Genomic DNA, 72,089 nt, shown 5'->3' on the forward strand with positions numbered 1-72,089 from the left:
GTCACACAAGCTATTATCTAGGCAATAATAGGTGTTTTCTTTTCAATGCCCGTATTATGTCAGTGTTCATGAGCTGACACCACAGTGTGGGCTCATGCCCACATGGTTGAGCTTTTAATTAAGAAGCTGTGTCATTTGTGTATGTAACATATCCTTCTAGCGTCTTTTGTATGTTTAAAATGTATTTTCTGATTCCATATTGTGTATTGGGTTCTTAGGAATTCTATGGCAGGCCTCACTTTGCTCACTGCCCACCAGTGGGTCGCTTCAGCACTCCATATATTGGTGTTAATGGTTACCGGCTGTTCATGATTATGTCGGCAATTTTACAGTTCGCTAGTTGTGGTTTAAGTGGTGGCCTATGCTGGAAGTTCGTTGATCACGACTACCAACGTAGCCGTTGGCTGGTTGTTTTACCGATGACGATGCTACATGTCGCCTGTAACCACTCCTTCCTTCTCGCAGGTCAAACGGAGCGGTCCATCATCACTGGCAGACTCAAGTCTCCTTCAGGCCAACGCCGCGCCCTTCATGCACTCTCTTTAGACACAACGGGTCTCTGCGTGTCTGTGTGATTTCAGCCCATCTAGTCACGCCATCAGTCACATTGATTGCTGACTCGAATTGCCGTTTTAGCAGGATCCTCTGCATAATGTGTACTCTAATTTCCATTCTCCTATTTTGCCTTGGCTGTTTTGTTTTGGCAGATATGCTCACCCGAAGTGATCGTGCCAGGGAGGACGTGCAAGTTCCTTTTACATTCTCCTCCCAATCTTTAATTTGCTAACCCCTGCAGGTGCATCATGCCTCCTCTCTTCCGTTGAGGGGGATGCAGTTCGTCAATGGAGAAGCAGTTCCACATATCACACTAACATCTACTTTCTTACAGGGATGGCAGTGCCGGTTCACGGAATCACGCAATCGCGTGGATCATGTTTCCAGTTCATACTGGAGGGGTCATCCCTCAGTCTTCACAAATCTCCCGAAGGCCAGCGCTTTCGAGGATATCTCCTCTTGTAGCACGGCTTAAAACTAGCCTTCCTAATCCCAGCACTTATCACCTGTCTAGAACTAACACTTGTCTGTGTAAAGCACACTGATGCACTTCTCGTTATTGCGCTCTACCTTCTAAATTGTTTTCAATTGCACTGGCATTGTGGGAGAATTGTTCTAGCTTTAACCTGTTTGCTGTCACGTTGGTCTAGGTTGCCCTAGATGCTGGTTGCCCAGCTCACTGTCCAGGTTGCCTTGGTCGCCGGTTGCCCGGCTCATGACGCTCGTCTAGGTTGCCCAGTCGGTCCAGGTGGCCCTGGATGCCGGTTGCCCGGCCATCATGTCTGTCTAGGTTGCCCTGGACGCTGGTTGCCCAGCTCATGGTTCAGGATACCGCTATACGGTCAATGTTAACTGCCTGATCCCGGACTTCGACGCAATTGGATGACACTACGTCTGTCGTCTGTTTAGATCGCCTCCGGCCCGTTATACCAGCTACAGATATTGGTTCCCCGCGATGCAAGGGGCAAAAGTTACGTGCATCATACTCCTTGCCAGACTTGAGTCTCTCCCTGAGCAAACGCTTCCGTGAGAACTCTGGATTCCCAGGGTACATTCTCAGTCGCTTTGATTAAAAATGTCCTGGCCACATGGAATGTCACGTGAATGCACACCCCTCCACTCACTCAGGGGCCAGTGCTGGCGCATGACTAATATAATTTCTGCATCCAGTTGGGCGATATGTATTGCTTATTCTCTCCTCATTGCTACCTTTACTCATTGTCTCTCCAGCAGCCAGTTCTAAACTGTCCTATCCTGCCACAGTGGTGCAGCTGGTATGGCGAGCTCGCGTTAAGTCATTCTCAGAGCACCTTTGCACTCTGAGATGCATAAGCACCATGGTGGTACCCCAGCACTCATCTGTTCATTGTCTCGTCATATTTCAGTTACATATGTTCTTCCTCCTGTCACATTCAGGCATGAATTGTCCTGAAGTCCTTTGTCTACCTCGCAAGGTCATGCTTCCCTCACATTACTGATGCTGCTCATCTTATTTTGGGGGGCTTTCCAAGAGCAGGTGCTAAGGCGTAGCACACGCATCCATCTTGGCTTGGGTCTGCAGCTCAATGCATTCATCTCACTCTAGCTGCTGCAGGTGAGCTATCGAACCAGAACACACATCTGGCTTCACAAGCACTAGTCTTCTACAAAACTAGTCATAATGCTTGTCTATCCTAAATATTAAACCACATGACTTCGATGTAAATATACTCAAGCACCCATATCAACTAACTCATCGCTCCGGTCCCAAGCATCTGCAACTACAAGCTCTATTCCCCTGCATTGATCCTGAGTACATTATGTTTAACCTTTTAACCCTAACCATGTTTTGCTTCCCTGGTCCCCGTTCACTACCTTAAACTATGGCTCACACTTTACCTGATTTTCAGCAGCCATCTAGCTAACGTGCTGCTTAAATGTAACCTCTCTTCAAAGAGGTTCACCTCTCACTCATTCCGCATCGGCGCAGCCAAGTCTGCCGGCCAAAAGGGCCATCCACGTCATCCATCAGGATGCATCAAACTAACTCCTCTTGACATTTTCGATGCTCAGAAGTTGCTCTCCCATGTTAACTCAGGTACCTCAATTTACCTTCACAAATCCTGGTGGCGGTGGTTAAATTCTGGCATTCGCCTTGCACTAATCGCTGAAACATATTGAGGCCCAGCATGCCGGTAGCTTGTGGTGATTTAGTCTCAGCCATGGGCATGTTGCCCTTTTCACTGGTTGCCCAGCTCGTTCGACGCTTATGGTTCAGGTCACTTCTCGCCGGTTGCCCGGCTCGTGATGCACGTCTAGGTTGCCCTAGACACTGGTTGCCCAGTTTGGTCCAGGTTGCCCTGGATGCCGGTCACCCGGCCATCACATCGGTCTAGGTTGCCCTAGACGCTGGTTGCCCAGCTCACTGTCCAGGTTGCCTTGGATGCCGGTTGCCCGGCTCATGACGCTCGTCTAGGTTGCCCTAGACGCTGGTTGCCCAGTTTGGTCCAGGTGGCCCTGGATGCCGGTTGCCCGGCCGTCATGTCTGTCTAGGTTGCCCTAGACGCTGGTTGCCCAGCTCATGGTTCAGGTCGCGTCGTACGCTGGTTGCCCGGCTCGTGACGCTCGTCTAGGTTGCCCTAGACGCTGGTTGCCCAGTTCGGTCCAGGTTGCCCTGGATGCCGGTCGCCCGGCCGTCACGTTGGTCTAGGTTGCCCTAGACGCTGGTTGCCCAGCTAATGGTCCAGGTTGCCTTGGACGCCGGTAGCCCGGCACGTCTCGTGGTCTAGGTTGCCCTAGACGCTGGTTGCCCAGCTCGCATAAGCACTAAAGTCCAGGTTGCTCTGGATGCCGGTGGCCTGGCTCGTCACGATGTACTAGCTTGCTAGTCACTGGGCGCCCAGATCGTGAAGTGCTTATGGTCCAGGTTGCCCTGGACGCCGGTTGCCCGGCCGCCGCATTGGTCTAGGTTGCCCTAGACGCTGGTTGCCCAGCTCGTCAAGCTTCTAAATCCCACTAAAGCGAAAGCATGCTGCGGGCCCCACTACAACCCTAGGTTTATGGTTAACACCTAGCTACTTTAAAATTCTGTCGGCGTCCTGGCACAACGTCTTCACCCAGGCCCAGTCATGCTGTTTAATTCATCTTGTATGTATACTAATGTCTCTGCTCCTCTCAGAACCAGATTACTGAGTCACCGCCCTGGCGGGCATCACTCATCCTTTTGGGGGTAGGCTCCCCGCCCCTGCCTTCATCCATCGGCAGGAGACGAGATCCGCTCATCGCTGGACGGATCCGAGACGGGGCCTACGCCAAAGACTGTTACCTATTCAGGACTCTATCATGCTTGCATCCAAGCCGTTCCTTTACTAATTAAATTGTTAACTGATTCTATTCTGTCTACTGAGTCTTTCTGGTAGAAATGATAGCTTCAGCGAAAGTTCTACTAGGAAGACTCGTAGTGTAACTTACTCCTCCCATGCTTACACGGAGCCAATCTTAGCTTTGCCTACTTTCGGGAAAGCCCTGCAATCTGATCATTCACTCATTCAATCAGTGCTAGCCTATAGGAATTCAGTGGGCTCTTTAAATACGTACCACCTAACACTGCTTCTGCTTCTCAGTATGCTGACTCTAACGTCCCCTCCACCTCCCCTCCAGCCACCTCTGCCAGCAGTCCACGTCCATCGGGCACGGTCTGCCTACCACATCATCTTCCTTCAGCCACCGCCACCAGTTGGTCCCCGTCTCGTCGTGGGGGGTAGGCTCCCCGCCCCTGCCTTCATCCATCGGCAGGAGACGAGATCCGCTCATCGCTGGACGGATCCGAGACGGGGCCTACGCCAAAGACTGTTACCTATTCAGGACTCTATCATGCTTGCATCCAAGCCGTTCCTTTACTAATTAAATTGTTAACTGATTCTATTCTGTCTACTGAGTCTTTCTGGTAGAACTGAGATGTCTGTGTGACTACTGGCTGCTGGCTCTTGATCTTCATATCTTATCTTCATGTATCAGAGTTCATGTGAGGCCTCATGCTTGCTTTTACATTTAGTCATTTAGTTCAAGCCACCTACAGTAAAGTGCAGACATGCATTTAGATGTGTCCACTCTCTGTAAAAAAAACCTTTCAAGTTGGAAGTGTGTGTTTGTGTGTGAGAGAGAGAGATGGCAGAGAAATTGTCAAATTGTAGTAATGTCGTTCAGTGTTTGATTATTTCTTCCTTATTAACCCTCAATGTTATTAAAGAGTTAGACTGGGAAATAGGTATGTATGCATCACAAAATAACAGACATTGGCAAATATTTCAGCCATTTCATTAATGTTTGCTACATTTTAAACTAAGCAACATGCCCCCCCTCTTTTTGTCAGCGTAAACAATCAGTCAACAAACAGAATATTGCAGAAAGAGGAAACTTAAACAGTGCAGTCGATAGTATGCACAGCCAGCCTCTGCTGATAGTGTTAGGTTAAACCAGCTATTGGCTGGTGAGTGTGAAATGAAACTGTCTGATTCTGCTATGGGTTAATAAGAACAGCAGACAGTTAAGATATCTGCTTGAGGAGAAGGACTCAGGGGGTTGATTGGGGTAAGATGAGCAGGTCTATAATATACTATGGGCTAGGTTACATTTTTGTTAGAGACTCATTTAAAAAAGCTGCCATTCACTAGTTTCAATTACATTACTGTAACAGCTTCCTGAATGATAAAAAGCTTACAACTCTTTATTTGTACCTCTGTGGATATTTAAATGACTGTATCTTACTTTGTGTCTTTCTATCTTTCCTTATCTCTTTTTCCCCCATCCAGGCCTGAATCATGAAAGCTGTAGCTCTCGTTCTACTCATCTCCCTTCTGGAAATCACTCAGAGCAAGACTGCTGGTCATCACCCTGGCAACCATTCAGTTTTCCCTTTCGGGTCACCACATCACAACAACAACCCCTGCAGCCTAAATAACAACGGCTTCGAGATGTTCAGAGAGTTTAAGAACAGGCATATCCTCAATGAAGACTTCAACACAAGAAACACAAGAGCATGGGAGAATTATCTGAAAAGAAAGGACCTGTGGGGAAGAGTTTGAAGGCAGTCTTTCTTCCTGATGAAAGATGCTTTTGATGTTAAAAATATCTGTAATGGAGAAAGTATAGCTTATGAGAGAAATCTTTGCATCAGTAGAGAGAAATTTACAGTTTGTGATGTAAAAAAAAGTGGGAGATTACTGTACAATGTTCCCCTTGTTACGTTATTGTTGCTTGTGATGCAATTGACATGAGGAACAAAAATAGGCCAGGTAAAAAAATGTCAAAAAGGTGTGTACCTGTTCACTATGAATGGTCCGAAGGAAGAGACCCAACATCAAAGGCAATACCTGTAAACTACACAATGACTTTTAACATGCTTCTCTCACACTCTTACAAAATTGATGCTTTGTTCATTTCTGAAATGTGAAGATATTTGATACAATTAAACATGGATTTTGAAGTGAAGACATGGTTGGCTATGAGATTCTTTTTATTAACTTGGGTAAAAAGGCATTTGTTTGTAAAATATACAGCTATATATCAATATATGAAATAAATTAATTCAAAGGATTTATACAAATTTTGACTGCTTTCCCGAAACATCCATATAAAAGGATGCCTGCCACATCAGGATAACTTGTATTTAGAAAAGACAGCTTAATTACAGACTCAATCAACACAATGACTTACTTGAGTATCCAACTTAGATGTTTGAGAGTTAAAAGAAGTAGCGTGAAAGCACATGCAAACATCACACATAGAACAGGAAACTGACGAAGAGCAGCAAATTAGTGTGGTATTTGAGCTGGTGAGGTTTGGCTGTCTGGGTGTGATCGTTTTCTGTGATCAAAATCATTTGCAGGGTGAGTGAGGTTCGTTGTCAGAATGACTAGTGGCTTGCCCGTATGTGTACTAGGACATGCAGTGTTTAGACACAAGCACTGCACATCTTTATTGAAATGTTGTTTTAGCCCTAGAGCCTTCTGCCTTCCACTTTATCCACAATGACAAGCACATCCAATCCACAAGGGTGCAACCAAAGGATATACTTCATCAGACGAAGTATGAAAGTCACAAACTCCCACAGATGCACTGTGGAGAGTGTGCTTACCTGCTCCATAGCTGTGTGGTTTGCTAACAGTACAGCACAGGACAGGATGGGACTGCAGAGGACAGTGAGGCTGCAGTCCCATTTACTTACTATTTATGTGTTTACCTCCTAACCCCATGTTCATCAAATGGAGTGCACAAAGTAAGAATTTCATTGTGCTCGAATGGATGACAATAAAGTATCTTAAAGTAGCGTCAAGTTCAACGGCAACAACAAACAAGAGTGGAGGAAGCACCTCTGCAGCAGAGATTGCATCCAATTCTTCTTCCAGAAAAAGGACACACATGCGGCACACACACATGCGCACACACGCACGCACACACACACACACGCACACAAACACAGACACACACGCACACACGCACACACACAGTAGATGCTATGGGCACATACTATAGGCCTTTGCAATCCAAACTTTTGTTTTGAGCAACAGTGATTTCCCAATAAATGTTTGACACTTCTCCACATGAGACTGAAGATGAGATGTACATTTATGAGATGTACATTTAAAGCAAAAAGTTAAAACACTACAAACCCTGAAAACATTCAGGTAAATATACTGTTGAAATTAATAGCTTGTCCAGCACAATGCTATTCTAGTCCTGGCAAACACTGGTTAACTCTATTTTCTCATGTGTTGGCACAAACTTTATCAGGGACGTGGGGCTTTGGCAGTTGATATGCAATCAAAAATGAGGAATCACTTGTGATGACAAATGCAATCTCCCTTTCCTGTCATGTACTTAAACCATACCAAGCTCTGTAGGAAAACGTCTGTCAGAATACATCCATTTACAACTAAGGCAAACATAAGGTAAGTGCCCAACTACTGCCAAAACAGGTCATAAAATAAGACTATCACCAGAAAACATTTTAGTTATTGGGACTACATTTTCTTTGTCTTTTCTTGAAACTTTTTAATCATTCAATAGTGAAATTATTTAGACAAAAAGCGCAAATTACTATATATTATATTCTTTTTATCCAAAAAAGGAAAAGGAAATGAAGCTTGTGCCTTCTGCCTCTCTTATCTTCACCATGGTTTTGCCTTTGACCTGTGTTAACGGCAATCACCACGAAAACATCACCAGCACTATTATGGCCGTTGACTTCAACCCACGTCCGTGCATGCCTGCCAACAACAACAACGGCTACAACTTCTTCATGCGCAAGCACATCCTGGGCGCTCAGTTCGACACCAACAACAAGCAGTTATGGAGCAGATATCTGTACAGCAGGAGGTTGTGCGGTAGAGTCCCCCTCCAGTCCTTCCTCCAGAAGACGGACGAGATGGCCGTCCAGTCCATCTGTCGAGGCAGCGGCGTCAACCTGCAGCAAAACCTCTGCATCAGCCGGCGGCCGTTTCTCGTCTACGCTGTCTGGAGCCAGAAGCTCCCTCGCAAGGGTTGCAGAATTCGGCGTCTGCAGCGGTCGCAACACCCGGTGGTGGTGGCATGCGATGCCGTAGCCAACCAGTGTCTGCCTGTTCACTATGAGGGCTACAGAGGGCAGGTGCCAGGAAACAATGCTCAGGTCTGTCGCTAAGATGACATTGCCTTTGAGTGCCAGCATCCCTATAGTCTTTTCAGAGAAGACGATGTAATACATGTAACCTATACAGTCAATTGTGTTGTTTGAAAATAAAAGCCTGATTTGCATTTCATGTTTGAAAATGTGTGCACATATATGCAGGGTTGGAAGGTAACTAGTTACATGTAATGTACAATAATTTTAAAATACATGCAATTGTTATCAATTACAGATCAAAATCTTGGTTACTCAGTTATTCAGATGGGTTATTGGTAGGCAATGTGGTAGAAACATGGAATCAATAAAGAAGCTTTTTTTTAAATATTTTTTGACTATTTTATTCATACCCTTTTTAAATAATCGATAGAAACAACTTTATTTGCCATCACAGCTCTCAAAATGGTTCTTATAATACCTACTGTACCAAGCCTCTCCATGTCTCCACAATGATTCTAGACCACACCTTTTTAGCAGCAATCCAGGTTTTGAGGCAGGAACATTTATTTGCCATCACTCTGGCTTTATGCCTGGTCTCATGGGCAGCATCAGACCTATAAGAAAGATAATGATCTGACACATCCAGCCAAAGTGGGAAATAAATGGTGAACAAGAAACAATAACAACATTTTAGAGTGGCCCAGCCCGAGTCCAGACCTCAATCGATAAAAAAGTGAGCACAAGGCCAGAGTGATGGCAAATAATCATTCCTGCCTAAAAACGTGGATAAAAGGGTCTATTACCATGTTTGGTCCTTTTGTACCTTTCAGCAGTACTATTGAGTTAAGACATTTATGATTGCAACACCACATTCAACACCCAGAGTGACTAGATCGATATCTGCAGTGTCAGATCAACATTTGATTCACACATATAGTGTAAGCACTTTTTTGCTGCGCTCTGCTCTAAGAAAAGAAAAAGGATCAAGTAAAGGTGTGAAAGACAGTTGCACACCCTCAAAAGCCAGATATAAAAACAGAGCAAAGGATACTAAATCATCCATGTTTGTAATACACTCTACCCTTGAGTTATCAGTTCCTGCAGCGCTAAAGGGTCACAAAGAATAGACATTGGTGAGTCCAATTTTTCTGACTTTGTAAAGCTTATTGAACACTCAGTAAATGGATTGTTAGAGGACCATGATGAACAATTAGATGAAAGGGTAATGTCCTATAATCATGGACTGCACTGTTTATAGAGAGCCTAGGTCATATTGAAACAGGGGCAGGTTAAGATATGGGTAATAAGTGAAAGATTACCGCTCATCTGGATTGGTAGGTAGCTTATTAAATATATAAGAAAAATCTGCACACTCCAGTCTGTGCAAAAAAAGTTTTTACTTTGAATCTGCAAGCTTTCGGTTGGCAGACCTTTTTCAGGCAGAGTAGATCCTGTACTCAGCAGGTCAAGATATGAAAATGGAGAGCAGAGTGCTTAAATCGTAAATAAGACATTACATAAATTATAAATATGACTTTTAACTTACAGTAACTCATTGGCTGCCAGCCATTTTCAGAGAGCCCCATACTGCCAAGCGTTTTACAGCATTTTGACTGATTTTCCAAGACCCAAAGAACAGTGAGTTCTATGACTGGAAAAAAGGAAAAAGGAAAAAAAAAAGTTTGTTTCTACCTTTCTACCGTTCTTTAGTAATTGGCAGTAGAACATAGGCCGGTTTCATCTGTTTTTGACCGAAAAATGGAGAAAACAAGCTTTTTGTGAAAATAATAAGAAGAATAGAATAAGAATATATACTCCTTTGATCCTGTGAGGGAAATCTGGTCTCTGCATTTATCCCAATCCGTGAATTAGTGAAACACACAGAGCACACACACAGTGAGGTGAAGCACACACTAATCCCAGCGCAGTGAGCTGCCTGCATCAACAGTGGCGCTCGGGGAGCAGTGAGGGTTTAGGTGCCTTGCTCAAGGGCACTTCAGCCGTGCCTACTGGTCGGGGTTTGAACCGGCAACCCTCCAGTTACAGGTCCGAAGTGCTAACCAGTAGGCCACGGCTGCCCCCTCAAAATAAAACTTTTTTTTGCTGACACCTCCAACACCTCCAACATCTGAAAAGTGGTTTCCTTCCATAAAACAGCAAAAACAACATTAAGAAAGGTTGATAGCAAAATAATAATTTATTTGCAAATACATAACCAAATAAATAGTTAATGTGAAAATTATACAATTTGTTACAGGTATGTATGTCTGTATGCTGATTGTTTCCAGTTTCATAGAAACAAGGGTGTTAAATTTGCAGTAACTACAAAATCAAATCTAATGTTAAGGCATCGCATTGTTTCTCCATTTCTTGTTCACTTTATGTATCAGGCAGCTGATCCAAATGTAACCCCACATGGATAGCATGGAACCATCGTTTTTCGTTTTGATCTGTAGCCCCCGCTGTACTGGACCCCCGAAAGGAGGGTAGGGCAGACACAGTTTTCTGTGAATATCTTGAGAACCGTAGGGCCTAGGATGACCAATTTTTTCCGTATGTTTGCCTCCAGGGGTCATGTTAACCCATTCCATGTGAACACATGTGCATAAACAGATACACACGCACACACATACATTCACAGTAATCATACGTATGACACATACTCATACACATGTTGTGGGCAGCCGTGGCCCACTGGTTAGCACTCTGGAACCGGAGGGTTGCCAGTTCAAGCCCCGACCAGTGGGCCGCGGCTGAAGTGCCCTTGAGCAAGGCACCTAACCCCTCACTGCTCCCCGAGCGCCGCCGTTGTAGCAGGCAGCTCACTGCGCCGGGATTAGTGTGTGCTTCACCTCACTGTGTGTTCACTGTGTGCTGTTTGTGTTTCACTAATTCAGCGATTGGGTTAAATGCAGAGACCAAATTTCCCTCACGGGATCAAAAAAGTATATACTTATATATATACTCACACAGTAGACATATGTACGCATGCATGCTAATGCACAAACACACAAGCACGCACACACACACACACACACATAAACATAAACGTGTACATGCACACAGTTCAAGAATTTCTCAGAATTATGAACAGGCAAGATGGGGGTGGGGTTGTATAAAATGAATTTTACATGTGAAATCTATGAACTAATCATGTTTTGGTACTTGTTGTCTAGCAGATACCAGTGAGAATTGAGTGTGGATAATGCAATTTAGTGAGACAGTTAGAATCATATAGGCCTTTCAGCGTGATTTATTTTTGTGGGAAAAATGTGCTGGACTGGGCGGCGGTCATATTTTGTACCGCTCTGCGGTACATCTAGTTTTTATCCACAAATTGTTTACAATATTAGAGTATGCCAAAATCTTGAGATTGACAAGAAATTCCTTCAGGTGCAGGCCTACTACAGAGTTAATAACAAGATCTCACCATGTTTAACATACCTTGCATGCATATTGATGAGATAATCATACTGTATATCACCATGCGGGTCTGACATTGTAAGTGTCGGTTTCATGCATTCACAGTATTCTGAATGCTCAAGGCACTTGAGTAGTTAGTTAGTTGTTAGGTAGTTAGTTGTTTAGCAAAATATTTGTTTAATGCCATGATTTTGTATCCTTATTAGAATTATTGAATTGATGGAAAATATCATAGATTATATTTTCAGCAAAAAAGTGAAATATTCAATGGAAACATAATGCTGATTATAAAAAATAATCTTTCAGTGATTTACTGGTATTATAATCTCACAATAAAAACAATGATGATAAATCCAACCTTAAAGGGAATCTGATTTATTCTGAGAAAAAGGAAAAAGCCTCCTATTGATAATAAAACAGCTCATAATAATATTCTCCTATGACACCCCATGAAGTTGGAGAATACAAAGCAAAGGATTTAAGACCAATCGTCTTTACAAAATCTACCCAGGTCGTCCAGATTCCAAAAAATGCAGTTTTTCCTAAATAACTACCTGAATCGCCCCTCTCTTCAGTTAAGATGTTCAGAACTGCACCAAATTAAATTGTATGTGTATGATTAACCTGACATGCTCTGGGGGTATGCCAAGTTTTGTAGAATTAAGTTATATGTACATTTAGTGACTGTACACTCATTGGCCTGTAGATGGTGGTGCACACATATACACACAAACACAGGCATGCACATACTATCGGTATCGGCAATTAGAATGGCCGATACATAATGACAAATTCAGTAGGATTAAAGGAAAACCAAATATTCATCATCATTTGGCAGCATTTCCAGTATTGGCGTTATGTAGTCGTTTGTCCACCAGATGGCGCATCGTTGCAGTGAGACGTAATTTTGTTGGAAGTTAATCTAAAGTGGGTTGGAAAGACAAGGGCAACACTGTAGTTTACCGCAGAGAACGTCTAATAAGGGTAGGATGATTTCCACATGAAATGTAATTCCCATTTCTTCTTGAAGCCGAAATAAATCTGAGAATGTTTATCGGACATGCTTGGTTTTTACTGCAGGTAGGCTACGTTAATCTTGTAAGTTATAGCCTAGGAGGTAGGTAAATTAACGTTACCGTTAGCATTGGTTGAGTGATGGAGGCCAATTTGATTATGTATTTGTAGAAAAACATTAATGCGGTTATAGGCTACCAAGCAAATTGATAACAGCACTAATTCTATCTTTCGACTGTCATCCCATTCTCTTATGACCATAACCTAGGCTACTATAGGAGCTAAGTGAGTTAGCCACAACACGTTCGCTAACGTGATGGTTTTCTTATGGAAAATAGGCTATACCCAGACGGCACACATAAATCTTACCGATGTCGGGCCGATGAATGCCGTTACAGTCTAGAAGACATCGCATAGGAAGCGTTTGCTCATTGGCAAGACATCGCTGGGATGTCGGCAAATCATCGAAAACGACAATGAGCCAATGTTTCAACGACTCATCAAAGCTATGCCACCCCGGCTTATACGACCTTTATTTATTTAGGTCGGAACTTGAGATTGCACATTTTACACTAGGCTATAAATGATTAGATCTATAAAGACACAAGAAAGATGCCAGAAATATTTTCAATTCATTTTATTGAATGTTTAAAAAAGTCTGAATGATGAAAAAATGCTGTTAGAAAATGTTCCCCCAAAAATCAGGTTCTTCTCCTGCAAGAGACAAAAACAACAATTAATTCACCGCAATTGAATCACTTTCATCTTTAAAGTCTACCCTTACCGATTGCTGATAATTAAATTTTCATAGATACAGAGAACCACTAACTGTTACCGAGCTCGGAGAAATAGATTTCAAACCCATTAGCATTACCTCAGCTGATATTTCAATCAAGCAGAGGCGAGCTAATGCTGTTACTTGGCTAGCGCGCTAACGCCGGCCAAAACACGAACTCTGGAAGTGACTAGAGAAAGTTGGGACTGAAACGTAGCCTACATTTGCTTTGGGAACTTCGGCTGATGCATATATCTGTGCATTCCCTCTGTGCAAAGGCGTTATGATGACACGACCAGCAGGTTAGCTCAGCCAAGACAGTAACGTTAGCTAATAGCCTAGCTCCCACTCCTCTCCATACAAAAACGACAGCCTTTCCTGGGTTAAGTCTCACGGTCAAATAATAACTTGCTATTCTTACACCCAAGCATATTGCTGTCCTTGTACCGGTAATCATGGATGCTGTAGTGTTAACATTTCGCCATAGCCGCTAGCTAGGTTTAACCAGAGAATGTCTAATAGGAAGAGAATTGGCACTGTCTGGTTACTTCCGGTTTCTGGACTGGTTGCAGTTCCTGCTCAGATTCCACTTGAGGGCGCTCGCAGGCGAGTGCAGAATGCATGGAGGTCTATGGACCCAGGGACATGGCCTGAGATTGAATGACACCATGTCCATTTCCATGTCCCCATTTCAATTGTGGGGGTGAGAAAATTATTCCTTTGGGATGTGTTTCTTTTTTTGTTTCAAATGTTTTTCTTGGATTTCATGATGCCATGCACCTAAAGGTTCATTAGGCCTTAAAAACAGCCTCACAATATCACAGCCCCTCCACCATAATTCTCATTAAGCATGGGGTTCTTTTCAGAATAGTCATTCTTCTACAGTATGTACACTAAACCCACCTAAAATGTTTCTTGCCAAAGAGCGCAATGTTTTTTTTTATTTCATCTGACAATAAACTACAATTCCATACAAAGTCACTGTACCATTCAGTACAGTAACTCCTGCCGTTTATACATGTACAATAATTTGAAAGGTTTTTACCTGCCATGCCTCTAAATAATCTATTGCAGTTAGTTTTGGACTTGCAAGACTTGTTCCCTACGAGTTGGGTGAGGGAGACACAGTACTAACTTCTGGCATTCCTCTCCCTGTTTTTTAATAAGGGTAAGGCTATTTGCACCCCTGGTACAATTAGCAGTGTATGCTATTCGTACCCTGGTGCACACAGCAATGTGTTCTATTAATACCTTGTCTGGTACAAATATCAGTGTATGCTACAGTATTTGCACTGTAATATGCAATGTAATACAAAAAAAAAAAAAAAAACGAGCAACATGTTTTGTTGTTACGTCACAGGGTGTGAATAGCTCAGCTGTGTAATAGACACTCTGAATAAGGTATGCTGTTAATGCATACCTTAATGCATTAATGTATAGTTAGAAGTGGATGCTATTTGTACCCTGGTGTATATAGTAATGTATGCTATTTACACCCTGGTGCATGAACTAGCTAATTGTTGCAATCAAAACTTCCGTTTGAGAACCGATTTCTTGTTTAAATTGCGCCACTTCTCTCCAGAGACGTTGGTACACGTGCACGCTCACTCTGCCAAAACGCATCATGCAGGAATCAAACCCCAGTCTCCCACATACTAAACCATGTCCATGACCACTGCACTATCTACTTCCACATCTACATGGGTGTTTGGAGGTAAACTTATAGTTTATAGGCCTGAGCGTCATATTCCCAAAATTTCTGTTAATTAACAAATTGACGGTTGTATGTGTTCACTGAACGAAGATTATTAAAATAAAACACAACTTTTCAATCTAAAACTTAATTTGAACATATATTAGTGCCGAAACCTTTCAGAATTCTTCACTTACTGCTGACGAAGAAAAAAAATGTCTGCCATGATTTTTGTGCACGTGAGCAACGTCTTTTGTTGTTATGTCACAGGGTGTGAATAGCTCATCTGTGTGGCCAAGGCTATTCGTACCAGGGGTGTAAATAGACACTCCGTTTTAATAACTTTTGGAAGTCGATAATATTCCAAATGTTTTTTTCTCGGTCTGATCTAATGGCACAACCTAAAACAAAGCAATAATTAACCATTTTTTCTTGACAACATTTGTTATCTACTTAAGTGCCTGTGCTTTGTTGTGATGTGGAGTATCTCCGATATGGCGACTTACGGTTTAATGACGCGTCGTGGAAACCCTCAATAGGCCAATCTGTAAAATACAACAGAAGCTCAAAGCTAGCGATCCTATGCTCCACTTACATGTACGAAGAGGAGAGACAGCGCACTCACCACTCTCTACTGCTGACAGCAAACTGAAGCCAATGAGGTTCTCACATTGCGGTCCACTGGACATAATGCACACTGTTGAGCCAGCGGTTTCACCTACACACACGTTGAAAACTGACTAGGGGATTTAGCTTGATATGTAACAGTGTGCCTCCCACGGCACACCTACCCCCTTCCCCCACCTCCCCCCAACATTCTAAATCAATTGTTTCAACACCATATGAAAGCTTGGACTCTTGGACTTACTACTGTATGTCCTGTATGCACAGAAATCCATAGAAATTGAATATTCATGTTGTTTTATCCAATATTAGTTGTGCAGATGCATAGTCCATCTTATACACACCTATGAACCAACAAAGAAAATGCAAAAATAGAGAGTTTTGTCTATTTATTCCATATTTTGTGTAGTCAAGAAACCCCAGAGTATTACCTTTCATTCGAGACCAGGCTTTTGCTTCTACACCAAGAGGTTGCCACACAGTAAGGCTTTTATTGTCAGTATGCATTTTGGGTAACCAAAAGTCCTATGGGGAGTTTCCATAGGGCATTTTACAAAACACATGAGCATACCTTGATTGTTTACAGGGACAGTTGTGCAGTGTGTTCCTTTTTCAAAATAAAAGTTTGATTTGTAATTAGAATAATTGTATAATATTCCAAACACCATGAAAAAAAAGCCCCCTAATGTAAGCAATAAGCCATCAACAACTTTATGCTACCCATAATGGAGAAAATAATGTGCCACAGAGAAAATACAGGATTTATCATAGTGCATATCATATGAGATGTCCTACAATAAAGCCAGTTACAGTGGAAAATGAAAGATCCAAGGTGATATACACAACCTCTCTCTAGAGCTCTTATTGTGTCTTTCTTCATTTTCTTTAACTCATGCTGAAGAAATTACACACACACACACATACAATCCATAAAATGCAGATGCTAAACTGAACGTTAAGTCACATGTAAACATAGCGTTATCAAAGCTATACCATCAGTACATTGCTGCAAGAATTTGCGATGTTGGCTCTTTAACATATTCAGGTTTTGAGTTGAAAAACAATGTGGGGCTGTGACCCAGAGGGTGGGGAATATGATTGCCTATTAAATGACTGAGGAAACTAAATATTAATATTTACACTATAAATGTATTTACACTATAAATCTGATTTCGTTTTCTGGGATCAGTTGTATGTTGTACCATTACACAGTAAAGTAGTGATAATGTTGTAAAGCAAGGTTAGATGATGACCACACTCCACAGTCCACACACTACACACACACACACTCTCTCTCTCTCTTTGGAGACATTTTCACATCAACATTTTCTCAAAAACGTTTGAAAAAAGGTCAAATGATAAAGAACCAATACGTAACAGTTTTACCTTAAAATAACAGCTTCAATATCATAGGGAGAATGGCATCCCTGTCACTGTGCACCCAGAATATATGGCATTGTAATACATAACTGATGACGGGAAAAGTGACTTCTTTTATTACTTTTTGACACACCCATTGTTTTGTAATGTGCAGGGCAGCATAATAGACTGTCATGGAACTTTACACTTAATGGATAGTGTTGAAACGTGATAAGGGGTATAAGCACTTGCAAAAAGGAGCTTTAATGATCTCCCACACCACACAAATACAGCACAGCAATAGAATGTAGTTAATTTACTTAAAAATAACAGTTTCAAACTCAGTACTAATTTATAGACAGAGAATGCCTATGCCTGCCTCATACATACTTTTCAGCTGCTTGTGTACGATCTAAGCTAACTACAGACCTCTCTTTCTCTCTCTCGCTCCCTCCCTCTCTCACCCTTCATTTTCTATCCTAAAACTCATTGTCCTTGGCTCATGTTGTATGCAGAATGCGTGATTTGTACCCTACAGCAGTGTTTTTCAACCTTTTTTGTGCCACGGCACACTTTTGACACTTAAAATGTTCCACGGCACACTAACATCCTGTGTGAAGAAAAAATAAACATACCATAGCCTAAAATTTCAAATAATACACAGATATGGCCTTATTATGGCTTCTATGCTAGACCTGCTCAATAAAACAAGCGCCCTCTGTTTCATTTGTAGGTGACTATATCTAATTTAATTGTTGTTATGAACTGGATATGTGATGATTCTGTGAATACTGGATATCGGGCCCCGTTGTACAATGCCTGGCTGCATACCACAAATAGTGCAATCATACAATCAATGAGAGCATGTGGTTATAAATTCTTTGATGCAACAGTTGCTTTTCTGGACCAGTGAGTGACATTTGGGTAAATTTCTGCGGCACACCTGATGATCTTTCACGGCACACTAGTGTGCCCCGGCACAGTGGTTGAAAAACACTGCCCTACAGTATATAACAATTGTTCATAGTGGGCGAAACATGCACATAAGATTGTGATCTCTCTCTCTATCTGTCTCTCTCTCTCTCATTCATTCACAGACACACACACACACACACACACACACTGTCCCAAACAGTTCTACTAACTTATAAGTATTGTTGGTGTTTTACTTAAAACCATGGTATTTAGTTAACCCAGCAAGACACTTTTGAGTTATCTTAGTGAAGTGAGGTAGTGAGGTTTTAATTGTATTCGATTATATGTTTTTGAGTAAACATTGCCCATTACATCTTCATTTTTGAGTAACCAGTCATAAGTCGCTAGTCGTGTCTGACGTCATCAACATCATCAATGTCTTCGGAAAAACCAAGATGGCTACTATTAGGCGAATATACACCAGTCATGGCTTCTATACCAAAGATAAGTGAAAAATGTATGACACCTTAAATGACACCTTGAGATAATTTGAGAGACAATAATCTGAACTCCTAAAATTAATATTAAAAATAATCATGAAGGAAGATCTGACATAAGTTCTTCCACATCTTAGGGGCCAAATCTACAAAGTTGTCACACTCAAGTGTGACTCTGGAGCAGCCAGCAAACCTTGATGAAGGCATCTGATTGGTCGCCAACGAACATGTTAGCCAATTCAAATTTGCTCTGCAGAGCATATTCAAAGTTGCTAACAGATTTGTCTGGGTTAGATGGGTTCACCCAGGCTACCATGGATATATAGCAGTTTAAAGAGGTGTTGAGACACACATACATTTTGTACAGAACAGGCTTGAGAAAGACTAAAGGAGTAACCACCATAAGGATGTTATGTAAAGTTTGAGAAACATTTTGTTCTGGTGGGAGTGGCTGAGGTTGGGGATGGGGAAGGGAGAACCAGAAGAAAAAAAAAATCACATTTATGTAATTTATGAATAAATTAGCATGTATCTGCAATCCATTCATTCAAAATAAAAAATCCATTTATATATAATGTTTCTTTTCAAACACAGATTACATTCTTCAGCTTTTAGGAATGTGGAAATGGGAACACTAGTGGTTTGTTCCACACAGCAGAATTGAAGTAACTGTTTAAGCCTGGTCTCTTTCTCATCCACAGACTCAACCTAAAACACTCTATCAATGAGTAACACATAGGGAACACACTGCACACAAGAGAGGTAGAGATAACCAAGGATAAGAGACCAGTGTTCTGGGATCCTACCTGTCACCCACAGGTGTGATCACACAGGGTGCACAATTTAACACCGACAAACTCAACATGGTGAGACTGTCTTTATTTGTTGTGGCGCGGTGATGGAAGCCATTAGCATCAAGACCTCCTGTCTAGTCCCTCTGGTCATTCTTCCCATTCTCTCTCTGGCCAGAGTGACCACATTTGACCAGTGCAACCAGTTCTTTCTGAATGGATTGAGCCCCACTGTCCTGACGGATCCCAGCAACAGCGATCGCTACCAGCAGATATGCCAGTGCCTCCTCGACCAGAACGGGAGTCCACAGTACTTCTACGCCACCCTGTATGACACTCAGAACAAGATACCCATCTATTCAGCGTATAATCTCAGCCACATCAATTTGAACAGGGAGGATCGCTGGTATGTTGAGCCACAGGTTAGTGTAATTGTCTCTCTCTCTCTCTCTCTCTCTGTGGTTGTGGTTTATGGGTTTTTATGTGGTTTATTTCACTGTTGAAGATGTAAATAAAGGAAAATAAGGCACATAAATAAATACATAAATAGTAATTAAAGAAATCCTACATCCCAAATAAGCAATCTTGATATACAGTATCCACATTCAAACATTTCCAGCCCTGTGACCTCACTATCCTCCCCCTTGATTCCTGATAGATTGACGGTGGCCAGTTTGAGTGCATGGGAGGGCAAAACCAGATCCCCATAGCCAACCGTGGGCAGAAGCAGGCTCTGAACAGAGACTATGATGGCTCTGGCTATGACAAAGGCCACCTGTTCCCGGTGTTCCACACGTCCACCAAAGACGCCATGCTGGCAACCTCCACCCTGACCAACGCCGCCCCACAGGACCCCACCTTTAACAGGGGCAGGTGGAGGGTCCACGAGGAAGAGCTGGTGGAGCTGGCTAAGGACTGCCTTCGAGCCTTCACAGTCACTGGAGTCGTGCCTGGGAACAGCCACATCGGGGATGGAGTGAGGGTGGCCAAGCACTACTGGAGCGCCCTCTGCTGTCTGAAAAAGGAAGGGCATCTCTCTCGAGCGTTCATAGGACCAGATAATAACGGGCAGGTTCAGGGATTAAGTGTGAAGGACTTGGAAACACGGCTGAGTGGATCAGACCATTTCAACACTGTATTTACTGTGTTCAGGGGTGGATGTTGACCATTGCAAGATCATAGCTTTGTCTTGACTTTAGATTCATGTTGTATTTACAATAAATAAGAAATATTGTTTTGTTGTCCAGTTTTTATGTTTCTTATTTCTAAAATGGATAGTTCCATTCCTTGGTTATGATTGGCCAATTTATGTCACTGTAAAACCCAGTGCAATGTTGACCGCCTTTCATTCTACCTGTCTGCGCCACCAATTGATACAAGATTTAGAGCTGCTGTATCTCTGTGCTGCTTGGCAACCATTCTGACAGAGAACCTATATTTCTATCAGAAAGACTCAGGGAAGTATAATGAAAGTTAACACATGTTTTAATCCATCAAAGGATACACAAAATACATAAGCAACAATAAGATAGTCTTTGGCGTAGGCCTCGTCCTAGGTCACTGAATGTGCAGACCCTTGCAGATCCTGCCGGAATGCAACGGCAGGTGGCGGAGCCTACCCCCAAAGAATAAGAAATAAAGATACCCACCAGAAATATTTAGATTGTCATCCTCTCTGAAATAGAGCATAACAATATTAAACAGTGCATGTTGTAACCGAGGAGATGAATCAGAGAAAGCAAGAAAGAGTATCCGATGACCTGAATAAATATACTATTAATGAGATAACTCATGATTTGATAATAATTCAACCACCTGTAACTCAAAGATTTAGAGCCTGCAGTTGCAAATGCTCAGGGTTAGAGCAGAAGAAATAGAGCCTGCAGTTGCAGAAGCTCATGACGCATGATTCGATGCATGGTGGCCCGAGCTGGCCTTATTCGAGCAGCGGTACTAATGAGACAACCCACAAGCACCCAGACCCAGTGCATAAGGTGCCAGCTGCAGAAATGCCACCAAGCCAAAGCCCTGGAACAAACGAAGCGAAGAAAAGATGAATAAAGTAAGATTAAATTTAGATAATAACCACCACCAGACATTTGCAAGAGAAAGTACATGATTACAAGACAGATAAATCTGATTTAGGGACGACCCCTATTAAAAGGTGATGACCGTTTCTGTGAGCAAGCCGCATCCTGCAACAGAATGAAGCTAAAGCAGACCCAAGTCAAGGTGAAATGAGGGAGGCCATGCTTTTGCACCTTGCTCTTGGAAAACCCCCCAAAATAAGATGAGCAGCATAGGTAACGTTAGCTAAACAAGACAAGAAAACATGAATATTAGACATTGACCATGGGTAATAAGTTCTTTAGAATAGGGATCGAGGAATAAGAACAGCTCATGGAGATAAGTGCTCTTTCGAGTGTAAAGATGAGCATAACCAGCATTGGTAATGCAGAGGTCGATTCAAAGTGCAGGAGCTTGCATAAGTTCGGAGCTTGCATAAGCTCAGTTCTTGCGATTCAAGAATGTGGTGCAAATGTGGTGCAAGCACCCGTGGATTTGTGCTGATTTGACGAAACAATGCGAACGATGCGATTCGAGACGACTGCAGAGTCGTCAATGATGAGCCTATATGTCGATGTCGATTGAGAAGTGTTGTGCTTACTAAGAAGGGAAATGGATGGGCATGAAATGTTGTGACTAAACGTGCCATGGTTTGAGCTTGCAGAAGCTGACCAGGGGCGGCGGTGAGTATGTGACTATTATGTATGAATATGCTACTTAACTCTGTGCCTAAGTGCCGGCGGTGCGAAGTGACTGAAATCAGAATGGCTTGGCACAATCGAGATAAGGCTTTAGCTGAGCCTTTGAACCACCACCAGACCTTTGCAAAGAAGCTTACCTTAGATTCTTGACAGCGCTACTTGAGCGTCCAGAATGACTCGATCCTGAGGTCTTATATATAAAATTCGTAAGCAGACGAGGACCATCTCCCGAGCGACTTGATTGAGGAAGCGCGTAATCCTAGTGCAGCTGCTGTTGAGGCAGTACCAATACTAAACGAACAACCAGTATAGGCCTATTGTAGAGGCCACATCTCCCAGCCATGGCAGTTGAATGAATTGTGAACCATTCTTAAGGCCTAGGCATAGACAATCAGCAGGTAGAAGAAGGGATGCATTAGTAACATCAGGTTAGTAAATGAGACCAGAACCTTGTGAATGTAAATAAGGGAAGACCTCCCGTGAATCCCATATGCAGAAGGACTACCATTGAGGCAAAGCACCTGGTTGAACTCATTAAACACAGAGCTGCTGAAAGAATGCTTGCAGAGCTCAGGACCAAGGTTAACTAACCGGAAGCAGACCTAAGGGCACAACATAACTTGAAACAAGACAAAATACAAATCAACAGATACATAGCTGGAGTACACTGGCACTTATGGATGGTCGCTGAGGATGATTTAGCATATAACTTAAATAAACAAGACAAGAGATAGAAGAGTAATCCTCATCATGCTGACTCAGTGAAATAAGATTAAATATGAAACAATGCACTGCTCCTGAGCAAAGAGTAAATGGATGTTTAGTATATGTGAACCAGCACCACAGTCCCTGTAAAGAAGTAGATAGTTAGAGTGAATTGGTGATGTAGCCAAATAATTGATAATTGAGAATTGATAATCAATTGATTTGATCATATGACGATTGAGAAATATGTGATTGAGATCCAGGGACATATGGATATTCAAAAGTGAATTGCAAGATCTAAAGATTTAACGATGCGAGTTCACTATGCTGCTGCTCCTACTGTGGTGGGATAAAGACATGAAGAGTACAGGGTTAGATATAGCTTACTTACCTCGTTATCCAAGTTGGCACCACGTGACCTGGATGAAGTAAGATTAAATATGAACCAAAGCATTGTCCCTCAATGAATGTTTTGGCTATAGCCTACGAGAACCAGCCCCGCATCCATGCGTGAAGTAGATAGTTACAGTGAGTTAGGGGACTAGTACTCCACTGCCGACAGATGCATACCCTTAACTTAGAGAGTGAGGCATTTACATTAAACAAAGAGGAGCTGCTCCTGAAATGAAAAGATTAAGATGTTAATGTAGGCCTAATGAAGAACTGGGAAGTAATGTCATCCCTGTGCTTGCGGCTGCCATGACTTAATGGGGGATTACGAATGACGACAAGCACAGTGCATTGTGCTTGGAAAAAAGGTGAATGACTGGGTGCAGTATTGGCCTGAAGACTTTGTGCTTGCTAGAGGTGTTGCTCTTTCTGCAGAGAAAGAGTTTGTGGAAAGCTCTAGTAGGCTACTAGTCCCTACAGCCTGAGGACCTGCAAGGAGGAATGGAGTGGTTAGAGAGGAGACATACAGAATAGCATGCATGCAGAATTTTCGAAAGGACCTGGCACGCAGGCAAATAAACAGCCATGAAACATTTACATTGCCATTAGTTAAATCAGAGAGAGGGGAAAAAAAGTCGGCAACACCAGTATATGCTCCCAAGTTATAGTTTAATTACCGTGACGTTTCGGGCCCACTCAAGCCCTTCATCAGACGTGAGTCAACAATCCAAAGACACCCATATATGTACAATTAAGTGATCACATGATCACACAGTGGTGTTACACAGGCAAGTAATTATCCAATCACAGCAATAGCCAATACATGTTCAGTAATGCAGTGCATACATACATCCATACATATATCTACATTTTCCAGAAACACCTACATACACTATATACAAAAATTACAGGAATCCAACAACTACAAAAAACATGACCTCATTCTCTGTCCACAGGATACACAACGGTCAGATGTCAAAACAGACTGTGCAAAATTGTGCAAAATAGTGCAAAATGTGCAAATTGGCATCCATTATCAAAATGTGCAAATTGGCATGTCGGCATTAAACACATGTTCACTTATAGTAGCTGTCCATAGAATAAGCAAGTATACACAAACCCCATATCACAAGTCACCAGCTCGAGCTACAACCTGAAATTCACCATGGAAAAGGATGCACACAAAATGAACTTTTTGGACATTCTTATTTTCAGGGAGGGCAACAAATTGGGTACAACTCTCTACCGTAAGAAGACAGACAGAAACTCTATACTCCATGGACATTCGTACCATCCAGTCCCACTCAAAAAGAGTCTTCCCATATCACAGTTCAATCGGATTCGCCGCATCTGTAGCAAAGACACTGATTATGAGTTGCAGGCCAGAGATTTAGAGCAGAGGTTTCATCAAAGACAATACAAGCGTGAGTGGGTAATTCGAGCCGGTCAGCGGTTCAAGGGGACTACACAAGCAGAAGTCTTACAGACAAAGAATAGAAACCAACCAGAACCTAGAATAAACTGTGTCATACAGTACTCGCCACTAGGATGTGCGTTCCAAGCAGTCATACAAAAACACTGGCACATTGTTGAGTCTGATTCCACACTGGTTACCTTCACCTCACCTCCTAGGGTAGTTTTTAAAAAACCACCCAACTTGAGGAACATGCTGGTCAGAGCACATCTCCCACCACAACAAGAACATTTCTTACGCAAAATACCCACTGGTAACTACAGGTGTGGTAACTGCAGTCAATGTAATTTCACTCACAAGACCAAAACCTTCAACCATCCTCACACTGGAAAGATCTACCACATAAAAGGCACTATAACGTGTACATCCATCAATGTTGTCTATATGCTACGATGCCCATGCGGATTGGCTTATATAGGAAAAACCATTAGACCTCTGAAAACGAGGATCTCTGAACATAGATCCAATATCCGTCTCCATGACATTAGAAGTCCAGTAGCACTTCATTTCACACAGGCCTCGCACAATGTCTCGTCCTTAAGATATACAGGAATTGAACTGATCAAACCACCCAGTCGGGGAGGGGATGTTAATGCATTACTTCTTAAGAGGGAGGCATATTGGATATATACATTAGACACACGGTCACCACGCGGCCTCAATGAGGACTTCGATCTTAGGCCTTTCCTGTAGCATGGGCCCCATGTTGCACAGTCCTGACAAGAGACGCGAATCTGCACAATGTGATAATATATGCCATGCTGCACAACTTTGCACAGACTGTTCTTTGATATCTGGCTTATGTATACTTACCGCTGGCTGTTGTTCGACATATGAGATGTGGAGACATACTTGTTCTATGGATATGTACTATCAGTGAACATGACATGAGTTCTGATACAGACGTGAACTTGCACAATGTGATAAAGACCTGCCATTTTGCACATTTTTATGGATATGTACTGTAAGTGAACATGAGATGAGTCCTGATGAGAGATGCTAATTTGCACAATGTGGTGAGAGACGCCAATTTTGCACAGACTATTTGTATGACCTCGAGCTGGTGACTTGTGATATGGGGTTTGTGTATACTTGCTTATTCTATGGACAGCTACTATAAGTGAACATGTGTTTAATGCCGACATGCCAATTTGCACATTTTGATAATGGATGCCAATTTGCACATTTTGCACTATTTTGCACAATTTTGCACAGTCTGTTTTGACATCTGACCGTTGTGTATCCTGTGGACAGAGAATGAGGTCATGTTTTTTGTAGTTGTTGGATTCCTGTAATTTTTGTATATAGTGTATGTAGGTGTTTCTGGAAAATGTAGATATATGTATGGATGTATGTATGCACTGCATTACTGAACATGTATTGGCTATTGCTGTGATTGGATAATTACTTGCCTGTGTAACACCACTGTGTGATCATGTGATCACTTAATTGTACATATATGGGTGTCTTTGGATTGTTGACTCACGTCTGATGAAGGGCTTGAGTGGGCCCGAAACGTCACGGTAATTAAACTATAACTTGGGAGCATATACTGGTGTTGCCGACTTTTTTTCCCCTCTCTCTCATCGTAAGTGTTTTGTCCAGCACCCAGGATTAGATCGGGATGTGCGTGCGTTTTTTCCTCTTTATACATTAGTTAAATCAACAATGTATGGGCCTACATATTATGTTGACGCATTTAACCATGACAGTAACAGACAATGACACGCCAGACATGAGAATGAAAATGGATTAATCATGGCCTTCAGGTGCATCGGAAATATTATGGATTAATGACGATAGTATAGCCCTGCAGACAATACCCTACCAACAGGCCTACCATAAATCTCTGCAAACTAACATCCCGTCTCCTGAACTGGAGTCATAACAGACCAGTGCACTGCAGACAACAAGGAAAGTAGCCACTTTTGTCCCTGTTGGCCTTCCATAGGCTACACAACAGTAGACTAACCAGCGAACCAATTTGCCTAGGATGTGGACCTAGCAAAGCTGTATTGCCGATTGAGCATTTATTCAGATATCTTGATATCAGGCATAATTGTCATGTACATGCAAGCCATTTCTGTCCACTAGTTAACTAGTGAGCCATTTCTGTGTGAACTAGTTAACTAGTGACAGCCAAAATGCTAACTAGTTAACTAGTAAGGCCCAAATTCTCTCTAGTTAACAAGTTCATATGTTTCATATCTTACTACTTAACTAGTAATGCTCAGCATGTTCACTAGTTAACTAGTGGACACTGAAATGTGCACTAGTTAACTAGTTTAAAGACTTCTATATTTTACTAGTCAACTAGTAAGGTACAAAAATGTTTACTAGCTGACTACTGAATGTCAAATTCCCACTTGTTCACTTCTATGTAATTTGGCCAGCCGCTTGAGCATTTATTCTGATATCTTGATATCAGGCCAACATGCAAGCCATTTTTGTCAACTAGTTAACTAGTGAGCCATGTTTGTGCACACTAGCTAACTAGCGACAGTATAAATGCCCACTAGTTAACTCGTGAACACATATTAGCTTCACTAGTTAACTAGTGAGAGCCAGAAAATGTCCACTAGTTAACTAGTAAAGGCCAAAATGCATACCAGTCAGCTAGTTGAAGGCTTTTGGGTCTCACTAGTTAAAAGTAGCCAAAAATGTGCACATGTTTACTAGTGAAGGCAAAACTCCTCACTAGTTAACTAGTTGGAGTAGGTCAATGACACTAGTTAACTAGTGAACCATAAATGGCTTACTAGCTAGCTAGGTGATGGCAGCAGGCTCACTAGTTAACTAGTTGATGCATCCTTTGTCCAAACTAGTTAACTAGTGAGGTCATAAATGTATACTAGTAAACTATTTGAAGCTTAAATTCACACTAGTCAGCTAGTGGCGCAGAATTAAAATTAGGAGGCGGAGAACTCTGGAAATTGAGGCTTTCTAATGGCTCCCTATGTTCAAATAGAACATGACAACCAATCACAGCGCAGAATTTCACAAAATCCCACCCACAACATTTGCATGTGGCACACAAGTTAACATGCTGGCCAAAGGAACTTTAACTAGTAAACTAGTGGCTCCAATGTCACACTTACATGTAAACTAGTGAAGGCAGAACTGCCCGCTAGTTAACTAGTGAGGTATAAAAAGTGTCACTAGTTTACTAGTGTGCACCAAAACACCCACTACTGAACTAGTGATGGCAATTTCCATTTGACTAGTTAACTAGTGAGGTGCAAAAAGTCTCACTTGTTTACTAGTGTGCTCCAAAACGCCCACTAGTTAACTAGTGAAGGCCATTTCAGCCCCACTAGTTAACTAGTGAGATGCCAAAATGGTCACTTGTTAACATGTAAAGCCAAAATACCCACTAGTTTACTAGTGAGGGTGTTGTGGGCCTTATTAGTTAACTAGTGGCAATCATATTGTGTTCACTAGTTAACTAGTTACACCTAAAAAGAGAAACAAGCTGACCCTTTTTTGCCATTAGTTAACCACTAGTTAACTAATGGACAAAAATGGTCAGCATGTTAACATGTAAAGGCCAAAATACCCAATTTTGGCCTTTACATGTTAACAAGTGACCATTTTGGCATCTCACTAGTTAACTAGTGGGGCTGAAATGGCCTTCACTAGTTAACTAGTGGGCATTTTGGGGCACACTAGTAAACTAGTGACACTTTTTGCACCTCACTAGTTAACTAGTCAAATGGAAATTGCCATCACTAGTTCACTAGTGGGTGTTTTGGTGCACTCTAGTAAACTAGTGACACTTTTTAGACCTCACTAGTTATCCAGTGGGCATTTGTGTCTTCACTAGTTAACTAGTGAGCAGTTCTGCCTTCACTAGTTTACATGTAAGTGTCACACTGAAGCCACTAGTTTACTAGCTCGAGTAACTTTGGCCAGCATGTTAACTTGTGTGCCACATGCAAATGTTGTGGGTGGGATTTTGTGAAATTCTGCACTGTGATTGGTTGTCATGTTCTATTTGGACATAGGGAGCCAATAGAAAGCCTCAATTTCCAGAATTCTCCACCTCCCAATTTGAATTCTGCACCACTAGTTGACTAGTGTGAATTTTGTCTTGAACTAGTTTACTAGTATACATTTATGACCTCACTAGTTAACTAGTTTGGACAAATGATGAATCAACTAGTTAACTAGTGAGCCTACTGCCATCACCTAGCTAGCTAGTAAGCCATTTATGGTTCACTAGTTAACGTGACATTGACCTACTGCAACTAGTTAACTAGTGAGGTGTTTTGCCTTCACTAGTAAACATGTGCACATTTTTGCCTGTCACTAGTTAACTAGTGAGACCCAAAAGCCTTCAACTAGCTGACTGGTATGCATTTTGGCCTTTACTAGTTAACTAGTAGACATTTCTGGCTCTCACTAGTTAACTAGTGAAGCTAAAATGTGTTCACTAGTTAACTAGTGAGCCTTTTGGCTCCCACTAGTTAAGTAGTGTGCATATTTTGGCCCTCACTTTAACTAGTTCACACAAACATGTCTCACTAGTTAACTAGTTGACAAAAATGGCTTACATGTAGCCTACATGACAATTATGCCTGATATCAAGATATCAGAATAAATGCTCAATCGGCTTGCCATAAGGCAAACCATCGCGAGTGTCGATAGGCCTACAGTAACTGGAATAACAGGTTTAAGAGGGTTCTGTGTGTTTATGGTGACATTGTAGCCTAATAAGTCTGACGTTTTCCGTCAGAAGGTTTAGCGACCAATGCATTGTTAGCAATACGAACGTAACATCATTAAGCAACTAGGATCTTAACGAGACTAGGGTAAAAAAGAGAAACCTTCAAAAGCCGTGAAACTTGTTTTTTTTCCCGTTGATAAGACCAAGCGGACAACCCGAACAAGTGGCAACAATTTGGCCTACCTACTGTCCGACGTTTACGAGAGATAGCCATATACACGGGTTTCCCGTTTACCAACAAAACTAGATGCGCGCGCAGCCGTGAGGCAGAAGACGCTTGGTGGCCGTCCACAACATTATAAACTTAACCTAAATAGTCGGCTGCTGTAAGCTACAATCGGATTTTTTTGTATACCCCTGTTGTCTCAATGATAATAACATCTCATTTCAGACTATATTTCAAAGTTTGATGTTCATTTGGATTATTAATATAACATCGTATTTTGTCATTTTTGGCAAAGACATGCATTTCGTTAGGGATATTGAACATATTTAACATTCTCTAACCATCGTGATTTCGAATTGGTGCCATTTTCAGCACAAAAACTCATTTTATTCTTTTGCTCTTTTGCATTGCTCTATGCTGTTCTATGGTGCTTTCTGCCTCTTGGTTGCGCACGCATGTTTTCGTGACGTTCCATAGAAATCCATGTATAGGCTATCTCTCGTAAACGCCCGAGACTTTGGTGATGCATCCAAAACAGTTGAAAACGAGCGTAAGGTAAGATCTGTGACTGCATCACAAGTTAAAGTTTTGGCGAAGTGAATGACTAGCTACCCATGCATGGATACGGAACATCGAAAATCGGCACCTGAAAGCAACATGTAGGTGCAGTCATGTCATTATAAAGACTGATGCAGACAGGTGATTAGACAGAAGTAATGAATGATGAGTGACCAATTAAGTCTTCCTGACAGAACTAACGCTTACGCTTCCATTTATTGGTGGAAAATGAATATCTATGAAAAAATGATTACAGTTTTTGTTGATCTTCAAGGTGACTATTAGATCTCCAAAGGGAGAAATGTGTTTCGGATAAACGGTAGAGGCTTCCACAACCACAATACAACAGATATCACAGGGCGTAGGCTAGTACACGTGACGTGAAGCTGTGCTCCACTTCGCGTTGTGCCTAACAACACCCCTTAGCTGTTCTAAAATCACTGGAATCAATCTACGGCATTTTGGGGCTTATTGCTTTAAATGTTTTGACCATATCAGTCATGTCATTATAAAGACTGATGCAGACAGGTGATTAGACGGAAGTAATGAATGATGAGTGACCAATTAAGTCTTCCTGACAGAACTAACGCTTACGCTTCCATTTATAGGTGGAAAATGAATATCTATGAAAAAATCAGTTTTTGTTGATCTTCAAGGTGATTTTATTAGATCTCCAAAGGGAGAAATGTGTTTCGGATAAGCGGTAGAGGCTTCCACAACCACAATACAACTGATATCACAGGGCATACAAACTGTAGGCTAGTACACGTGAAGCATGTGCTCCACTTCGCGTTGTGCCTAGATAGATACTTTATAGGCTACTTTAAACAACACCTAACGCCAACGCCTAACAACACCCCTTCTGTTCTAAAATCACTGGAATCAATCTACGGCATTTTGGGGCTTATTGCTTTAAATGTTTTGACCATATCTTGTAAAATGCTTCCTCATTGCAGGCACCCAGTGACTAAACATGCTTTAATAATTAATAGGAAACAAGGAACACAATAATGTAATCAGCTCACATCCACTGACCTTCACTGCATGTGACCACAAGGCTGAAATAAGCTCTTACTGTACATCCTCTTTCTTACTCAGTTTGTTTACAGCAGATTGTTTGTGTTACAATAGCTGAGAATTGTAGGAATATTTTTGACGACTCAAAGACAAAAGTCTACATTCAATTCTTAGGGGCTCACACTCTGTAAATCTTGTCTGTGTACATGTACATGTAGATTTGTCTGTGTTTACATTTGGACATTTCTATCCAACGGTAGGTTGTTCTCACTCCTTTGACTGTGTTTAACTGTAACTTACTCCCCTTATGTATTACATGTTTTGCAATTGCAACATGGCATGCTGTAAGATGATTTTCTTTGTCATATTTGGTTTAATTTGAATTGTGCCAGTGAACCAGTCATGCAGTGCAATTACCTTCGATACAGATCTCAGAAACACGAGAGTTCTCATTCAGACTGTGCAACTCTGGAGGTAACAAGCTCCTCCATCTATAAATAACTATACTGTCCTTCACTGATGAATCCTTGTTGGGTGATTCAAATCAATGCATAAACAAACTTCCATTTGGCTATCGATTACATCTATAATTATTAACTGAAATGGGTACTTAAAGGGGAGATCACAAAAAACATCTGTTCTGTTCCAGAGACTACTGCACTTTATAGTTATCATCTGAGCAGCCTGGTATGTTCATATGTTTTACATGTTTCAAATGTCTTTCTTCTGTTAAAAATGTATCAATTATATTTACAAATTTAGATTTTTGTGATAATGTATCATAATGACAATATAACATTGCTATACATAATAAAATGTGAAAATAACAATCAGATTGCAGATCAGATGACAGAGGAAGCTACATAGAGATGTATTACTCATTGATGACATAGGTGGTTTCTGCTTTTGCAATTGTGAATGCAGCCTTTGCCTGAAGTCTGCAAATAAATTACTTTTTTTCAAAGGAGGTTGATCATGTTTTAATTTCACAGAGAGAACATCAAGGATATTAACAGTAAATAGTTGCTGAACACTTCTTTAGCTTTCAACTTTTCACTTGGTTCAAATGTCCTATTTTTCATAGTTATGTTTTTTTTTACTGGTGAAAAACAAATCATTCATTAGCATAATGTTTTTGTGTAGTGTTTTTAGCATACCTGACTTTATTTTATTCTGAGTATACCTGACTGTACAATCAATATAGATATAGCAATTATGCTATGAAGCATTTTATGTAGTATTGATTTTATGCCATGTCATTTAATAACCTTCTATGGATTCCCCTTCAATTAATTGTGGTGGCCTCCATTAGTGTGAATCATTAGCAGATGTTGTGTATTTTTTGTATCAAATGTTTGCTGTATATAAAAAAAAGTCAACATTTTCATGTCAAAGTATCTGCATTGGTTTTGAACGTTTCACCTGGAAACCCTCTAGGATCAGATTGCTCTGAATGCACACACGTCTTTAAATGAATCTCTCTCTCTCTCTCTCTCTCTCTCTCTCTCTCTCTCTCTCAAAGATGAAGACCTTTTTGGCCCTGTGTCTCATCACCACACTGGTTGTGATTGTCAGTGCGGAGCTCCATGATGACCACCATGACAACAACACCATTGTTGTGATGCTAGAAAAGAAAGTCAATCCACTGCCTTGCATGAAGAACCTTGATAATAACGCTTACAACAAATTCAATAAAAAACACATTCTTGATTCTAATTTCGATATTGCTGACAAAATAGAATGGAGCAAGTACCTGGATGAAAAAGGACTCTGTGGGAGAGTCCCTGTCCAGTCTTTTTTCCAAAGAAATGATGAAGAAAAAGTCAAGTACATCTGCAAGGGCCAAGGTTTTGTCTATAAAGATAACCTCTGTGTTAGTCAGGTAACCTTTACAGTTTTTCATGTCACAAGCGACGCTACGCTGTGTAGGGTGACTGAGGTTGTACCAAAAGAGCAAAAGGTCATGCTGGCCTGTGATACCATTGGAAATGTTGAGTGTCTACCTGTTCACTATGAGAAATACAATGGCCAGGATCATGGACCCCATAAATGCCAGCAAATGCTAGCAAATGCCAGTCCTCTGTTTGCAATCCCATTTTTAGACTTGATAAAGATTGTCTCCATCATTTTTATTTTGACCTAGAGCCCTTTATTTTTAATACCAGGTGATGTTTGCATTTACTGGCTGTCATACACATTCAGTTTGTTATTACTTGTAAAATAAACCTATTTCAGTTAGTGTTGCATTTCATCTTGTGTCGTGTTATTAACCTTCCCTGATTTTGGCTCCTACCAACATCTTTTTTTACCTCTGATAACAACAATAAATTCAGTGTGTCATAGCTTTGTATCTCCAGCTTATACCATGGCAGGCTGTAAACAGATAATCATGAGTGGGGTATTCTCCTAAATCTGCAGGGGTTATGTGTTATAAATTATCTAAATAAAAATAAAATAGCAATGTATTGGTAAAAAAAATGTCCTAAAAATTAAATTGTCCTAAAATTGTTGAGAATTGTCATGTCGCTTTTGGCTAAAAATGTGTCAGCCAAATGTATAATGTAATGTAAATTGTGGCTATAGAATCAAACATCCAGGTTGCATACATCATACAATTTCTATGCATTGTTCATGCTGTGTGTGTAGTCATGGCTTTAACATTATTATGTTTTTATTACATTTTATGTTTGTTATTACATTGCTTAACTGGTTCATGTTTTGCTTCATCTGACTATTTCTACAAAGATTCCACAACTAAACAATGGCAATTAGGGCCTACCAGAGATCAATAAAGCAAATACAATCTGAGGATGTGTACTTGTTAAACATACAGGGCAGATAATTTCAATGTCTTAGAGGCGGCAGATAACACATCAGAGCTGAGTGTGTCATAGAGCTCAAATCACTATTACAATCAGCACCATCAGCATATTACAGCTGTTTCTCAGATCCACCACGAGAACATGGCCAGTTGTGTCCAGACTCATATCAAGATAAGGGATGGCACACAAGCGTTTCTGCAAGCTTCTACTTTATGCAAAGATAAGTTGTGTTACCATAACTCTACATCTCAGAAGAATTATTTGATTCTCCTAAGCAAAATACTACCTGTAGGCTGTAGCACTGGTGTGCACAGAGGGGGCAACTGCATCAATTTAGGGAGGTTTCAAATGGATGCCCTTGCAGTGAAAAATATGTGGTAGGTGCCCTAACAATGGATAAACTTGAGTTTCCCTACAGGTGCCTTTCTGTGAAATGAAAAGGAACAAATCTCAAGATGAACAAAATGAGATGTAGTGCCCTAAAGTCTTCCTTACCATGTGCCCTCTAGGGAAGGTTTTCCCAAAGTCAGTGCCATGACGCAAATCTAGGGTGCCACCAAATACTTTTTCTGTATTTCTGCAAGGGGCAGATCTGGCTAATATCTAGCTGACATTTTGATGTTATCTCATCTGCACTGTCCATATTTTAATTTTCAATGGCCAGGGCCTTCGGCACTACAATAATGACACAAACTTTCATGTCACTGTAGACCCTCACCCCTATCTCACAACGGAAAAGAAAGTGAGTCAAATTCCAAAATATGGATCTTGATCTGCCTAAATAATCATGTAGGAGGACTGAGATACGGAGTCTGTCACACGGGTTATGTGATGTGTCCAGGGGCGGACTGGCCATCTGGCATACCGGCAGGGGCGTAGCACAAGATCCTGGGCCCCTGCATAGGCAGTCCTGATGGGCCCCTATGTTCCTCAATCCAGGTAAAATAATATATATTCCAGACTTCTCAAGGGCCCTCTCTCCCCTTGGGCCCCTATAATCAGTAGTGGTTTTACCCCCAGTCCGACGCCCCTGCATACCGGGCATTTTTCCGGTGGGCCGACACACCTTTTGGGCTGATAGAGTAGGCTGATTATAGCCTATATTTTAATTTGTTTGGCCAACGGTCGGCCCAAAGCAAGGACAGTCAGAGGCCCATTGATTCATTTTCCATACTTACACTGGACTGATAATAGCTTGTCAGGCTCCACCCCTCCCATTTTGGCTCAGAGCCAGGAATCTGTGAGCGTATCAAAATAGTTAATCAAGTAGCCTACACGTTGAAATTGCGACGGGTTCTGGTAGTGCCAATTGTGCAAAAATAACATCAATATGCAAGTACGTTAGCCTATGTCAGCAACATGTTGAAGTTTGATCTACGAGGAGATGTACTGTAGGCCTAAGCAAGCATTCAGAGCAGAGGGACAGTGAGCATGGGTGGAGAGTGTAGCCTACATGATAACAAAAACTCAGTGATGGAGCATGTGTGACATGCCATGATGACGATAATGATGATTATGATGACTCTAGCCTGGGTTTTCCCATGCTGCCTTGCGTGTGATTTTATTAGGCATGTTCGACTTGAGGCAGATCTGTGCAGATCTGACTTGATGTGATGCATGCTGGGTTGAACACAATGCATACTGGGATGGACGCAATGCATACTGGTTAGAAATCCTGTCCGACTTCTGACAGCCGGAGAGGAACTGAACATGATGTTACCATATCACATGACTAAAATCCCGCGGGGATTTTGAGCCTTAAATCGGTTTGCGCATTTGGCTTTCCTCGGCTGCACCAACATGGAACCGCCTCTGTGACGACATACCTTTCTCCTAATTGGTCCTCAGGCTTCAGACAGAAATGACGCGGGTTAAGGATTGTCCCTACAGTCTATGGGATTTTCACATTCGTTATCTTATATGTTTGCTTTACAGTAATGTCCTTCTTTGCTAATGTTTTTCCGTTGTACATCTGGATGCAGTTCAATGCAGTGTTCATTTCTTAGAAACAATAAAAAGACGTTTGAGGTTATTGACTTATGTTAGAATAAGTTATATACTGCTTCTTCAGTGCATCATCCTAAGTTGGTGAAGTGGCTAACACGTTAGTCTAGCGATCGGCCGACCGGAGATCAAATCTTGTTAACCATAAGTAGATTTTTGTGGTTTCTTCTTCACACCTGTCTGTCCAAAAATTAAAAGGTGCTAACGGTGTGAAAGTAAATGTTCAAATAAGTAATCAGATTGGAGACCAAAACACTATGCTACTTAATCCTTATTCAGTAGATTTGCTGCTATTCACAATCCTTTGCATGCAGCATGCTTGATTATGTGTGATAATATCCACATAGAGTGATAGGCTATAGCTTCACTATTCCTTCTTTACTGGGTCCCTCTCCTCCCCCTTTCCTATCCCAAAAGACTAGCAGTAGGCCTACAGTGTCCTATGCACTGTAGCCTACTTACATGCACTAGGCCTACTTATAGGCTACTCTGTTTGACTCTGTATGTTTTTAAATGTCTCTGGGATGCTTGACATTTGGAGTGGATGAATGGACTGTAATTTGTATTTTTGTTTCATTCCTTCATACACTCATACATTCAAAAACAACAACGGAAATGAGCCCCAATTTGTGTTTATCCCTTTGACCAATGAGGACAATTTCATGTATTCATTCCTTTATTATAATCCACATCCTTTGTATGGAAATATCAATAAAGAACTTTCCAACAATCAATTGGGATTTAGGTCATGTTATTTGGTTGTGCAATCCACATAGACAACAAAGGTGACTGGAATATTCAATGATATCCCCATATCAGCACATCATTTAGGGGGAAAAAATATTAGGCCCAGCCTATATGTCATTAACCTAAATATGTCAAAATTTTGAAAAATTCAAAAATCTGTTGGTCACCGGTTGGTCACATATTTAGATTGGAACAGGTGTTCTATGTTAGGCCGTTACTCTAAGACCTTTATATATGGCCAAAAAGCTGCAACCCACTAGTGTCACAAGATGGAAACCCTAAAAATTCAGGACAGAGAGGCAACGCCGTAGGTTTGTTCTGAGCTTTGGTGGGGACACTACCTACTAACCCCCCCCCCCCCCCCCCCCCCAGAAAAAAAAAAATCAACTTTTTCACCAGCCACTATAGATATATAAAATGAAAATGTGCTACTGTCCAACTTGATCTAACTATACTGGGGCTCGTTTCTAGAAAGCGTCGTTTGCTAACTTGCGTCGCAACCTTGGTAGTTTGCTCCATCGTTCTTGGATTTGGTGTTTCTAGAAAAGGAAGTTCGAACTCTCAATCGCAAACAAGTGTAGAATTCTGGGGTCAAAGGATACAAAGTTTGGTCATTTGAACTACTGCCCCTAGGCAGTCGCACTTGTGTTGTTCCTTGGTAGTTCCTGTTGGTGTCCGGAGTGCCTAACCAAAAATCACAACCGCCTAACCAAAAATTGCGAAGTGGATGTTTATCTCGTGATTCAATGATTGATCTATCCTGTAGCTTAATTTTGATTAAGACACTGACTCCCCTACTTGGCTCATTCTTGCTATTTATGTTAATTCGAGTATTGCCTTGCTCTTAGTATTATAATCTTCACAGACTCTTACAACAGCAGTGATAAATGGTGTAGTGGCTAAAGCAGATGACTTGTTATCCCAACGTTGTAGGTTCGATTTTCTTATGATGTGAGATTGTCCTCTTGCTTCTCGCTACCTGCAGGTGAACTAGTGTGACACGTAGATTCAATTGTTTTTGACTGATGTCTTGTACCTATGGTCTCTCGATTTAGAATAACTATATACATAAATATGTATCAAAACCTATTGTTGTGTCTCGTATGCCTACTCTTACTCAGAGGTGAAAAGAAGAGATAGGACGCGAACTCCGGCCGAGCGCATAGTGCTCTGACGCGCTGCCGAAAAGCCACGAGACAATTGATACTATTTGTTATAGCCTACCCAGACATTCGTCCAGGCTATATATTTTTCCAACTTAGATATTTAACACAAATAATGGCACATGGTTGGCTTCAGTAAAATGTTTTATATAGGCCTACTTGCAATAGGTTTAGGTTTTTGCAGATGACGATGACAATGCCAGCATTAATCACACAAAATGTCAACATAGGCCGTGGCAGAGCATTTCTAGGGGGTAGGGTATTACACGTTTCCACTGTTTCCACCAATGATATGTATCGCTGCATCATTAACAACATTGTTGGAACTACAGTGTTCGAACGTCGGAGGTAGCGAATTGCGACACAGGTACGATGCTATCTGGAAACAGGTGTAACAATGTCGTTGTTTAGTCGCAAGTTGCGTCGTACCATGGTGGTTGAGCACCATCGTTGCTAACTTTTCTAGAAACGACCCCCTGGTGTGTTTCCCGTACAAATACGGAGGTTAGCTTTTTACTAACATGGTACGATGCATCGTTTAACTAACCAACATGTAAGTTACGACTGTTTCCCAAAGCTGTCGTACTTACATAGTACTTTGGTAGTTTGAACCATGTTGGTTTCAACCAACATAGTTCAGACTACAATGGTTGCAGATGTTTTCGGAGAAAGTCGGGCTATGTAGGTTAGAGCCGAACGTCACGAACGTCATGAAGTCACTTAGCCTAAAAGTAATGAAATTTGACATTGCATGACGTTTCCTGGGCCCAGCAGTTATTTCATTAATAATAATAATAATAATAATAACTAGAAAAGCATTTCCTGAAGGAAATACAGTGCATGAAAATGCAAAAATATAATGTAAAAAAATCATACAGAGTAAAAACAAACTATATTGGTTGCTAAGTAGATGAGGTTTAATATAGTTGGAATGACTGAACAGTTAAATAGGTGGATAGTTTAAATGGTTAAATTATTTAGGTAGATAGTTGACGATAACTGACAGTTGGAATGGCTCTAATGTTTGCTAGCAGTTATGCTAACTATGTTAACAAAGATAATAATGTTAACCAAGTATGCTAACTAGCATGCTAACAATGTTAAAATGCTAAGTATGCTAACCATGTGACTTAGCTAACTTAGCTAATCATTTTTAGCAGTTATGCTAACTAGCATGCTAACTATGCTAACCATGTGACTTAGCTAATCATTTTTAGCAGTTTTGCTAAAAATGCTAACTAGCATGCTAACATGCTAGCATGCTAACTATGCTAACCACATTACTTAGCTAACTTAGCTAATCATTTTAAGCAGTTTTGCTAAAAAATGCTAACTAGCATGCTAGCATGCTAACTATGCTAACCACATTACTTAGCTAACTTAGCTAATCATTTTAAGCAGTTTTGCTAAAAATGCTAACTAGCATGCTAACATGCTAGCATGCTAACTATGCTAACCATGTTACTTAGCTAACTTAGCTAATCATTTTTAGCAGTTTTGTTAAAAATGCTAACTAGCATGCTAACATGCTAACTATGCTAACCACATTACTTAGCTAACTTAGCTAATCATTTTAAGCAGTTTTGCTAAAAATGCTAACTAGCATGCTAACATGCTAGCATGCTAATTATGCTAACCACGTGACTTAGCTAACTTAGCTAACTAGCTACAGTGGGTAGGAGTCATAGTTGATGACAAGTAACAGTTACAATGGCCGAACAGTTAGTAGTTTAAAGCATAGACATAATATACATAGACGCCGCATCGACCGCTGCTCCCTACTAGCGCTGACGAGATTTGGAGCCGCCATCTTGGACCGGTCATCCACTCCACTCAGTGTAATCTGTTTGGCCGGTGCAATGAGCTGTCAGCACACTTAATTAATCATATCTCACTGAATACCGAACAGATTTTCACGCGGTTTTTTTTGCTGCAAAGGTCATACATGTAGCTATGATACTGGCCACATTGTTCGAAAATACAAAATACAACCAATAGTACGGTAATGTTAAATCTTACTTGTGAAAAGTAAATCCCCCGAGTATGGTCCGCCGATTTGAGCAGGAACATGCTGCACAGTGCTGTCATCTTGTGTTTTCTGCTGCAACGCAATGAGGAGTATGACCGGTCCAAGATGGCGGCCGCATTTCTTGTTTCCAGCAGCCAATGCGGCGTCTATGTATATTATGTCTATGGTTTAAAGGGTTAAATTGTTTAACAGTAAAATATTATAGTGAGGACTTTTATTTTGAAACAGTTTTTGGCAGAGGAAGCAGTTGAACAGGATGTGTAGTCTTAATAGGGCCAGTTTGTATGCTTAAAGCCTGAGACTGGCAGTTGGTCCAGGTGGCCCGAACACCTGCCATAGGATTCTAATTGCTTAACGGCTCTATTGTGATGTCATCAGCCCATGTTAAGTCTATGGGGAAATTTTGACTAGTTTTTAATTAATAGTTTAAAAAGTATAAAAGTTACAAAGTTGAAAAATACAAAGCCCACATGTCCTAAGTAAGACCTACGTAACATAGTTTGAATGAAGTTTCTACGTTAAACGGTTTAAGCTGCATTAACTGCGTTAGAAGAAGAAGAAGAAGAAGAAGAAAAAGCCTTGGAAGAACAGTACAGTGCATTTTCATGCACTGTAAAAAGCCTTGGAAGAACAGTACAGTGCATTTTCATGCACTGTAATGATGATAATACTTATTACAACAATAGGCAGTAATTTCAATAGGCCCTAGGCTATGTATGCTTTTTTAAAAATATATATATTAGGCTATTCAAAATAATAATAGGCATAATAATGATCATTTTAATAATAACGTCACAGTCTATTGAACGTAGCCTACTAATTAGCTTAATCAGTGAAGCATAAATCGCCAACCGAGGAAATGTGAACAAATAAGTTACACATTTAATGAAACACACCACATATAAATACCAATGGCCAATACTTTTACGTGTGTTGTAGCGCGACAGTGTGGCGTGAAAGGATAGACATCTGCATTTCGGATCTTGCAGTCGTACGTTCGGGCCTGCATAATGATCATTTGCTCAATCATTAAATGTTCCTATGATCGATTAGAACCTGTAGCCTAGTCCTAATTTGAACTAATGATTGGAGACCATATGCTTACTAACCTACCTTATAGGCCCACAGTAGCCTAGTTCTGTGGTCCAGTGATGTTTTTTTTTCCATATGCGCTCTTCCAACATGATACCATTGTCTATAAGCTACGCAAATTGAACAGGTCACGCACTGTTTCAATGAATAAGGCAAATAAACTAACACTGATGATGAATACCACTTTGCTTGATTGCATTTACAAGCCGTTGTAGCTCGATGAGATCGGCTCTTGACTGAACATGATTTACTGATATTCACTGGAATTTGTGATGGGTTCCAGTCGCGTGGTCCCTACTGCTTTTGTGTTATTTGTCTGAAAATGCACAGGGACATTATCAATGGCTTAGGATAAATGTATATTATGTTCTATGAAAATTGGCATGGTTAGATTAGATTAAACTTTATTGCCATTGTGCAGAGCACAAGTACAAAGACAACCAAATGCACTTTGCGTCTAACCAAGTGCCAAAAGCAGAAAAGTGCAATGTGATATATAAAGTATAAACAGGTGGTGCATAGCCAGGACAAGAAATATAGTGCAGTGTAGACAGTAGCCTAGTATACAGTTGGTTTGCATAAAGTGGTTTAGATTAATATAAATGAAATATAAATATGTGCAGTGTCTTAGCAGTTAGCTTACAGTAAGAGCAGAATAAATATGGCTATACGAACAATGTTGAACAACATGTTGTCGGGTAAGTGCTTTGGGTTTCACTCTGTGCTAAAACACTATATAAATGAATACTTTACTTCATGATTGCCCTTCATTTCAATTGAATTTTTTCATGCCTTTATGCAGCATTTTCCCAATGTTGCCCTTGTTATGTGTTATGTGTTTTCATTGTGACACTGAAAAACTGAATACTGTTACCACACACAAGTATTTCATGATATTTTAAATGAACAGATACAATGTTTTTTTTACCATATCTTTTTATCCATTGTAGTTATGAAGTTGTGTGTTGAATCACAACCACAAAATGACAGTTCATATAGCACAAATGTATTAATGCTCAAATGGTTGAAGGATCTGCGCCAGCTGTACCAACATACACACACACACACACTCACACACAGTGTTACTGTAGGAGTTGCTCATGTTGTTGCCTTCTGCTGCTGAGATAGTAGCAAAGTCTATACTGTTGTTTTCAAAAGCATGTCTATATCCCCTGAGTGCACTGACATTTCAAGACCTACTTCAAGACCTACTTTATTCCATCAAACCCCTATGATAACACTAGCATGTCAACTGCTCCATCAAGGAGCCCAACAGCGAGGCAGAGGCGCGGTACAACAACGCCCATAGCTGGACCTGCGTTGTTGTGGAGAGGGCCCTGGGCATGTGGAAAGGTGTGTGAGCAAATCCACTGGTGCGCTGGTGGTCCTGAAGCTCCATCCTGCAAAGGTGTGCAGTGTAGTTTTGGTGACGGCGCTTCTGCACAACATGGCCCTTCAGGATCACATCCCACTGCCGGCTGATGAGGAGCTGTTAGTGGAGGAGGTGGAAGAGGTCATTCCAGTGGCTGCTGCACACCTTCCTGCTGGCCTGGAAGCACGCCGGGAATTAGTTGCACATATGTATGGCCCCTAAACACCCATTCCCCACAATTCCCTGCCACATTCCCTGTTTTTTCCCCCTTTTGTTTATGTTTGTTTATTAGAAATTGTCCAGTTTTGTTTCTGTTTTTTACATTTCTTTTAGTTTGGTGGGGGTGGGGGGTAAATATACTTAACTTTCCCACCATCACTTTCTCTCCATGATCCCTCACACACACACACACACACACACACACACACACGTTTCCTATGAGCCATGACATCAAAATACACAGATTGGAAGGTCACAAAGCAAAGGCAACTTACCATTTTTCCGCCTCCCATGACAGGCCTACCTGGGCCATGAAGGACAAGTTAAATCAGTGAAAATCATATCACATTTTGACACTGACCACAGCACTCTGCATGCTCACTTATCCACCAAGTCCCAGAGGTCTTAAAGGCTACTCAACTTCACAGCAGCATTCTCCAATGTCATTGTAACAACATAATTCAGCTATGTGTTCAAATATCAAAATCGTATATTGATTAAGAGTAGCCTAACTTATACACTCGCTAAACATAGCTTGTGATCAGACAAGATACAACACAAACCCCATTCCACAGGCGTACTCGCCTAACAACCATCGACTCAGTCTAGAACCCGTAACCACTATCATGTAAAGCACACACGCTACCGTCTCTGCCACAGCAGTCACTTCACCATATCATTATGGGCTACATAGATTCCATATACCGTGAGCTATGTGTATGATTAGCAGATGCTTCATCTAAACACACTTAACATACGACTACAATGTAACGTTATCCTTTTATAACAATTACAATGGCAGCCTCACATAACATTACCGTTGGCATTCAAAAGGTTTATCACCAGATAACTTAACGGGTGTTAACACATTAGCATTAGGCTACATGTAAATCCACGATGAATAACAACACAGATGATTGCGGCCACCATAATACTTCAGCACGGACTGCTCTGTTGTAGGCTAACTCCACAACACTTCATTTTCCACTGTACCACATAACGTCGTCCAGCAATGTGCAATCGTAGCCTCCAGCAATGCTATGGTATCGTATGCCACAGCAATGTTATGGGATCGTTTAATGGCTACCTCTCATCCATCTGTCCGTTGCGTGTTCCGTCATCAGGGTTACGTCGTCTCCAGCAACTATGCTTCTTACTACATACTACAGGTCGAGAGGTGTAGCTGTAACTACACAACTTTACGATAGTGGTTGCGAACGTTAGTTGCTACTATGGTTTTGGGAAACACTGACGTAGTGTAACGATGCATCGTACTATGTAAGTTCCACCACCATAGTTCACAATATCGTTTTGGGGAACAGTTGTGTCGTACTTACATAGTTGCAACCATGTTAGTTGCTACCGTAGTTAGCAACGATGCTTTTGGGAAAAGCACCCCTGTGTAGCCTACATAATCGGATTTTAATATGTACAGATATGTAGGCTATATTTAACATTTAGCATTTATTTTCTATTTGGTCTGTTATGAAATTATGCATTGACCTATTTAGGCACAGCTCAGTTAAATTTAAATGCATGTTTAAAACTTAAATGCATGCTTAGCATTTGTGAAAAGAAATCATTAAGGCTACATCGACAAACTCTTAACCATGAGCTGCCTGTATATTCTCTGATTCTAATATTTACAGATATCTAGGCGATGTAAGCACAGCTCAGTTATAAGAAATGCTTAAAGCCGAAAGACCATGTTGAATTTTGCTACAATTTATTTCAAAATTGGATTACTCTGGAACAGCTAACTGTACAGGGGAATGCATTACACATTTGTGTTCGGTAAGGTCTGCTGTTTATTCTTATATATGGTTTGTCATGTGTTGCGTGAAGAGTGTGTAGCCTACGATATTCCACCGAGACGAATGGATGTGGAGATGGGCGCAGAGAATAATTATTAAATCTATTGAAGTTATTTTTCTCGCGAACTGTTTATCACAGCAAATAGTGGCTAGCTAGCACCGATTAAAATCTGAGAAAAGGCTCTTTCATGTGACACGTGTGATGAGTAGCCTACTTCTCGAGGAGTTCAACAGAGAAGAATGGGTGAATTTGGACGCACTTCATATGCCTTGTAGTGAAGTGAAGCTGAAGCGCTGCGCCATGCTGCGCAGGAGACTGCGGCTCACTGGTAGTTATTATAGGTAACTTCAAATCAGCGCGATTTACCCTTATAGGCTACTGCACATTACAAGATCTGTACGAGATTATCTGCAGCACTGAAGTGAGAAATGTTTTAACTCTTTGTGTAGCGCATGTGAGCGCTTTTCCCCCCATTTCAACGTGAATATTGGTGGAGACATTTCAGTCATAATTTGACATTGGTGTGGACACGTCCTACGGTCCCCACGCAAATCTACGCCCTTGCAGAGAGGGGACAGTGACGCTTAAGGTGTCCAAAGAACTTGCCGAAAGGCTCAAGACTGGTGAGTGAACAGTACAATTGTTTTAAGGGGAAAAAGGGAATGTACTCAAACATTGATGACATAACTTATTCTTGGGATGATTATCTTTAGACAAAGAATCCCTGGCTTTGACGCTTAAGCAGGTCAGGGAGTCCGCAACCATACAAGGTATCCAAGTTACACCATTTCAAGTGACTTTTATTCTTTATAAAGCCTAACTTATAACTCAATCATACTCACCATGACTCCTTTGTTTGAATTCCAACTCTGCAGGCCACCACCACCAACCCCCACTGTGGTGAAGCAGCGGGCACCACCACCACCACCAACCCCCTCATCAGGCCCAAGCTCCACCTTCACTAACCCCGTCCCTCTGTCCCCCACCATTGTGGTGAGGCAGCAGCTGCCACTACCATCTCTCCCATCAGGCCCCAGCTCCACTGCACAGCTACCTCCTGTTGTCCGGCCACCACTCCCAGGTCCAAGCTCTGCTCCCAGACATCCTGTATCCCTGAACCCAGCACCCATCCAGCAGTCACCTTCCCACACCCAACCAGGTATTGTATTGATAATAAAAAAGTACAGTAAGTACATTCAAATACATATGTCTAATATAAATGTACCCGTATTCATATATTCACAGAACTCAAACACTGGATAAACTTATTTCTAATCTCACTCTTAAAGTCACACCATCACCTGTACTGCACCAATAATGGTGCATGCCTATTACACGAAAATCACCATTCCAAACGAGTGAAGGACCGATGCCGGGCAACAGGAGAGGAGAGGATTGCATGGGAGTACTATGCAGTAAGAATAATGTGTTTTTGTTACCTTACCTCATTAAGATTTGAAATTGTGTGCAAAACATTTCCATTTCACATACACAAAAGCCATGTATGAGTCGTCATTTCAGCCTTGCAATTTACCTTTCTGTCTGGTCACACAGCACATGGATGACATTTTCGGGGGATCAGGGGTTGGGAGTGCTCCGGAGGGCACCGTAATTTCCACTCCCTTGTTCCCCAGTCGGCTGGATCCACAGCCTAGGCAGACCGGCTCCCAGCTGCCAGAAGATTCTGCCTCTTCAGACCAGCCCACCTCTCCTTTCTTTCACACTTATGAAAGTCATGCAGAGAGGAGGACGGCTGCGCTCGAGTCCCTGGTGCGCCCGGATCTGGAGAGGCAGAGAAAACTGGAAGAGAAAAGGAGGAGGAATTTTGAGAAGGTACTCTCAAATCTAGCAGACATCACGACTGGCCTGAAGAAAATTGTGGAGGGCCAAAAGGCAATAGTGGAGGGTCAAAAACAAATAATGTCTGCCCTTAGAGACTTGAAATAAAAAAAGTGTCTGCATTTTTGGAGTTTTGTCGTCTTTGGATATTCTACATTTTAACTTGTGTATGGCAGTGGTTGGGAAGTCACAGTCTAAACAATATGACTACACCTCTGGGGACCACTTACTCCGAGATCCCCTGCTGATTTTGCCTGGTTTGTATTCTCCCAGTTACCATGAGCTGCCACATGGAGGCACAGCAGGAGTCTTGATGATTGATGGGCACTGTTATTATTATGTAAATAAAGATGCTTGCCTAAATGTGGCAGAAATATTCCTGATTTAAATATTACTGCCATGCCATCTACTTCAAACCAATCACCCTATGCTGTAATATGTTGCTCCCAGTCCTCCGCTGATACTTTAGAGTGTTCCGTAAACTGTTTAGGCACCATCTGTACTCTACATCTCCTTCATGGTGTTGATGTGGCAAGTATTCATCTTCAAATTTAGCAAAGGCAGAGCCTCCAGTCGACCTGGGACAGCAGATGAAAATGGCTGAGACAAGCAGCGAACGACTATTCTCTCTCCGGAGGGAGGGTAATTGTATCCCTCCTGGAGTCCAGAGTCAAGTCCAGGAAGGTTGTGAACTGGGAAGGCTGGAGCTTGCTCTTCTTGTGATTGAGACGCAGGCCCAAGCCATGGATGTCCTACAACAGTAGAGCCACATGGATGCTCTGAGGCAGCACACAGGAAGGAGCCAGTCGTCGAGATAATTCAATATCTGGAGTCCCCTCATTGGTGCAAGGACTGCGTCCATGCAGCGGATGAAGGTCTGAGGAGCCAGGAGATTCAATGGTAGGATCCCAAATCAGGATGTACCATCCCTAATAGCGATCCATCCAACCAGTTAGTATTAACATAGATAAGAATATTCACAAAACCCCTTACCATTTCCCTGACCTAGGCCATGTTTGTGTTGGTATCCCCCTGGGGGTCAGCACCATCAGATGTCTTAGAACAAACATACTTCTCATTAAAGAGAGCAAAGGGAGCATTCAGAAAACACAACAGGTATCTCAATATACTCAGTCAAAGGAAGGTTACCTGTTATTCTCATGGCACATATGCAAATTAAAACATTTAATGAGACACTTATACTTTGTTATATTTAAATATTTTTGTCCATTTTGAGGCAAACATGCCTTTATATTATATATTATATTAGCTCTCCTCCATTATTTTCATTCACCATGTCAATTAACATAGTATGTCGTATATTTATTTGGAAATTTCAATGGCCGACGGAAGCCCTCATCTTCAACAACTGAGCTATTTTGTCAATGAATTCTAAAACTTTCTGTGTTGTTGCCAATGCTTTCATGCGCCACTGAAGTTAGATGCTGGGCTGTATTGTCTCCTGCTCCTTTGATTTTGTTGAGCTGTAGGAATTCAGTGTGCTTCTTAGCATGGTGCTTTTGGATGTGCTTGATTAAATTGGTAGTATTGTACTTTGCAGTACTACCACCACCCCTCGAAACATTTACTTTGCAGACATTGCAAACAGCCGTCAAGCTAGTTGGCATGGCAAGCCTGAAATATCTCCACACAGCCGACTCTGTGGCTCGCTCCATGTTGCTTAAAGCTGGAATCGGCCTGTGGATCTGTTCATTTTTCCGATCCGATTCCGATCCAGCTATTTTGTCAATATTGGGGCCGATATCAGATCCTAATATTGGATCGGTGCACCCTTACAATTCACACACGAGACCGCTCTGAGCACGTGGAGCATGAATCGTGAATGCAGGCGTGAACGTAACACAGAGATGTTCTTTTTTTGGAACTTCAAGTCAAGTCTCGAGTCTTTGAGGGGCAGGTTCAAGTCAAGTCTCAAGTCTCTGGCCATCTGATCTGTCCCTATACTCTATTGTTAAATATTATGAATTCAAAGCATGTTCTGTAGCTACCATCAGCAGGGTTCCCCAAATAGCAGCCTGTGGGCCACATCCGGCATGCAATAGCCATGTGAGTGGCCCGTGCCAACATGTGTGTGTCTGCCATGCACAGACAAGAATGCCAGTGTATTACAGGGAATCCTCTCTGCATCCGAGCAAGCAACTGTTATGGAGTACTGAATGCTCTCTGTCTATTCAAAATGTAACCAAGATCCACGCACAGCTTGGTTAGGTGCAGGTAGATTGCAGGAACATTGCTCTAACGCACACTGTTAACGTTTAATCGATTTTGTTCGCTCTGAATAAAATCGAACGTCAACAGTGTGCGGTAGAGCAATCTTATTTTTTGCTCTCTGTCTATAATGAATCCGTTAAATATGCGTCATATTTCTTGTTCACAATAGCAGAGCAATGTGAGCGACAGAAAGACAATAAAAACAGGGCATCCGAAAAAAGTTCTGATCAAAACATCACATTGCATTGGACACCGTAGCAAATTACCAGCTTTGCATTGCATACTGTCAGACTATCTATTCCAATTGAAAACAATGTAGCCTAATTAAACTGTTTTTTTATTGCTAATGCTTGTACGCATCGCATGTAGTTAGAACTTGGTGAGAGCCTGTAGGCAGCTATTTCCTATCAGTTGTGTCGTTGTTCAGTGTGTGTGTGTGTGTGAGTTTGTATGTGCAGCGCTCTGCATGAAAAAGTCACCATCAAAGGTAAATGATCACTATTTAATTAAGCATTAAGCTTAAAGGATAATTCCGGTATTTAGCACTTTGAGTCTACCCTGGAAATCCAGAGTTCTCGAGAGAGCACAATGGAATTGTCTCTGCGAAACACTCTGGCAAAGAGCAATGATGCAGGTTACTTTTCCCCCTTGCATTCCGGGGAACCAGCTAAACTGATGAAGACAACGCTGCAACGTTGGAGGACAGTACACATTGGTCGTAGTGTTATCCGATTGCGTCGAAGTCCGAAATCATTCAGAGTAAACATGGTCTAGTGTTATCCAATTGCGTGCAGTGAGATTTTTAAATGCATGCTTGTTGCCGCCCCTTGAGTTGGGCCATTACATTGTTCTTTGCCAGACCCTTGATCTTTCTAGATTATCAGGGTCTGGATTTTCCAGGCTACTTTGAGTCCCTTTTCTGGTTAACACGGCAATCGTCAAAATGTTGGTGTCCACCACTCTAGTTCATCCAAAACAAACTAGCAACAACACCAGAATTTCAGCTTCCTCTTTTGATGGTAATCATTACATAATCATGGCAGGTGTGCAAGGAATTATCTTATCTTTTATTTGAACAACCAACAAATTCCAACTGTTTGTAAAGGTTCCCTTTTATAGCAGCTATGTGTGTGTGTATGTAAAAGTAAAAAAAAGTCCCCATCTCTGACGTAACGTAACGTAACGTATCCCACTATGGCCGTAGTCAACAACGCTTAATGTGCGTAGTACAGAGGCATTAGGCATAGACATGAGACCTGTCCGCGTGTGCGCTACATGTGGCGGTGGTCCTGGGTGCAAATCAACCATGCAACATGTGTTAGGCCACCTTGGCGGTTACTGCAGGCTTGCAGCTATCCTTGCCTTGTAGAGGGTCTGAACAGCCCCTCCAGAGAGATACTCCAGAGTATTGAGCAGAAGCTACTTTTCCTTGTTAGGGAAGTTGACAGGGTGAGCCACAGGTTCCGGGACCAATGTAGCTAATGTATCACAAACCAAACAAGATGTGGGCAATTACCATAGACACTTGAAGTGCTTATTGTAGCTGTCTTGTGTAACTTGTACCTACGCCTGCAGTAAACTTTATTTGATGTATGTGTAAATTTGCAGCAGTTTTCAGATTACATTATGTGCATACTTGCAAAAGGGTTCTCCAATGTTTTTCAGTTAGTCTTTTAAAATGATATCACATTAGTAAGATTAGCCATTTCTTTCTACAACAGTCGAGAACCCTTTTGCAATTATGAGTGTTTATGTGTGTGTGTGTGCGTGCGTGTGTAAAAGCCTGTGTGTGTCCATGACTGTTTGTGTGTGTGTGTGTGTGGTGTGTGTGCCTTTATGTGTGTGTGGGCGTGTGTGTTTGTGCATGTGGAGGTGTGTGTGTGTGTGTGTATGTATTTGTGCACATTTCAACTTCATCTGGCAACCCTTTACTCAACATCTGCAGGCTGTTTTGTGTACTAAATGTACACTTAAATTAATCTATTGTAGGCCCCCCATAAATGGAATTCCACGAAACTCATGCATTCAGAGGGTGTCATGGTGACCTTACAGGTCAAATTTCGTGCAGTTCTGAACACGTCTGCCAATGATACCAGCGATTACAGAGCCACAGTTTTGTTTTTTTTAATTTTTAACTATGTGGCGCTATACCATAAATTAGTGGTTATGGTATGGGTTGAGATGGCCCCTTGAACCCAACGTACAGTACAAGAAATATGTGGTATTCCTAGGCCCTACGGTTCTCGAGATATTCACAGAAAACTGTGTCCGCCCTACCCTCCTTTCGGGAGGTCCTGTCTGGTGGAGGGGCGACGGACCAAAATAAAAATCAATGGTTCCATGTCATCCTGGTGGGGCTACATGTATGCCCACCAACTTTCTTGCAGCCCAATCTTTCAGTGTCCTGGGAATAGTTGACACAAAATTCATAAACTCATATCACCTATGACCGCTACGCTAGCAGCGCTGATAATAATGTTAAAAATAACAGTTAACGTAACAATTTATTGTAATGCCAGGAATAATCATACACTACAGCCAATCCGTGTTCAAGACACAATCAACAATAAAATATAAAAGATAACACAAAAATCAATCTAAAATAGACCTAGTCAAAATATGACAATGGCATACTTAGCATAGATGCGACTACACACATACATGGGCGTTTTGAGAAGCAGAATGACTCCAAGACTAAAGTTATCACCACACTTAATCACCACAGACCTACACAGGGCATCTGTATCAGGACAAAAGGAGGTAATGGGAGTGTGTTTATCAGACTACAGAAGAACATTACTTTACATTTCTACAACTGAGACCCTTTTACTTCTCACACTGAAACATTCAAAATGACATCAAACACAGATGACTGATTAGTTCTTATTTGACAGATACATTTCAGTTTTCAGTAGTTGAGTTCAGGAGGAGTTCCTGGTTGAAAGGAGGGGAGAATAGGGTGCCGGGGACCAAGGCCAAATGCAACAAATACATACACACAAATTTCAACAAATTAACAAACTAGTGCTGTAACTCACTATAACAATATTTTGTGTCTGCAGTTCCAATATCGTTCATGTTTCTCATTTTTGAGAAAATTAACCATTTCATGATAATAAGCCATTTTGAACAAAGAGTATGTCACAGTTCAACGGTGCATCTGTCCTTGAATAGTACACCATTCTAATCTACAATGATAAAACCTAGTCACGACTCACTTCAGTCTTTCAGTTGCACATTTAACATATGCAAATTTAAAGGTACAGTCAGGAATTTTCTTTGTTTGTGCTTATGTTTATATTTAAATTTATTAGCAGAAGCTTTTGTGCAAAAAAACATACATTATTACCAATAACCAAACGAAACATGCCAGAGAAGTAGCTCACCCCTACCTCTAGTATTCCCAGAGAAATTCCACGCAGGGTATTGGGGTAGGGGCAGCCCCCACTTTGTTTGTTTCTAGTTTTAGGAGCCTGGGCTGCCTACAGACACTTTTAAAGGTGTACTCACGGAATGGACAGATAGTGCTCGTGAGGAGATGATTGCTGGATGTGATAAAAATATGTTAGGCTTGAAATCTGATAAAATCCCTGACTGCGCCTTTAATAGGCTGGAACTAAAAAAAGACTTTGTATTATCATTTTAAAAAATGGCATTTATGAAGAAAAAATAAACCAAAAAAATAGAACATCGGCATTGAAACACTATTGAAATCAGCTTTTGGCAGTGAAATAACACTTTGATTTTTTTTACTTTCTTTGTTTCATGTCAGCCTTATTCAGTGTTTTTATTTTTTATTTTATATTCCCTTACAAAAATTGAATGTGTGCGGCAGATATGCAGCAAACTTGTGGGTAATTTGTGGAAAACAAATGAGTAATATTGCCAGAAGTTTGCCATTGTTGGCTGCTATAGGCAAACTTCCAGCAAAGTTCTGGCAACAATGAGAAGTTTGCCACTAGTGGCAAATGTGTTCGCCAGTGATTTGCCACCACACTTAGCCAATAATGGCAAACTTCCAGTGAACTTCTGGTGACAAACCTAATTTGCTGCAACATTGCCAAAAGTTAACTGCAAATGTTTGCCAGAAACCTAATTTGCTTGTGAAAATATGACCTTGCCGCAAATTTATGGCAACTGTTCACCAAACCTCAAATTTCTTTAAGGGTTGTATGTCTTTTTTCTATGTTAGCACTTTTTGTTTCTGTTGTAGTGATGGAAGGGTAGTTATTTGATGATTTGTAAAAAGGACAGATTACTGTTTCTGATAGAGACCAAAGTAAGTCATGATAGGCAAAAGGAAGCTGTCTGACCCTGAATCTTATAATACTCTACATTTAAAAAGTCACTAGAGGAAACACTAGTTAACTTATTTGGATGCAGTCTTTGTCTTTAACTCCAGGACATATTAGAGGAACAAGTATCTTCAGCGGTGGAATATTATAAAATGTACAAAGATGTTGTTTATTTTGAGCATCATAAAATGATAATGTGTGTTTGTCACAGTCTAAATACACTCCAAGTGTGTTAAACTCTTTTGCCACTGGTATATGGGTTGTGGGCTCAGTGTTGGCAAAATAACCTGTTCCTTTCCGATAATGGAGGACCCAGAAGCCATGTTCTGGACTTACAGGGGACTTTACTTTACTTACTGCAGCTGCTGCTGAACACACTCCTGCATACCAGAACTGTCTGTTGTACAGGTGTTGTGAAGCAATACCCATAACTCCAGAATATCCTGTGATTTCCCAGTAGTGCTGGTGTGAGCTGAGTCTCTCATTACACAGAACATGAGGATGGTGGTCCCCCTGAGGAGCCTGCTTCTTTGGATCAGAACATGTGACTGATTTTCCATTCTTTGCTATTGTCAGGAAAGTCGGAGCTATTGTAGCATCCAGAGTGAGTTTCACTATGGGGATAAAAAAGGATTGAATTATGTAAGCAATATTATGAGATCTAAATTGATCTGTATAAACACTATTCCGTTCTAATCTAAGGAGTCTAAGGAATACAGAGTCCCCATTCATAATTCATAAGAGTCCCCCTTCATAATTCATTTGAACATTTACCTGCATTTCCTTTCACCATATCCAGTTCTGTTTAAATAGACAGACAGATAAGTCTTTTTAGTTTTATCAATTATTGTTGATAATAAAAATAAGATACAAATGTGTACATTTACCTGTTATTTTTATGATCTGAGCATCTGTCATGGTTGAGTTATCCGTAACTGTGTGAAAATAACTTCAATTTAGTCTTTTTTGATGGCCTGTGTATTTTTATATTCAGTCATGTATTGCAACATTATACTTACCTGCTGTAACTGTGTTTGTCGCTTTCTCTGCTGTTTGCACTTTTTGCTCAGTTGGATCTATTTGACAGAGAAGTCATTTCATATTTTAGTCTTAAAGGAGAATTCCGGTGTGATATTGACCTAAAGTGTATTGAAACATGATACCGAGTGTGAACGTATGTCTCATAGCCCATCTCGGCTTGTCCCCTGCACTCCAAAATCTGGCGCTAGTTAGCCGATGCTACCAACAGCTTTTTCAATAGTGGTGCTTCGGCATCAATAATTCAGTGGAAATGCATGGATTCCAGTTGCTGCTACTGGAAGAAACTGGAATCCATGCATTTCCACTGAATTATTTTTGGAATCTGATCCCTTATCATACCTGTTCATTCTTACTCGTTGCTCGACAATGTCTCGTTTTAAATGTCAGGGCCCTCGGAAGTCTACCAATGAAGTGTGGAGATACATTGAGCCTCGTAAATGGGTGTAAAACAGTGATTTATTTGCATGGCTAGCCCGATGCCGAAGCACCACTATTGAAAAAGCTGTTGGTAGCATCGGCTAACTAGCGCCAGATTTTGGAGTTCAGGGGACAAGCCGAGATGGGCTATGAGACATACGTTCACACTCGGTATCATGTTTCAATACACTTTAGGTCAATATCACACCGGAATTCTCCTTTAAATATATGGAGATCTGAGTTTCATTTCAGAGAGCGAGTGTGTGTGTGTGTATGTGTGTGTGAAAGGTGAGATTCTAGCTTTTGTGTGCAACCATGCTTGTTTGCAATCATATGGTTTAACAGTTTTAGAGAGATGATTTAAAGCTTCCTGTCTCAAGTGAGACATCTAAAAAAAAACACCACTTTTGCATGATGCTGTAAGTGAATCAGGAACAAGGATATGACAAAGTGCTGGACATGTGGACCATAAAAAGCACAATGGAGGATGTCTGCAGGAGGATGCTTTAGGTTGTCTTATACTTTCATTATCACCACCAAGGAGATTATATTTGTAGTGAAATGTGTGCTATCGTGCGTGCTTCAAGGTAGTATAAAATACAAACATACATTGGAGTGGAGTTATCTCCTCTGCGTAGAAGAGGAGGAAAAAGAAGAAGATGATGATGGTAATGGTGGTGATTACGATGATGATGATGATATCGGTGGTGATAAGCACGAGAAGGATGAAAATGGGCAAAGGCAATCCAGTTAGATTGAACTACGAGAAGGCTTTACTAAATTATGTTATTTTCAAATTAACTGGTGTGTATGTTGGTTATGATGGTAGCAGTGACACAGCGTAGGGTTAAAACAACAACTCTACCTGCAATACATTCTGGTCTTTCGTCATGCGACCCTGCAGGAGTAAAATAAAAACACATATCCATTACCTTACACACGGCAGATGATACAAAGAAGGAAAATAAGTTATTAAGCAAACGGACATGAATGTGAACTGATAAAGAAAAAAAAAAAACAACAACAAAAAACAGTGATTATGACTATGACATACTGTATGCCCAGGTGTGTCCAAATGTTTGCATTTAACCTTACCCGTCAACCATATTACCTTTTTTTGTCTGTTTTCCAATATTGATATACCCTAAAAAAATTATAGTGATCAGATGAAGTGTACATAATTAATGGACACTTAAGCAAACACCTACCAATCATCTCTGACTTTTAGTTCTGAATCTTTCAGTATCATCACATTTTCTTCACATACACCATACTGAATACACCATATTCAGAAGGCAGTGACGAGAACACATTATGCTAATTCTCTCCTAGGGTTAGATTTTCCAGGACATGTAGACTGCTACCTAAATGGTAAACTGTCATTTACTTCCATCGTAGAGAGAGTCAAACATACTCATTGAATTCGTATATAACTAAATTATGTAAGGGATAATGTATAGAATGCCAGTCATTATTGGGAAAATAAGTCCCGACAGGGCGAACCGTCTTGTTCTGCCCTGAAGGGACTTATTTTCCCAATAATGACCGGCGTTCTATACATTATCCCGCTTATTACACGGCTACTTGCCAAAATGAAATAATAAACTCCCCTCGATATGACTTTAGCCTACATAGCCTAGCCTATTTGTTACCGTTCATCGTGGCATTTGCTGAGAAACAAATAGTTTGCAACAACACACGCTGAACTTGAAACAAACATTCTTTAGAACACAGCTAATCAACCGTCTGCTTTCACTTTTGAACGAAGTTCCAGTCCTTGCGTAGTGATATGAAAGACCTGAAGCACAAACTCCGTTGCCATTGACAGCGGTCATTATTTTTTTCAGAGGTCCTTTCCTCGAAAATAATGACCGCTAGAACTTTGGGAAATCCCATTCAAGTCAATGGAGCGTTCTACTTGCCTTGTGAAGATCCATGTAATAAACAATAATATTGTTATAATTATTATATTGAGTTATTTACTGATATTTCTGAAATATTATATAATATACATATGGCATGCTTGCAAATGATAAGTATATACCAGAAGCAGTCTGTGTGTACTTTTGAGATCCAGACCTTTACGATGAAACAGGAAAAGTATAGAGAACTCCAGAAGTACCAGAACCAAAATAGTTATGAATGCAGCTCTCCATTCGCCTGGAAACAGAGCAATAAACTATTACAATCAAATACATATCAATAGCACACCAATTATGACTATGACCACTTATTTCACCTTCAGTCACTGAAATATCTGCTGGTGGGTATAGCCCAAATTCCCTTCACACTCACCAGAGCTGCTGGCCAGGGTGACTGCATCTGTCTGTGTTCTAGTGATCTGGGGCATCACTCTGCTCTCTCTCATCTCCTGATCAGACAAATACACAGAGCAGGAGATCCACTCTGACTTAGAGGGAGAGACCAGCAGCCATGAATCCACACTTACCAGGCCATCAGCATCTGAAACAAGAGAGAGAGAGAGAGAGAGAGAGAGAGAGAGAGAGAATTCAATTAGCACTATATGGAATTATAAATGCTATTATTTGGTCATGATATCAAAATCGTATTATGTAATAATGTTGCTATGTTCCAGTTACCAATTGAGTATTCATAGACTGGGTTGTTATCAATTTCTCGTCCTTGTTTGTATTTCCAGGTAAGTGTTGGCTGAGAAGACCAACCATCTGACACACAGGTAACATTCATCTCGTCTTTCCCCACTTCAGTATATGAAAGTACTGGGACCGAACCTACAACTGATAATCAGACGTAGAATCAAGAGGAGACAAAGTTATCAATAGTAACAAACACAAAACTGTTAGAGGCTAGCTAGTATAAGTTGGTTGTTCTGTTGTACTTCATGAAGGGCTCACTCATACTGTATAGTAGAGTGCATACAGTATACACATTTATTCCCTTCAGGGGCATTGAACCTATAGCAGGCAGTCAGAACCAGATTCAAGAGGGGCCAAAGTTGCCAACGATAACACAACACACATCAGTGAGAAGTATATGATTTTCCTATTCAGCGCAAGTGTATTGTTATTTGAACATGTAGAATACCTTTCATGCTCAGTGACACACTGGCTCTTTCATACCAGGTAGTGTGCTTAACAAAGCACACATACTCTCCCCTGTCTGCCAGTGTGATGTTCTCCAGTTTCAGAGACACGTTCCCCTTCTCTAGGTCCCCTATGAGAGATGCTCTATCTCTGTACTCAGGAGCAACTGATGCCCCCTGGATCTGCCGGTTCTCGCGGAGTAGAACTACAGTACTGTCCTTATCAAGTCGGTTCCATTCAACTCGGAAGGCTACAGCATTATGGCGAGGATTGAGCTGGCATGGCAGAGTGGCAGAGGAACCCAGCTGGACTGGGATTGGGCCGTGAGGAACAGACAAGTTGAAAGAGTAGTCTGGAGACCGAGGAGACACAGGGTAGAGCTGTGATGAGTACACATAACTGGGACATGCTGAACCCACCTGCCCATATCGTGTTTATTTGTAATAAGTATAGCTGTTATGTTTATCATTTCATTTTTAATATTGCTTGTATCATTTCTGTTTGTCTTTTGTGATTACAAATTAATGGAGTATTCTTACCTGCTACAGTGTTGCCAAGGTTCAACACCATTCCCAAAAAAATCGCCAGCATAGCTTTTGTTCACTGAAGTCACAATTCCGAATCTTCAAAGAAAAAAACAGAATGAGAACAGCTGATATGGACATACAGTATGATAATATAAGAGAAAATGTAAAGCAACTGAATTCACTTGTTGCATCATACTTATGAAGGCTCTCAATGGTTACTTGTGCCAAACTTGTTATTGTTCGCTTTTTATCTCAGTTAATAATTGACTGGCAGTAGCAGAGCTCATTTCCCATAAATCAGACTGGCGCATGGCACACACATTTTTCAAAATCACAAGAAATATGTTTAACCTAAATTTTTAGCTAAGTTGTAGTGAATTACAAACATTGTTGCTATCATTGCTACCCTTAAATATTAAAAGCACTTGCACTTGTGTGATATCAATATCAACTGCATACACCAAAAAATAAAGTAGTGTCACACTTTACAAAATGTAGAGAAGTTAAAAGTAGCCTACACTAGGCTATATGTCAATTTTGCTATCACCTGTAATGGTTTTATGGTAGAGGGAAATAGTACCTACATTAGTGTATACAGATTGAATTACGTCTTCCAGGTGATTGGTATAGTCCTCGCTTTTTTCTCTTCACACAGTCCGCTCCCCTACGCGAGCACCAGTGGTTGTGCAGTAGGCTAAAACAATTCATTAACAGTTGCTATATGACATGAGATCAAAGGTTACATATATTTGATACGTGGACATGTGATGATGTGGGCGGGTGGATTGTAGACTACATAAACTGGCATGCAGAGTATCGCTTTCGGTGAGGTAAAAGCAACGACCGAAATGCAGCGTTGCAAGGAGTGTGTATACTACAGTATGACATATGTTAAATATGCAAACACTGATCAAGATGCAGGGTATGACTAGTGTTTCACACAGCATCAATAAACAACATAAAGTAGCCTATCAAGAACAAATGGGGTACAATTAAAAGTGGGTTAATAACAATGGAAGGTTATGTTAGTTCTAACACCCTCCCGAATTTTTAAAGCTATGTTGGCAGGTAGGCCTATGACATAGAGGGCCCTATTTTCGTGATGATGAAACGCGATTTTCAAACCGCAGGCTGCGATTACGCTTTGTAATATGTGACGTCCCCAAAACGCATTTATTGCGCTTGCCAATGCGCCACCGACTCTTCAGTGTCAAGAAAGGTCTGATCAGTAGAGCTACTTTGGTTAAAAATAAACCTCTTCATTACCTTTTGCTCGAATCTGCCATGTCTCTGGTTCTAGTTCATAATTCCCCTGTGCTGCTACTCTGGCTGGTAACTTCGTTCAGTTGTCCAGCTGATGATTAAAACTCCACGACTGTTTAGGCTGCACAGCAGCCATTAACCTGTGCACTGGGGACTTTGTTTACTGGGGACTTTGAGTACAGTGACACTAGGGGCATTTGCGATATCCAAGGGGGTTGGCGGCGCAAACATTTCATCTCACAGGTAATGAATTGATGCATAATGTTATCCGCAAGTAGTTGACACAGCTAACCATCAAAAACCCAGCTGTTCTAACATTAGCTTACCAGCTAAGGCTCTAGGCTACATACATGCTGCTAACTGCTGCTAACTTTGCCTGTTTAAAGAGGTTTGTCTCCGCGATTGGCTTTGTTGTGATATGAACAAACTAGTTCATTTGCATGCATGTTATATGATCTAACGAAAGAAGATCATATCTACATGAAATAGAAACAAAATAGAAATGTATAAGAATCATTAAATGTTTACAAGGCTGGAAGTTCAACAAATATAGGTCTACTAATGCAGGGGTCCCCAACCTTTTATGTACAATGGACCGGTTTGATTCCTATTTTTTTTTCACGGACCGGCGGGGGTTGGGGGTTCCATGTTCCATATGTGTTGTGCATGCATTACTTGAAAAGAACTAGCTCCAGTTATGTATGAACAGTGAAGGTAAGATCTCTTGTGAAAAACGAGAACTTGGAGAAGTGAAAATTGAACAATAAGAACTATGAATATTGAACAACTTGAAGCTACATCTATAAGTGTGAACATGCTTAACAAAATATGGGAACAAAACATGGGAACTAAACGTGCATTACGAATATAATCAGTGGGAGCCCTGCTTGTTTCCCTGCAACAAGAAGCTTCCATCTGGGGGTGATGGAAGACAGTGACACCCTCAGTGTGTTTGAAATGTCCAGTCGATTGCGCAAATTGTCTAGTTGCAGTCATTGCCGAAAACCCGGCCTCGCATAGATACGTGGTGGGAAACGTTTTCAGCGCTTTTACGGCTATCTTGGGATATTCTGCTTTGGTTTTGATCCAAAAACCCGCCAGAGAGGTTTCCTTATACACACTCTTAAGACCACCGTCATTTGCAATTTCGATCAACTGCTCTTCCTCCTGCGCTGACAAGTTAGGACTATTCGGGATATTGACAAATGGGTTGCGGACCCACTCATTGGTTTGCCGTGAATCTTTGAAGGATGGGAAGTAACGCTCAAACTCATTTGAGAGCGCAACAAGGTGACCGCGCACCAGCTGCGAGAGAAAGGGCCCTGCCTCAGTCTCTCCCAAAACCCCCACTACTTTTTGGAACATATCAAATACACCCCAGTCCACTCGTCGTCCCTACAAATCAAGCTTGGCTTTAAATGCAGCGACTTTATCTGCCAGTTTAAAGACAGTCGTCATTCTCCCCTGGAGTGACAGGTTGAGGTCATTAAGCAACCCGAATATGTCACACAGGTAAGCGAGTTTTGACACCCAGTCCTCATCACTAAAATGTGCAGCTAACGGTGACTTTTTTTCTGCTCTCGCAACTCAAACACTCTGGCCAGTGACCTGCTAAAGATGCTTGTTTTTTGTTGCTCATTCTAGCAGTTTAGCTAACTTCGTGTGACACTACCGTTCGCCAAGAACTGATCAAGTGAAGTGAGCTGACCTGAGGCTGCGCAGCGCTGAAGGCAATATGTAAAAGTGTTGAAGGCGGGACAGACAGACGTAAGAAAATAGACCTTGCAAAATGCAAACATGTGTGCAATCAAACAACTGCATATAGGCCTATGCCATGTAAAAACGTGACATTATTGCGAATTAAATTTAGTTTAGTTTGCATGCATTTTTTTTAATACTCATGTTACGGCTCGGTTAGGAAGGTCCTGCGGCCCGGTGGTTGGGGACCACTGTACTAATGTGATTAAAATAGTTAAATAAAAAATATTTCATTCATCAATCTTATTCAATGACCTAATGTCATCATAACATAGGCCTGGGCTCCAGGAAAGAACAGTTTATGTTTAACTTATCTAATTTTGTGTTGGTCATACTATAGAATAATATATTGCTTGTCTTTGTTGAATAAGACAGAAGATAAAGAGCTTAAAAATAATCGCATATCGCATCGCAATCGCAATATTGGTGAGAAAAATCGCAATTAGATTTTTTTCCAAAATCGTTCACCCCTACTGTCTGGTTGTAGGGAGAAGCAGGAAGAATTAACCAATTTTTAATTAAACGTAGGCTAATTTACAAAGACATCGTGCCACACTGAAAGCTAATATTTTGTCACTAGCAATTTACCTCTGCCCTCTGTCAAACACAATTGCATTTTCAGCTCTGAACAAAACGTTCACGTTCAAACAAGCATTTTGTTTCATTTGTCCTTTCTGGCTGACCGGGACATAAAAAGCAGGAATGGGGGAGGAGAGACTGAACGTTCAAAGCAATTATGCCGGAATTGTTTCATGGCAAACACTTAAGTGTAGCATTCAAGTTATGCTCGCATAGCACACCAATTCAAAAGTATGTGTTTTCTGTCGGCTACGTGTCCAGCTAGGCCTACTGTAGGCCTATAAATGAACAGAATATCAAACCGTTTTCAGTAGCCTACCACTGTTGTAGATATCACATAGGTATCCTTTACATGTTTGTACAATGTTGCATATTCCAACATAAGGAAGCAGTTGCGAAACTTCTAACTCCCTGTCTTAAACCAATGTGATAGCAGCTTCAAACAAGCGGCAGCAGCCATCGTTGATGTTTCTTTTTAAAAACCCCGGCTTCTTCAACAGGGTGCTCTATCGTCATCGTGTAAAGCCCGCCTCAAGGGTTCTGATTGGTGCCTACAGATCTAGGAAAATTGGAAATGGGCTAGAATGGGTTCTTGGCCAGATGGACTTTCAGAGTGAATCTCGAATTTGCCGGAAGTACGTCTGGGCTTTTCCCAGGCTAGCTAGTAACATACATACAATCTCCGTCTATGACTCCAAGGCAAAGCAGAGGGGCAAGGGTCCTCAGGGGTGGAATGTTATAGAAAGTACAAACATGTGTTTCTTTTAAAGTATTATAAAATGATAGTCTGTGTTTGTCACAGTCCAAATACACTCCAAGTATCTCAAGCTTTTTCCACACTTGTACCTTAGTTTCAGGGTCAGTTTTGGCAAAGAAACCCTCCCCTTTTTGATAATGGAGAACCCAGAATCTAGCCTAGAAATCTAGACGCGCCCCTAGCGGCAGCAAATTACATAGTAATTATTTAATCATAGGGCTAGTCTAGCAACTCTCTGTTGGCTTGTGAGCTCCAGAAATCGAAACTTAATCAGGCCAATGAAATCGTGTATAGAATCGTTAGGTGGGCTTAACATAATGATTGATGGCAGAGTTGCAACGGTTTGGCTTGAATTCCCTGCTACTTGAAAACAAATAAGATGGATGTTGCTGCTGGCGAACAGTGTGACACGAGTTAAGCTTTTATTACAGTTTTTCTCGATCGTTTTGATACCTGTGTCAACTCTGACATCACGTTCTCAAAACAGTTAACACCTGTGTCTGAACAAAAGCACTCTGGACAAAATGACACATTTTGCTTGCAAAAGGCTGTTACTCTCTCAAAACACTTAAAACATGCAGCAAAAGCAAATCTTGCTTTCAAACACTACAACTTGTTGCCAATTCAAAAACACTCTTTAATCAATCATTACACACTGGGCAACAAAATGCAAAATCTAGTTCTCAAAATGAGCATTTTTGCTATGTCTGTTTCATTACTTTCTCATTTTTCTGGTGTCAGAAAAAAAAACACTGAAAAGACAAAATGTACTGAATAAAAAAACAAATTATTCATTCCTCCCAAGATGTAACTGTCATTGACATGTAAGACATACAGCAAACACCTAGCAAGATACTGTAAATTTCATTGAACTACAACTTTCATTGAAATAGACCTACAGTAAACACCTTTTGTACTGTTTTCTCCACCAAATAGGCAATACAGTACTTTGTCTAAATGTGCATTAGATCCATACTTGCAAATAGCAACACAGAACAGACATATCTTATGTATAATGAATGATTGCTGATTGAAGAATTGTGCAAAGGAGTTTCACACAGGTGTATCAGAGATTCAGACTTATGCAAGGAATCTATACCACCTGTGAAAAGATGTTTTCCTTTTGTTTAGCATGGGAAAACCAATAGAGTTTGGGGCTTTTGAATGACACCTGTGTAAACTGTTTTGCAAAAGGGTGTGATAAATGTGTGAACCCAATGAAAATGTTTGAACACATTCGCAAGAGATGACTTCTGCTGTGCAAAGAAAGTAGTCATGAAGACCAAGTGGGTTCTAGTTTACTTAAGCAGGTAAAAGCAATCGAGAAAAACTGTAAGTTGAACTAACGTTTGAACTACATAGCCAACTAGCTCCGCTGGCTGGAAACGCATGGGACTCATAGCGCTGCCGCTGTCCTATTGCGTGCAGAGGGAATTTGAAAGACAACTGATTATCCCGCCCCTCGGACTGAGCACTGCGAACGGTGAGTGCCCAGACCCTACATTTTAATGTGGGTCTGGCTCGTCAGGCTACCCAGAATCCATTTTCTGGAGTTAAAGGAAGTTTGTCTTTCTTCTCTGCTGCTGTGGCTGTGCACACTCCCACATACCAGGACTGTCTATCTTGAAGACGATGTGGAGTCAATATATCAAAATTGTCCCTCACCTCCCAGTAGTGCTGATGTGAGTCTCTCTTTACACAAAACATGACTGATTTTCTATTGTTCCACACTTTCATGAAAGGAGGAGCTGTTGTAGTATCCAGGGTCAGATCCACTGAAGAATAAAAGAACTCACGTGATGTTTGGCAATTTATATTTATTTTTTCAGAAATGCACGTTTATTTAGTTACTTACTTTACAGTTTTGTACCTTTATTTCCTTGCATTGTCTTCAGTTCTTTTTAGAAAGCAAGTTTTAAGAAATGGTTAAAAGCCACTGTTTCATGTTTTAGTGTTAAATGTTTATTATTTTCTTTTTTCCTTCTTTGTCCATGTCACAGTTTAATGTCCACATGTTACTTTTAGTCCTAGGAATCTGTGTAAATTGTGACTGTCTGTGATGATAGTCTTTAATCTGTTTCTTGTATGGCATCAACTCCTGCCCAGGGACTACAGACGTGAATCTTTGTGCTATAATCTGGCTCAGTTATACACTGTGCTTTATCCCTGCTAAATAAACATAAATAAATAAATAGATGGAAATACATATCTGTTAGTATATTGATCTAACTCATAGCAATGTGTATTTAAATATCCTCATCCTTACCACGTGTATTTACCTGGTATTTGTATGATGCATTGTGCATCTGACATTGTTGACATTGTCTGCCATAACTGTGAGAAATGTTTGAGCTCTTTTAGTATTACAATTATATATGACAAATTATATTCAATGGAACTTTTGACAGTTTTACCTGGTGCAACTGTGTTTGTCCCATGCTCTGCTGTTGATGGTTTTTTACTCTCTTTGACCTTTTTGACACAAACAAGCCATTTAAAGAAATAAATCACACAACTGTTTAAAAAGCCTCACTCCACTGTTTTTTTTTGTGTGTGTATGTATGTGTGCGTGTGTGTGTGTATGTATGTGTGCGTGTGTGTGTGTGTGTGTGTGTTGTTAGGACCCCCAGTGCCCCCTTCAGGTCTTGGCCTGTCAGTGCATGGGCAGGGCTGGGCCTGGTTAGGCTAATGGCACTATGAGGTGCCCCTGCGTTTGGAGGTGGGGCCACAAAAGGGGTTCTCTCTCTCTCTCTGTAGGCACTCTGGCACTTTTTCTTGATTTCCTTTCGACACAGGCACATTACTCCATTTCTCCCTTTTCTCTCCCCCTTATCTCACTAACTCTCTTTCTCTCTTTTGTTCTTTCAATTTTCTAACATACTGACACATTCATTGCATCCACGCAGGCACAGCATTAAATACCACATTTGGCTTATAATTTTGCTCTATTTTCAATAAATTATCTTTTTGATTTAACATTTGTGGTCATCTCCCTTTATGTTGCAGTCTGTGAATGAGCTGGCCTTAACAGTGTCTCTGTGTGTGTGTGTGTGTGTGTGTGTGTGTGTGTGTGTGTGTTTATATGCAGGTTTAAAAAGGTTTTGAAATGCATTGAAATGTATATGGTATATAACATTTATGATGATTGTAGGCCAATATGAACACAAACACCACACAAACCAATGTCTGCTGACTTCTCATCAGTCATCTCGTGAGGGGAAAAGCAGAGAGAGATGACAAAATGTCACAAAGTGTTACATGAGTAAACTAGAAAATTAATAAAGGGGAAGACTGCCAATGTGGAAGACTTGTTGAGAGGAGATGACTGACAAAGTATGACATGACTTAGGGGCCGTTTATACGAGAACGATTGCGAAGGAAGACAACAAAATATTATATATCATAAGCGCCTTTCGTTTACACGGCGACCCCGCCATCGGGGCTTGAAGACGCAAAAATCTGAAGACTCCTTCCAGAGTGTAGAGTTTTGAAGATGACCCGGGTTGCGTCTCCGTCTAAACGGCTAAACCAAAGATCCTTGATTACCTCTCTGGCTAAACTGTCAAATTAGAATGTCTGCGCGTGACGTACCGGGGTTCTATCACACCACCACCCGGCGGTCTGGAATGCATATCCAATCGAATATCACATACTCTTGCGTCTTCATATAAACAAAGATTTCCCCCTGAGAATGCTCGTCTAAACGCGAATAAAAAAATGAAGACGAGACGCCACTTCTGCGTCTTCTCTTTTCATCGTCACCATATAAACACAGCCTTAATTAGTAAATTAATTAGGGGGGGGGGGGGGGGGTCATCAAGGGTGAATCACTTGTTTAGTTTATTTTTATAAAATCTTGATGACAGCTATCACAAATGTTGATACTTAGTGAAATACATTATTGATTTTGTGTGATTACCTGCACAATTCAAAACATTTAGTCTTCTACAAAGGTAATGTAAGATGCAAACATACGTGTGAGTGGAGCTGACTCTTCTGTTCAGAGAAGAAGAATGATCACAATGATGGTGGCATTGGCAAAAACAATTAAATGAGGCTTTGTTAAATAAGCCTTTGTGTTAATTATGTCAAATATGTTCAATATTGATATGAACTGATAAACATTCTCTGAAGTGCAACTTTATATGTGTATGTTAATTATGTCCATTAAGATGGAACTTAAGTTTAAACCTACCTTTTCCGGTACATGGTGACCTTTCTGCAGAAATAATAATAAAAAAGATTTAAAAAAAAAAACACTATAATATCAACTTACTCTTTGTAAATCCTAGAAATGGAAGGAAATAATCAAGGGAAAAAGGGGGAAAATCAAGCTTATGCTGGGGTGCCCAAATATTTGCATGTTAATGTATCCATGTGTACCTGTCTCATTGCTTTTAGTAATTTTACTATACCGGTAACCTAGAATAAAAAAAAAAAACAGAGATGAGATTTAAAAGGATGAGCCAAGCCAAATGCATGCACAGGAGTGCCAGTCAAGGGTGGTCATCCTCATTGTTGATAGAGGTGCTCGATCCAGTGTTCCTAGAGACCAGTGGTTAGTTGGTATTAACGCTGGCTCACTCTTGCTCATGATATCTGTGTAGGGTATTGACATTCATACTGTACCTCTCTTGTATGAAAAGAAAAGTAGAGAGAAGCCCAGCAGCACTAGGGTGATAATTGCTATGAAGGCAGCTCTCCATCCACCTGCAGAGAACAATCAACTATTACAATCAGAAGTCAGTACTCACTGAGACATTGACATTCTGTAGAAAATATTACAGATTCACGCCCCCCAGGTATTGATTCGAATGGCATTATACATGTGGATGAGTCTGAGAATGTTTTCTGCAGGGTAACATACAATACTACTACCATAGATCAAGCTGTGTCATGCAATAGCATGACTTATGCTTATAGTTCTATTCCAACGTTGATTTCTACCCAACGTATAGTAAAAAGAAAAGACAAATTTAAAACTAGAAACCTAACAAATATTCTTTCCATACCTCAGCATATTCCTCAAAAGCCAGAGGCATTTTCAGCTAACATGGGTTTACTAAATATAGGTGCACTTACTACCAAAACCTTTGCAATCAATGATTTTATTAGTGAAAAAAAATTGGATTTTCTGTTTCTTGTTGAAACCTGGCTGACTTCAGACAGCGAAGCTGTTCTTGTTGAGACTTGTCCCCCAAATTATAATTTCTTCCACTCAATTAGACAAGGCAAACGAGGTGGTGGAATTGCCTCCATTCTCTCAAACAAATATAGTTGCACACGAGTCAACTTTGGCGAATTCGCTTCCTTTGAGTATATTGCCCTCACTCTGAAGGCTGACCCAGCTGTACTTCTATTAACCTTATACCGCCCTCCTAAACTATGGACTGGCTTTCTCGACCAGTTTTCTGAACTTATGTCGCTCATCATCACTAGCTATGATCGGATAATTGTAAATGGCGACTTCAATATTCATGTCAATAAGACAACTGATGCTAAAGCCAGTAAGTTCCTTAATGTGTTGGACAGTTTAGAGCTAAAGCAGCATGTTACAGGACCCACCCACAACCTTGGCAACACCCTCGATCTAGTCATTTCCAGAGGGATAGAAGTCACAGACCTATCAGTAAATGATATAAATATGTCTGATCATCATTGTGTATCTTTTAATATTGTACTACATACTCCAAAAATTCATCCCGAAATTGCAATCAAATCGCGACTCTTGGACATTAGAGCAGAACAGCAGTTCATAGCTCTTATAGACTCCATAAATTTAGATATTTTACATCATCCCATTGATCAAATGGTAGAGGCTCTCAATCGTGAATTAGGCACTCTGCTTGACAGAGTGGCACCCTTAAAGACAAAAAAAAGGCCCTGTAGCAAACTGACACCTTGGATGAACGAAAATATCCATGATCTAAAAAGATCATGTAGGAAAGCTGAGAGAACATGGAGAAAAACTAAGTTACAGGTTCACCGTGCCATTCTAAAAGAAAAAATTGCAAATTATAATAGAGCTATTCGGAATGAGAGGAGGAACCACTTCTCTAAGGTAATTGCTGAAAACAGTGGAAACTCTAGGGTGTTGTTCTCTACCATTGATAGGCTATTGCATCAAACACCTTTTGATACACTCAGTCAGGCATCCTCTCTAAGATGCGAAGAATTTGCAGACTTCTTCAAAAACAAAGTCATTTCTATAAGGGAGGCTATTGGTAACACAAGTAATATGTTTGATAGTACACCCAAAAACGGCCCCCCAAAATTAAGGTCCTTTAGCACTATTACTCAATCTGAGCTTGGTAAAATTATAACTCAAACCGGCTCCTCAACATGTGTTTTAGATCCAATCCCTACTACATTCCTCAAAAAAGTATATGATGGCTTAGCTCCCTTTTTTCTCAAGGTAATAAATACCTCATTAGAAACAGGTATATTTCCAACTGCTTTTAAAACCGCTGTTGAGAAACCTTTACTTAAAAAGTCAAATCTTGACCATACCAATCTGAGCAACTACAGGCCTATATCAAATCTATCGTTTTTGAGCAAAGTACTTGAAAAAGTTGTTTGTAATCAGTTAAATACCTTCCTCAATGAAAACAGTATCCTTGAAAAATTCCAATCAGGTTTTAGATCAAATCACAGCACAGAAACGGCTCTAGTAAAAATAGTCAATGATCTCAGACTAGCTACCGACTCAAACAAAGTCTCAATCCTTATTCTTCTGGATTTGAGTGCGGCATTTGACACCATTGATCATAGCATCCTAATTCACCGCCTTGCGAAGTGGGTGGGTCTCTCTGATAATGCTCTAAACTGGTTTCAAACCTACATTACTGGCAGAGATTTTTATATCAGTCTAGGAGATCATGTATCTGAAAAACATGACTTGCCTTTTGGTGTGGCCCAGGGGAGCTGCCTTGGTCCCCTGCTATTTTCTCTATATATGCTTCCATTGGGAAACGTCATAAGTCAGCATAATGTAAACTTCCACAGCTACGCAGATGATACCCAATTGTATCTTTCTGTGGAGCCAACTAACCCAGATGGCCTTTGCTCCCTCACTGCATGCCTAACCTCCATTAATCAGTGGATGAGCAAAAACTTTTTGAAACTAAATGATGACAAAACAGAGGTACTTCTGGTTGGACCAAAACTAAAGCGAGATATTATTCTTAGTAATCTGGGGAATTTGGCACACCAGGTCAAACCAAAAGTAACAAGCCTCGGTGTCATCTTAGATGCAGAGTTAAGTTTTAAGCCCCATATCAGTAAAGTTACTCAGACAGCCTATTTCCACTTGAGAAACATTGCCAAAGTGCGGCCCTTTTTAACTCAACAAGATGCAGAAAAACTAATTCACGCCTTTATCACTAGCAGGTTAGACTACTGCAATGCACTTTTCACTGGTCTTCCCAAAAAACATATAAAGAAACTGGCACTCATACAGAACTCTGCGGCTAGACTTTTAACTAAGACTAAGAAGAGAGAACACATCACCCCTGTGTTGGCTGAACTGCACTGGCTCCCTATTTCCTATAGAATTGATTTTAAGGTTATGTTAATTACTTACAAAGCTCTGAATGGCATAGCACCTTCATATATCTCTGAGCTTTTAATATCTTATCAACCACAAAGGAAACTTAGATCATCCAATTCTAATCTTTTAATCGTACCCAAAGTGCTCCACAAACAAAGTGGAGAAGCTGCGTTTATCCATTATGCCCCCAAACTATGGAACACCCTGCCTCTGTACATCAAGCAGGCGAGTTCAGTAAATATTTTTAAAAAAGATCTGAAAACATACCTTTACAGGAAAGCTTTTAGTTAACTCATCTTATCCTGTAGACTACATTTTCAGATTATTCTACATCTGCTACTATTGGAGGGCGCAGCCAGCCAGAAGCAGATGGGCTCCCCCTATTAAGTCAGGTTCTGCTCAAGGTTTCTTCCTGGAATATGGGAGCTTTTCCTTGCCACAGTTGCCATATGGCGTGCTTGTGGGGGGTAAGAGGGTTAAGGCTGCCAGTCTTAAGACGTCATTTTCTATATTTTTGATATGTTGCTGAGTATATCATAAACAGCAAAGAAAAGTGATTGATAATGACTGACTGACTATTATTGTGTTACATGCTTCAAATGTAAAGCACTTTGAGCTGCATTCTGTGTATGAAAGGTGCTATACAAATAAAGCTTTATTATTATTTATAGTAACCTAGATTAATTCCATATGGCTACATATTTCACCTGTAGATAAATCAAACACTCTGTTTACACTATCTTACGATTTCTAGTCACTGAGATATCTTGTGATCGGTACAGTCCATATTCACTCTAGACTCACCAGAGGTGGACAAGGGGTCTGTCTCTGTTTGTTTTCTGATGATCTGGGGTAACACCCTACCCTGTTTAATCTCCTGATCAGACAGATACTGTACACAGAGCAGGAGATCCACTCTGACTTAGAGGGAGAGACCAGCAGCCGTGATCTCACACTCACCAGACCATCAGCACCTAAAGGAAAAAGAAGGTTAAGATCATGCAGAGTTAGTTTCATCTATTTATTTCTTGATAATGCCAACAGCTAGCCTGACTTACACCAAATCGACTGAGTTCACCCAGGCTAGGCAACAGCTTGTAATCATGTTCCGTTTACCTGTCATGTATTCACAGACTGGGTTGTCATTGATTTCTCTTCCTTTTCTGTCTCTTCAGGTGAGTGTTGGATGAGGAGACACAGGTAACATTCAACTTTGCCTGCTTCAGTATATGAAAGCAGGGGGACTGAACCTACAACTGACAATCAAATATACAGAATCAAAAGGAGACATTACAATATAAGATGTTAAATGTAATGAAAAAAATCCCCAAATATGACATGTATGTTTGATATCATGAAATGTTCACACATACAGTACATTTGTATTGCTAGAACATGTAGAATACCTTTCATGTTCAGTGACACATTGGCTCTTTCATATCAGATGTCACTCTTCACAAAGCATGTGTATTCTCCCCTGTCTGCCAGTGTGAGGCTTTCCAGTTTTAGGATCACGTCTCCCTTCTCCAGGTCCCCTACTAGAGATCCTCTCCCCCTGTACTGAGGGTCTGCAGATGTCTCCTTGACCTCGTAAAACAGAACTGGAGTTTTAGCCTCATCGGTTCTGTGCCAGCGCACTTGGAAGGGTACAGTATTAAGAGGAGGGTTGAGCTGGCAGGGCAGAGTGGCATTTAATGTTTAAATTAAAAACAGTTGGATTTTTTGGTAAGATATGGTGTCTTAAAGTGTGCTCTACCAAACGGTTGAGCAAGCAGTTAAAGGGTTAAAGCCTGTGCATTACCGTGGCTATGCCAGTGTGTCTGTCTTTCCTTCAAACGCAGGAAACTTGGGCAGCAGTGAGGGGTTAGGTGCCTTGCTCAGCTTCAGCCGTAGATGTGGGCATGGGAGAGCAGTGCTCAAGCTTCCCAACTTCCCCCCACCCGCATTTTTCCTACCGTTTGGGGATCGAACTGGCAACCCTTCAGTTACAAGCCCAAAGCCCCAACTAGTAGGTTACGGCTGCCCAAGTGTGGCAGCTATAAAAACACTCATATATTTTTAACATATCAAGGGATCAAAGGTTGTGAAATAATCAGATTATGATGTATGAAATATGGTGGTCAACAACTATCTTTTTTTCTACCTTATCTGAGTAATGAAAATCTGTGTTTTCTCTTGTGGAATGCCATGATCTCTTAAAGGAATGATCTGGAGTTAAATCAGCCTGGGATCTTTATGGATGATGGGAAGTTCAAACTTTCATCTGGGAGCAAATTAACTTTACAAGTATCAGCCAACAAATAGGTAGAAAGACTGACACAAGAATTATCAAAACTAGCATTGTTGCACAATGAATAAGTTTAACTAGAAAAGTGAAGACAAAAAGTGAACAAAGCAATACACAAAATTTAAAAAATTATATAAAAAATCTAATAAAAACAAGATGAAAGAAGGAAGGAGCAGTGTCACTCA

The 72,089-nt window shown here is 40.9% G+C and overlaps 2 protein-coding genes and 2 long non-coding RNA genes across 11 annotated transcripts; 2 read left to right on the forward strand and 2 right to left on the reverse strand.

Annotated features, from left to right (window-relative positions):
* Positions 1-9,199: 9,199 nt before the first annotated feature.
* Positions 9,200-20,400, forward strand: wu:fd46g04 (endonuclease domain-containing 1 protein). The gene is made up of 3 exons (XM_042069338.1): positions 9,200-9,270; positions 19,139-19,650; positions 19,887-20,400. Exons 2-3 carry the CDS (start codon positions 19,336-19,338, stop codon positions 20,391-20,393), a joined length of 822 nt encoding a protein of 273 aa, XP_041925272.1. The 5' UTR covers positions 9,200-9,270; positions 19,139-19,335; the 3' UTR covers positions 20,394-20,400.
* Positions 20,401-29,965: 9,565 nt separating this feature from the next.
* On the forward strand, positions 29,966-33,840 carry LOC121689522. Its single transcript, XR_006024802.1, has 2 exons — positions 29,966-30,012; positions 32,555-33,840. It is a non-coding gene; the product is annotated as an uncharacterized LOC121689522 (long non-coding RNA).
* Positions 33,841-52,416: 18,576 nt separating this feature from the next.
* On the reverse strand, positions 52,417-58,417 carry LOC121689429 (butyrophilin subfamily 1 member A1-like). 8 transcript variants are annotated; one of them, XM_042069246.1, is made up of 13 exons: positions 58,296-58,417; positions 57,724-57,807; positions 57,186-57,536; positions 56,720-56,878; positions 56,415-56,582; positions 56,164-56,279; positions 55,232-55,263; positions 54,985-55,019; positions 54,729-54,749; positions 53,681-53,737; positions 53,549-53,596; positions 53,436-53,462; positions 52,417-53,275 (listed from the first exon to the last, which is right to left on the reverse strand). In XM_042069246.1, the coding sequence occupies exons 2-13, from the start codon at positions 57,773-57,775 to the stop codon at positions 52,731-52,733; spliced, it is 1,611 nt and encodes a 536-aa protein (XP_041925180.1). In that variant the 5' UTR covers positions 57,776-57,807; positions 58,296-58,417; the 3' UTR covers positions 52,417-52,730. The 8 variants fall into 8 exon arrangements, 6 of the variants coding, with proteins under 6 accessions (XP_041925180.1, XP_041925182.1, XP_041925181.1 ...); XM_042069248.1 differs by having other exon boundaries at positions 54,985-55,017; positions 55,231-55,263; positions 56,199-56,279; positions 58,296-58,405; XM_042069247.1 differs by having other exon boundaries at positions 53,549-53,599; positions 53,702-53,737; positions 58,296-58,405.
* A 7,572-nt stretch (positions 58,418-65,989) lies between these two features.
* Positions 65,990-66,488, reverse strand: LOC121689536. Its single transcript, XR_006024815.1, has 3 exons — positions 66,452-66,488; positions 66,264-66,287; positions 65,990-66,064 (listed from the first exon to the last, which is right to left on the reverse strand). It is a non-coding gene; the product is annotated as an uncharacterized LOC121689536 (long non-coding RNA).
* Positions 66,489-72,089: the final 5,601 nt, after the last annotated feature.

The sequence above is a fragment of the Alosa sapidissima genome, chromosome 18, assembly GCF_018492685.1.
Source record: "Alosa sapidissima isolate fAloSap1 chromosome 18, fAloSap1.pri, whole genome shotgun sequence".
Classification (NCBI taxonomy): domain Eukaryota; kingdom Metazoa; phylum Chordata; class Actinopteri; order Clupeiformes; family Clupeidae; genus Alosa; species Alosa sapidissima.

What these genes read in the sequence shown, in the direction of transcription:
- wu:fd46g04 (XM_042069338.1), top strand. Translation starts at nt 19,336, where the DNA reads ATGGAAGCCATTAGCATCAAGACCTCCTGTCTAGTCCCTCTGGTCATT. An exon ending in GCTGGTATGTTGAGCCACAG is followed by an intron (nt 19,651 to 19,886) that starts GTTAGTGTAATT and finishes GATTCCTGATAG; the next exon opens with ATTGACGGTGGCCAGTTTGA.
- LOC121689429 (XM_042069246.1), bottom strand. Translation starts at nt 57,775, where the DNA reads ATGCTGGCGATTTTTTTGGGAATGGTGTTGAACCTTGGCAACACTGTA. An exon ending in TGTGTCACTGAGCATGAAAG is followed by an intron (nt 56,879 to 57,185) that starts GTATTCTACATG and finishes TCTGATTATCAG; the next exon opens with TTGTAGGTTCGGTCCCAGTA. An exon ending in TTGGAAAACAGACAAAAAAA is followed by an intron (nt 55,020 to 55,231) that starts GGTAATATGGTT and finishes TTTTACTCCTGC; the next exon opens with AGGGTCGCATGACGAAAGAC.